Below are 70,201 nucleotides of genomic sequence, written 5' to 3'. Positions count from 1 at the left end.
AAAAAAAAAAAAAATGGGGCGGAGGTATAAAGCCCGCCCCATGCAAGTTTCAAAAAAAAAGACCAAATTTGGGTTTAGTCCGTCATGTGGCGTAGTGAGAAAAGAGTATATTTGGTCGCGCGTTGATAAAGATTACGCCTGGGATCAGGCGTTGGTAAAGATAACGCCCGACGTGGAGCGTTGGTAAAGATAACGCCCGAGTGAGGCGTTGGTATAGTATATGCTTCAAAAAAAAAAAAAAAAAAATGGGGCGGAGGTATAAAGCCCGCCCCATGCAAGTTTCAAAAATTTTAAACTTTGAAAATGGAGTGGGGCGTTGAGTATATGAACGTTATGAACGCCCCATCGGGCGTTATCTTTACCAACGCCCCATTCAGGCGAAGTTTATATGCACGCTTGTTCGTTGGACGTTAACTATACCAACGCGCGATGAATGGCGGAGATTATATCAACGTCCGATGTGTAGCGGAGATTATATTAATGCCCGACTATATTTGGATTTGGTCTTGATCGCCGACCAAATTTGGTCTGGATTTTACTCTTTGATCAAATTTTGATCGATGGTCCGTTCCACTACGCCAGCCCACTCGACTAAAAATTTGGGTTTACTCGTCCATTGCAGTTGCTCTTAGAGCGCAAAAACATTTTCACCCTTTACAGTTTCAATTTCTTCTTTAGTGGCGATTCCAACACCCTTTACAGTTTCAATTTCTTCTTTACTGGCGATTCCAGAAGAGTTTCCCTTTGTATTTTTTTGTTCAATAACGGGACTCTCAAATCATACTGTCATTGAAATTCACTGGGGACTGTGTGATATGGTCATTGTTGGAAAAGAAGGTGGTGATAATAAGCGACTACTTTGTCCAAGAGATTTATTATGCATATGTGACCCTTGTTCTGCATGATACGGCACGGGAGTGGAATGATTTTTTGTTGTAAACTTGTAATGTATTCGTTCGGTCTTGTTTTTGTTTTTGTATTCGTTCCAAATTTGTTTCAATCACAAGTTGCGGTGGGTCAATGGTTAGTTCGTTACATCTCCCTAGATAAATCAAATGCAAAGTTACGGTTAGTTTTTTTTTTTAATAGGGAAGGAAAATTTTATTGCTTTAACTTAGAATTTGAGTACAAAGTTTCTCATTTACGAGATCCCTTAGCCATATAGGGAACTCATTTTCCCAAGATATATCATTTCTACTAACTCTACCATCCTTTGCAAGAGTATCTGACACTGAATTAGTATCCCTTGGCACATAAGTGCACTCCCAACTTGAAAAAGTTTTAAGCAAATCTAAACAGTTTAAAATGATGGCATTATTTGTCCATCCTATAGTGCCTATAACACCTTTTATTGCCTTCACTACATTAATAGAATCACCCTCTAAGTGTAAGTGCTGGACATTGGCGATTCTTGCACATTTTATAGCTTCATATGTCGCCAATGCCTCAGTTTGTTCCTCATCTGCAGCTACTTCCTTCTTGCTCCATGCTCCTGCAACATTACCTGCATCATCAACCATAATTAGTCCTATGCCCATAGATTTATCAACTTTTAGGAAAGAAGCATCAAAGTTGATCTTTTTGAATCCTGTTTTTGGAATTTCCCATCTAGTTTCTATTCTAGAAACTATCATATTAGCATTTTGAACCGCTTGTTTGTTTAAGTGATCATTCCATTCAATCTTTTCCTTCTGAATCTGTCCCACTATTCTCATAACCTGTAGGTCAGTGTTTTCACAGTTCAACATCTGGCTTTCCAGATGTTCCATAAGGTTATACCTGCAGAAATAATTGTCTGATTCATATCAGTATTACTAGTAAACCATCTAGGATTTCCGACAATATTTATAGAATAATCATATTATGTGTCACAGCTGTTCTATACTCAATCAACAACAATGGTACACCACATGGATATATCATCCCAACTAGAGGTATTAGGCAAGAGGACCCGCTATCTTCGTATATCTTCATAATATGTGCAGAGATCTTTCTACAAATTTGGGTAACCTTCAAAATCAAAAGTTGGTTCAGGGGCTTAGCATATCCAAAAAAGCACCACCATTTTTTCACTTAATGTATGATGATGACCTTTTAATCACTTATAAATCCTCCGCTCAAAGTAATCTTCATCTCAAGAACCTTCTACACTCTTATGGCACTTATGTGGGTCAGGTAATTAACACTTCCAAATAAGTAATCATTCATCACCCGAGATTGGACCAGATCAAGGTTAGTAATATTCAACAATTCTTTGATATGCCTGCAACTTCAAAACCTCCAATCTATTTAGGAGTCCAATTCAAACATGGAAGAGCATGAAACCATACCTTTGCAGCACTTCTGCAAAGATTAGCTCGAAAATCTAAAGGATGGATGGCAAAATGCCTAACCCAGGCTGGAAGATTCGTACTCATTAAAACCTCTCTAATACCCACCTCAAATCACCTTATGCAAACACAAAATTTACCTATCAATGTCCATAAACAAATAGATCGTATCACCAGAAATTTCTTTTGGGGACATGATTCGTCAGTTAAAAAGCTTCATCCCATTGGATGGGACAAGGTAACAATACCAATATCTGAAGGAGGATTAAGCATAAGAAAAAGCAGTGATCATAACAAGGCTCTTCTCATGAAAATAATTTGGAGTTTACACGAACAACCCAACTCCATATGTGGAACTATTTTCAATGAAAAGTATCTCGATCAACAACCAATTCTACAAGGCATTCATACCATACCATCTTCCTCCAGCCCCCAATGGAGACAATTGGCATCAATCATGCATACCATGCAATAATTTATATTTCATATTATTGGAAATGGGTTATCAACACCAATAGAATCCAACTGGATTCCACATTCCCCAAACCTAGAACCAACTCATTGTTACCCGTTCCAAAAGGTAGATGATATCATCGATCCAATATCTCATAACTGGATCCAAGAAAAATTAAACACACTCCCCAATCTTGTAGCCAAAAGAATCATAAACATCCACCTCCCCCAAGATATCCCACAAGACAAAATTATCTGGCCACACTCAAAATCCGGAAAATACACTACTTCATCAGGATACAAATGTCTAACCCATAATCAACCTAATCATACCCCTCTTAAACACCCACCAAATTCCTGTGGACCTTACCGTGTCCACCAAAAATTCAGCTTTTCATGTGGAAAGCAATCAATGAAGGTCTACCAACCTTCTTTCTCCTTCATCACATTCATTTGACCAACTCAGACATTTTCCCCAAATGCAATAATGACCCGGAATCAGCGGCTCACCTGCTAATTCACTTTCCAAAGGCAACTACATCTTGGAACACTTTACTTTCTCAACCCTAAACCACAACAAGTCCCAACAATACCCCTACATTTGCTTTAACGCCTCATACAACCATCTCCCAAATCCTACAACATTCAACACCAACATCTGTCATCTCCTCATTCTGTTTTCTATTCTGGACCTTATGGTTAGCTAGGAATGAACTTATATACAATAAAAAACAAACAAAAACAACAAAAATATTATCTTGGGCTAAAAATCAACAACAAGAATATTCTGCAGCACTACAATCCTTACCTACGGTCCTACCGGGAGATTCACCCATAGTCAACCAATCAAGAAGCAAAAAAAGGATTTCAACAATCTCAGTAGGATGGACCACCCCGGACATGAGTTGGATTAAGATCAACACTGATGGAGCGGTCAAGGGTGATCCGGGTTTCGCAGGTGCATGTTTCATTTGCAGGGACTCCGACGCACGAAAGGTAATAGCTCTAGCTCAACCTTTTGGAATTACGACTGCCTTAACTGCAGAAACTTGGGCTCTGCTCTTGGCATCGAGAACAACAGCAGAAAGGCAGTGGCCAAAAGTTCTCTTCGAGACAGACACAGAGAACCTTCTGCGCTTCATCACATCCCCTACTCCCCCACCTTGGCACATCGCAGGGATGATTGAAGAAATAAAGAATAAGATACGACAGATTCCACAGGCATCTATATAATACAACTACAAAGAAGGAAATCAAGCAGCAGATGGTTTTTCCAACCATGCAGTAGATGGAAGTCAAACGGGGAATTTTTCAACAAAATTTGGGACTAGGCAATACCTATTTTTATTAATCAAATTGTTTACCATGACTCCGTGGGTACCACGTACCCCCGTCAAATTGTTACCTAATCTTCTTTTTATAAATGCATGTTTCAAAAAAAAAAATCCAGTTTTTCAGATTGCTATCTCCAATCAATCCTGCAAAATTACTTTTTATTGCTACCCATATTTCTCTTGAAACAGGACAATTTAAGAGTAAGTGATCAACAGATTCATGCACAGATTTACATAAAGGGTAAAGATCATTAATGTTATGGGCATGCTTAGACATTCTTTCATTAACATGCAAACAATTATGCACACATTTCCACAGAAAATGTAAGATTTTAGGTGGCAATTTTGCTTTCCAGAATTTTAACCAAGGAACGTTTAATTGTTCAGCACAATACACAAGCATATTTTACAGAGAAAAGACCATTTTTAGTTGGAATCCACCTTAGCTTGTCTGTCCCTAACATTGGAATTCTAATCTTTTTGATGTTTTCTACAATGTCAGCATCAAACAAAATTTTAAGCAATTTTGTGTTCCAAACTTTCTGACCCTGCAACATTAATTGGTCCATAGTTTCCATGTTGTTTGATATAAACCTATTACTGACCTTTTGGTTCAAGTCAGGCACCCATTTGTCATCCCATATAGACACATTTTTTCCGTCTCCGATTTCCCAACAACAATGATATCTTATAACCTGAAGGCCTATACAAATTCCTTTCCAGATATAAGAGCCACTTTCATAGACACAATGCAAAGGTTTGGAATTATGAAAATACTTATGTTCTAAAATTTCTTATGTTCTAAAATTTTAGGGTTATTTGGTTTTTGGTACTCAGTTTTTGACCAAAATCTGGGTTTAGTCTAACATTTGTCCAGGATTTGCATTTGGTCTAAAGACCAACGTTGACTGTTTATGACCACAATTTAATTAATTTTTATAAAATAAAAATATTATAAAATACTGAATTACTAATGTACCCCTGAAGGGATAATAACAGTGAGATACCCCTAAATTAGGTCGGGAAAAATTCATCTCTTCCCCTTTCCTTCTCTGTTTCTCTGCTTCTGCTATTGATTTTCATGGATTTGAGTTGATTCCAAATTGGAAGAAAAGTATCTCGAGAGCGGAACTGATGCTGCTAATTGAAGATGTTATACTCTCGATTTAGTGTAAGGTTTCAAGATTCTGAATCTAGTGTTTGAGAAGATGCTGCTGCTAAACCTAAAGAAGATTAAATCTGAGAGGTATGAGATGATTAAGGTTGAACCGGAGATGAAATTGAAGATGGATGTTCATTTAAAGGTTCAGAAGGAGTTGCTGATGAAGATTTAGATAATGGAGAAACCGATGTTGTTGTGATTGGGTTCGGTTTGATTATCGAGATGAAGATTCGAAAGCTGGTAATGAAATAAAGAGTGGGTTTAGGTTGAATTAGTTGTTGGTTGTGTCAAATTGAGATATGTGTTTGTTGCTGGGTGCAGTAGTGGCGGATTTGCAGTCATGTTTGTCAAGGATATAAGAAAGAAGAGAGAGTTGCAATTGCAGGAATGGAGTGCAATAAATGAATTTTCTTCAGTAGTTTGTTGTTCTGGTGGAATGAATGGTGGTGCAGAAAAGAAACAAGAAGTTGGAAGTGATGTTTAGAAGCTACATCACTTACAGGGGGTTAGTCCACGAGTGAGTTTGGGGGAGTTTAATGTATTTTGAATCTTGGGGATTTTGATGGAGTGTAAGAGAGTGTGGGGAGTTTGAGAGAGTTTGGTGTTTTGAGTGTGGGGAGTTTGAGAGACTCTCCAGAAATCTCTACTTTTTTGAGAGATTTGGAGTGAGGAAAAAATACACTATAAACTCCCTAGAACTCCCCCAAAAACACCAACTCCCTAGCATTCTAATTTTAATGACTAACAGGGAGTTCGAGAGTTTCTTTAAAACTCCCCCACGACTAACAGGGTTTTCTAGGGAGTTCGGGAGACTCTTCTAAACTCTCCCACGACTAACAGAGATTTCGAGAGACTCCTTTGAACTCCCCCACGACTAACAGAAAAAAACCAAACTACACCCAACTCCCCCAACTACCTTGAGGACTAACACCCTGTTAGAGTGTATTCGGGGAGTGGAGGTGGTTATGGAGTAGTCAGGTGCAGCTGTAATGTGTTGGTGGTGCCAGTTTTGTGAAGAAGGTGCAAGACCAGATGATGTTGGAAGAAATTTATTGTTAACGAGAAGAAATTGGAAGTTACAGGAAAGAATGGTGGTCTTGAACTGAAGCAAGGAGTGGTTTATGGGTTTTGTTGCTTTAGATGAATGCTTAGGAGGTTTCATACCAAGCTGTGTTTGGGTTGGGGTTGAGCTATTGAGGGTGATGCAGCTGAAGTTAAAGCAATCGCAGGAGATGAAGTTGTTGTCGGTGGTGCAGAACAATGGAGTTAGGAAATTGGATGTTGCGGCTGTAATTTCTGGTGATGGGAATGATGTCATGAAGAAGATTTAGTGTATTTTATGCTTCCACAGTTCTCATGTAGATTTACAAGGGTTTGATGTTATTTCTATCGATTGAGGAGTTTGGCTAGAGTTCTTGTGAGTTATGGAAAGAATGGATCTACATAATGGATTTGTGGATCTGTGGTTGAATCGAAATAGCAGGAACATATGGTGGAGTTAAAATACAGCTGTGAATGAAATTAGAGTTGCTGTTGTTGCTGCTTTGAATGGAGCAAAGGATTAGGCTGTCGGTTCTCTAGAATTGACAAAAGTGAAAGGGTATAACAGTACATTAAAATATGAATTGGATTTTATTTAACTTTTTTAATAATTATTAAACTGAAGTCAACATTTAACCGAGTCAACACGGGTCAACGTTGGTCTTTAAACCAAACGCAAAGGCTGGACAAATGTTAGACCAAACCCAGATTTTGGTCAAAAACTGAGTACCAAAAACCAAATAACCCAAATTTTAACCCAAGGAGCATCAGGTTCATGAAGCATCCTCCAAGCAAGTCTAACAAGCAAAGCTACATTCATATCAATAGTTTTCTTAAGACCTAAACCACCTAACACTTTTGGTTTTGTTACATTATCAAACTTTTTTAAGTATATCCCTTTTTTTTCCTTACTTTTATTCCACCAAAAATTCATCTGAATACCATCTAGCCTGTCTATTAATTTTTTAGGCATAGGGAAGACAACTAAATGGTGGGAGGCTAGAGAGCCTAAAACTGACTGTGTCATAACAGTTCTCCCTAGCTGATTAACATACTTGCCTTTCTAAACAGCTAACCTACTATGAAATTTATCTTCCAAGTGGCTAAAAGTTTCAGTTTTATTTTTTGTATAAGTAATGGAATCCTAAATACTTATCACTAAGAACAAGTTTTTTAATATTTAGCAAAGCAGAAATGCTAACCTTAATTTGAATTATCAAGTTTAGGGTTAAAAGCAATACCTGATTTATCAAAATTTATAGACTGACCTGAATAAGTGCTAAAGTCTTTGATAATACTCTCTAATTGCCTAGCATTAGGATTATTAGCTTTAGTGAAAATGAGACAGTCATCAGCAAAAAATAGTTGACTTATTGCTGGACTGTCTCTTGTCACTTTGATACCCTGTAACAAATTATTTCTCTCTGCATCAATCAGTAATCTAGAAAAGGTTTCCATACATATAATAAACAAGTAAGGAGACAAGGGGTCTTCCTGTCTAAGACCCCTTGTGGTGCACCATTCAGCAAACAGAGGCAGAAACTGTGGAGACACACTCATATATCATCCTACAGCAACCCTCATGAAAACCTAGTTTTTTAAGAACAACATCCAAAAAATTCCACTCTATTCTGTCAAAGGCTTTTGACATATCAAGTTTTATAGCCATTAATCCTTTCTTTGTAGCCCTACACTTTCTCATATTATTGACCAATTCATGAGAAAGCACAATATTATCAGTAATCTGCCTAGAAGATAGAAAAGCAGCCTAATAAGGGCTTATGAATTTATCCATAACTTTCTTAAGCCTAGAAGCTAAAAGCTTGGAGATAATCTTATAAGACACATTACTTAAACTAATTGGCCTAAAATCAGAAGAAAGTTTTGGGAAATTAGATTGAGGAATTAAAGAGATAGAAATATGATTCATCTGCTTCAACAAGTGTTTAGAATGGAAAAAGGCCAGAACCATTTTAACCGTATCTTCACCAACAACATCCCACATTTGTTGGTAAAAACCTGGAGGATACCCATCTGGACCTGGGGAAGTCCATGGCCGCATCTTAATTATGCTTAGTTATAAACTAATGGCAAAGTTATGCTTAGTTATAAACTACTCTCGTGTAATTTTATTTTAGTCGCTCAGTAAAGTTCTTCTTGTGCATCAACTGAAGAAAAAACGCCAGCAAGAAAGAAGGCCAGCAATATGAATTTTACAAAAGTAAAAACAGACATAAACTATATTATTATTATAAACCAGGTTACTAAGGGCGGTTCATGTGGAAATGTTCAAGTGTGTTATTTTGAATAGACAAACCAGGTTTTGGGCAGCAGGGAAAGACTTTACCATTTCAATCTGAGTTGACCGTCGGGGATTCAGACGGTCGTCTCAATTCCATACTACAGCGGTCAAATTTTAATAGCAAAAACACAACAATAGTTTCAATAATTATAGATACCAACCTCATCTCACGTCTCACCTCACACCAAAATTGATTCTTCTTTTGAATTTTCTCTACTAAAAGTCTTCTAATTTATAAACCTCTATAAGTTTCTTGATAGAAATGTTTTATATTATGCGCCAAAGAAATAAAAACCACCTCTAAATAAAAACATATGCCGACAACACAAGCGAATCTGATGAAGAGAACAATTCACTCTACTATCCGGTCGAGAATTAACCAAATCTCAAGGTCATCTGTCTATAAAAGTTGAACAAGATAGTCTCAAAAACTAGGAGGTGCATGGTACGAAGTTAGCAAAGTTTATGCAGATTCACCTCCCGGTTCTAAACTAATTATCTATATATTTCCTTGGATTACTTTGTACCATATTGAAGCGAAAAAATATCATCTTAAATTAGTGTATGCATTGGTGGAGCGTTGATGCTGCACTACACCACAAGTTTCTTTTTATAGACTTCGAAATAGGTATGTCATGTATGTTTTTCCATTAGATTTGTATTTCCTACTAGAAATACCTTTCGGTGTGGGAGATGGTGTTCCATTTGACCAACAAAGTTGGTTGGAAGAAGAAATATATAGAGATGAACTACAACTTAAGAAATGGTGGAATTCCTAATTCCGGTTTAAAAAGATATCTAACCCAAAAATTACATGGCAGAGACATTTCTGATTCGGAAGCAAATGACTCTGAAGCAGACACAGAACTTTCCAAGGTTTTAATCTTATGGTTACCTGGTTCATGTTTTTTCCAAACTCAAGCACTAGTACTCAAGTAGGATGGTTAGAGGCGTTGGGAGATATGGAGTTTCCGCCACTTATAATTGGGGGTCCACTATCTTAGCCGAGTTGTACATTTCTATCAATATCACATGCTTGGATTCGTCAAGCTTCGTGGGATTGTGGGGCATCTTTGAGGTAAATATGACAATACATATCATTTGGCTTTATAATTTTTTTCTAGTAAGTAACTAATTGTGTAATGTTCTAACTTTCATCTTTGGAAGTACACAAATTTTACCATTGGTGTACCAAGACTTTTTTACTACACCACAAAAATATTCCTAATTATAGTAAGGTATAATATTGATAACTGGATAAATAAACTAAACAAATGAGAAGCAGATAATATGTATGTGTAGAGGTACCAACAAATTCTTAGGAACACACATAATATTGAGGAGATAAACTACCATGTCTCTCAAAGAATCAAAAAAATTTCACTTTCGCACATTATGTGTTATACAATCCAGTCAGCGAACGTGGTGTTTATTATTATGGAGAAAGATATGCTAGACAGTTAGTTGGTCAAGTTGGAGTTCCACGAAAGTCCAAATTTATATCCACCATCTTTGGAACGGAATACGCAAGATTAAAGAGTAGAGGACGAAGACCAATATGATGAGTAGTTCAAAAAACGTTGTAGACTCGATAATTGGTCTAGATTTTTTACACATCCGTGGGATAAATTTTCCGCAATGGGTAAAGCATTACAGAAATATGATTTCTCGACACATCCACTGCCAGTGATTTCATCTTACACCAGGTATACTTAATCTTCATCGACGCCTTCAAGACCACAATCTTCATCAGACAGGTATGATTTTTCAGAATTGATCGTAGGAACTAGAGTCTCTTACTCTGGGTGGAGAATATCAGATACTTTCAATTGTCTCACAAGGTCTCGACAGTTCCAATTTATATACAGGAACATAACAGTCACGGACAATTGAATCAAATGGAGTTAAGGCATAAGAAACCAAAGCGTTTATACGTGCAAGAGTTACGCAAAATGGCAGAGAGAATGAGCTCCAGTCCTAATTTTTAACGAATGCTGGAATTCCAACATCCCGATAAAGAGTGGTAAGCTCACAATTCAACATTATGCAAAGAGAAGGCTATTATCCAGTGTTACCATCTCCATATCATCAAGCCCCTTAAAAAAATCTTCAGGGTTATAAACTTTATAGAAGACCATTATGCTTCAAAGGATCTCTAGCTTTGAAAATGCGGGGGTCTAACAACCACACCCAACAATTCGTTTGGAAATCTGAGAGGGCTTACTCCAATATACTTTTTAGAAAATCAACTAGACAGTCAGACTCAATCTAGAAAAAAGTATATCAAAGAGTTTTATATCTCTAACTCTTAATTCAACCCGCAATCAACAAATAGAAATCTGCGATCCCGATTGAATACAAGAGGAGTAAACTTGAACGGTACCAAAGACCAATGTTCAAGGATCAATCAATATCAATCAACAACCAAAGGTTGGATTTATAAATGATCGGTACAACACACAACCTGTGATATTTCAAAATATAATGCGGAAAAGATTTAACACAGACACCAAAATTTTTTTAACGAGGAAACCGCAAATGCATAAAAACCCTGAGACCTAGTCCAGTTTGAACACCAAACTGTATTAAGCCGCTACAGACACTAGCCTACTACCAATGAACTTCGGACTGGACTGTAGTTCAACCCTAATCAATCTCATACTGATTCAAGGTATAGTTGCGCTCCTTACGTATCTGATCCCAGTAGGATACTACGCACTTGATTCCCTTAGCTGATCTCACCCACAACTAAGAGTTGCTACGACCCAAAATCGAAGACTTGATAAACAAATCTGCCTCACACAGAAAAGTCTATAAATTGAATAAATCTGTCTCCCACAGAAATACCCAAGAGTTTTTGTTCCATCTTTTGATAAATCAAGGTGAACATGAACCAATTGATAAACCAGATTTATATTCCCGAAGAACAACCTAGTACTATCAATCACCTCACAATAATCTAAATCGTATGATGGCGAAACTAAATATTGTGGAATCACAAACGATGATACGAAGATGTTTGTGAACACGTTTATCTTTCCTCGGAGAAATTAATCTCGAGCAAATCTTAGAGAAGATAATACTCAAATTACAGAATAGGGCAATATCAGAACACGCAACTACAAGAGTAATAGTTAGGTCTGGCTTCACAATCCCAATGAAGTCTTTCAAGTCGTTAACCTACAAGGTTTAGGAAAACCTAAGGTTAAAGGAGAATCGACTCTAGCTTATGCAACTAGTAACACACCAAAGGTGTGGGGATTAGGTTTCCCAGTTGCAAGAGTTCTCCTTTATATAGTTTTCAAATCAGGGTTTGCAATCTCAGTTACCTTGCTAACAAAGCATTCATTATTCACCGTTAGATGAAAAACCTGATTCAACCAAGCTAATATCTTTCAACCATTAGATCGAACTAAGCTTGTTACACACAAATGAAATGTACTCTCATTTAGGTTTATGAACCATACCTAAACGTGTACACCATGTTGACTCACAATAGTTAACCGAAGTCAGCCATATGATTAACTCTCATATCAACTATATTCATCTTAACCATAACTAATTCAAATGACTTAAATGAAACTAGTTAAAGAGTTGTTCAATTGCTATATTCTCACAGAAGTATACAAGAACACAATTGAATCAAAATCAGTTTGATTCACTCGAATCAATTCATGAACATTGTAGCCACGGTTTGCAAAGATTGCACTCCTTATAACATAAATGTTTAAGTTCATGTACACAACCGATTATATAAAGTAACCCACTCAGGTATACAAACGGGTATGCATACTTAAGTAGCCGAACCAAGTTTGGGTAACGCCAGTACGCAAACGGGTGCGCATACTATTTACATTTCCAAACTTCAGCAAAATTTCACGGAGGTGAACTTTCCGCCAGTATGTGCACGGGTATGCATACTTGACCAGACATCAAAAACCACCAGTACGCGTACGGTTACGCAAACTTCAGACTCCCGGTTTTGGACTTGCATACTAATGTGATTAACACACTATATTTATATCCAAACATGGTTACTTGATTCTAAACTCTTTATTGCAATCATTGAAACTTTCTTAGAGGATGTTATGTAGTTGTCATTCACAAACTATTTTTCATCAAAGCAATTTTCAAGCTATTGAAATTATCATAACGAAACATTCCAAGATTACACTAAAATGATTGTATCATACAAACCACGTAAGTTGTTACTCGGTAATTTTCATATGATCATATTCGGACTTTCGTCACGAATGTAAGATGAACTTGGCCGAAGCGAAAGCTTTCCAACACATATTCTGAGAAATATATAAGCGAGTTAAACTCAGCTCGAAATCTCAAATGTGTATAATAGAAAACTATATCGTAACACGACTTATGTCTCTATATAGTACATAGAGTATAAATAGACTTTCCAAGTGATAGATGAGTTTCAGTCTCACATACCTTTTGTTGATGAAGTTCCACAAGCTCCCCTTAGTAGTTTTTCGTCTTCAAATGATGAACGCCGTGAAAGCCAAAGCTCAACTACACAATTTATGTCCTAGTATGAGATATCTAAATAGGCTAGAAACCAAGACTTATAGTTTTGATCACTAACATTGACAAACATGCTTGAGATAGCAACACATGCGAGTTCGACCGATCAATTCTCTAACAATCTCCCCCTTTGTCAATTTTAGTGACAAAGCTATCAATACATATGGATTACAAAATAAATAAAAACTTTGTAGCTTCTCATCCAAATGCTTGATCTCCTTGGCATCTTCAACACGACTCGAAATCTTCGTCACTTCCAAGTACTCCAAGATTCTAAACGTGTTCAACTCAACATCATAGTTGTTGAAGATCCGTAGCGATAACAATGAGCAAATAAGTGCTCTCAATCATTGTTATACAGTGTCATAATATTATTACACAACATCAAAGTTCAATTGTGTTACAACTTTGACAATAATACTATGGTGATATGTATCACTCCCCCTTAGTCAATACATCATCTCAATATGAAAACCACTCCCCGTTACATAATGATCTGTAAACCATATGTATTTGTAGTATGAAACTACACATTAATTCTCCTCCTTTTTGTCAATATAAATTGGCAAAGGTAAACTAGTGGGATCCTCATGAAATTTCCATAGAGATTTTTCATGACTAAAAGATAACAACATACCAACAAATTTAGATGCAATCATAAATCCGAAGCTAAATGCATTTATCAAGGAGTTTATAAAGATACAATATAACCCCTATAATATTCCACAGCCGCACTTCCCACAAGGATATGACGATTAAATACAAGTTCAAAAAGAACTCTCCCCCATAAAATGTCATTCCCGAAAGAACAACAAAGGCGACCTTGCTTTTACAAGAAAAGAAGGATTTCGTTGGATATAAACAAATCACATGAAAACATGAATTTGTATCCTTTTTTTTTTTCTTAACAATGAAATTTTATTAGTAACCAAATAATTTTCAAATTACAACAAAAAAAACTTAAAAAGAAAAGCAGAAGCGAAAATCTCCTAGAAGATTGTTAACAAAATCTAAAATATACTTGAGCTGTGTTTTCTAGATCATTCAAAAAAGATGGTTTTCTTTCATATACTCTTTGTTCACCTCTGCTTAAAAAAGCACCTCTCTTTGAAACTTTATCAGCATAGAAGTTTACTTCTCTGTAGCTATGCTTAAAGCTCCAAGAGATTACTTCAAAGCAGATCTTCTCCCATCTTGTGACTGCAAACCAAAGAAGATTGTTATTCTGAAATGCATTAATGACTACTTGTGAACTTGTTCTGAACACCAGTTCTTTAAATCCATGATGAATGTCCCACTCTCCTGCCATTAAGATTGCAAAAATCTCTGCATAATAGTTAGTTGATATACCCAGTCCACCTGAAATAGCAATTACAAAATCACCAGTACTAAGTCTTCCCAAAAATCCATAACCAGCATACCCTGGATTTCCTCTAGATGTACCATTACTTGTTGAATTTTCTTCTTGATGACATTCTGATCACACTTCCCATCCCCATAAGTAAACTCATTTCTCAGAAACCATAGTTCCTTCATAGTTATAAATGAACTCAACAACCATATTTCTTTCACAGCAGGGCTCTTGTTTTTAGCCCATTGACAGATGTCTTCAAATGATCTTGGATTTTTAAAGTTAAAAATGCCACCAAGACAGCTCTAAATGATCTCACTGAAATTACAATACCAAAGAATATGCTCTCTAGTTTCCTCCTCCCTTCTACAAAATATGCATCTAGATACCATATTAAATTTTCTATTTTTCATATTATCATCAGTTGCACATATATTTCTCACTAGTTTCCAAACATTACTGGATATACTAGGATGAACAGATTTGTGCCATACCTTTTTAGTCCAATGCAGAGAGGGGAATTTGTCTCTAATTGCTTCCACAGCTGAAGCAACTGAGAATTTTCATGTTATTGTTCCAGTCCAGATTCTCTTGTCTCTGCCACCACCAACCACTGGTAAATCATTTACATTTATCATCTCCAATAATTCTGTTGGCACAATCCATTCACCATCAAGAATGAAATCAGACACTTTCATTTCTGGGAATTGTAGAATATATGCATTGTCTGGAAACATTTCTTGAAGAGATTTGGCCAACACCCATTTATCCCTCCAAGCAGAGATATTGCTTCCATCACCTACAATCCATCTAGTGTTTTCCTCTACTTCACAAATTACCCATTTTATTCCTGGCCAAATTGAAGACTTTCTGTAATATGTAATCCGTTCACCATTTTTATTCTGATATTTTTCTTGAATTTTATTTGACCAATCATCATTTCCATTTTGAATCCTCCATAGTAGCTTCATTAAAAGAGTTTTATTGATGATCTCCGACCTTCTCAAACCAAGACCACCTTCACTTATTGGATAACATGTTTTATTCCATTTCAGTGTTATCATTTTTCTATTTGCAGGTGCACCTGACCATAAAAAATTCCTTATTATTCTTTCACACTCCCTTATTACCCTCTTTGGCCACTTATATACTGACATTGAGTAGATAGGTAAACTGCTTAACACAAATTTGACTAGAATTAGTCTTTTTTGAAAAGACATGATCTTACCTTTCCATCTAGCCAACCTTTCTTGCATCATATCCACCATACTCCATACATGATGATCTTTCACACTTCCTTGTACTAACATCACACCCAAATATTTGTCTGGAAAGTCATCCAAAGCTACATTGCACTCTTCTGAAAGTTGTTTTCATCTATTTTGACTTGTACCACCAATGAAGCACTTGCTTTTTTCCAGATTTATTTGTTGTCCAGAAGCAGCTTGATATGTGTTTAAAAGATTCATTAATTTTCTTACATTCCTCTTTTCACCATTACAGAATAAGAAGATGTCATCTGCAAAAAATATGTGTGAAGGCTGTGTTCCCCCTCTGTTTACCATTGCTTTCAAACTGTCATCTTGAATCATTTTTGATATGTTTTTACTCAGTACATCTTCAGAAATTGCAAAGAGTACGGGGGATAGCGGATCCCCCTGTCTTAAACCTCTCCCAACTTGGAAATAGCCTTCTGGACCACCATTGACTTATATTGATATTCTTGCTGATTGAAGTAATACTTTGAGCCAGTGTACACTTTGATCTGAAAACTCAAAGTCTTTTAGTACTTGAAATAAGAATATCCATCTAAGGGAATTATATGCCTGAGTAATATCCAGTTTTAAACCAAAGTTACCTCCTCTCCTTTTTATTTCAATCTCATTAATCATTTCAGATGCTAAAGCAATTTGGTCTTGAATTTTTCTGCCTTTTATGAATGCTCCTTGCTGAGGTGAAACTATTTTTTTTATTATTTTCTCCAACCTTTTAGCCCATATTTTTGTAAAGATCTTGAAGCTAAAATTCATGAGACCAATTGGTCTGAATTTATTTTCCTTTTTTGCATTATTCACCTTTGGAAATAACTTTAGAAAGTTTGCATTTAGACCATCTGGAATAAAACCTTTGCTCCAGCAGAATTGTATTGCTCTTGTTAACTCAGCACCAATTATCTCCCATGAGAATCTATAAAACCATCCTGCAAAACCATCAGGACCAAGAGCACTTTCTGGATTCAATTCAAACACTGCAACTTTAATTTCTTCATCAGATGGTATGGCATTTATCATGGCATTGTCTTCAATTGTAATCACTTTAGGTATATTTACAAGTATACTATCATCAATATTAACATATTTGTATTTAAATTTTTCTTCAAAATGATTGACTAACTCACTTGCAATTTCTTTTTGCTCTGTGATGATTACTTCTGAATCATTTTCCAGTTCTGTTATCATATTTTGAGCTTGTCTTAATCTCATCTGGACATGAAAGTATTTAGAGTTTGAAGCTCCATTCTTTAACCACATCACTCTTGATTTCTGCTGGACTATTTCCTTCTATTGTTGAAGCACAATTGTTTTCCCCTTGCAGTTATAAGATTGTTAAGTAATGAGGTATCTGAAGGACTATTATCTGAAAGGGATGTGGCTTATATTATTTCATATTCTAATTGCTTCAGTTTCTTGTTAACATCACCAAAAACAGACCAGTTTCATTCCTTTAAATCAATTTTAAGTCTTTTCATCTTGCTCATGTACACAAATATTGGATTACCCTCCATATTTTTCTCCCAAGACTTTGTAATAATGTTCAAAAAATCAGGTTGGTTTTTCCAAACTTTTATGCTCTGAAAGGTGTATTTTTAGGTCTTGGTATATATGCATTCCCTCCATATAAAGTACTGTGATCTGAAATTCCTCTACTTCCAACTTTATACCCCCAGCTTGAAAATTTGTCTAACCATTTATCATTAAATACAGATCTATCAATATTGCAGACAATTCTCCTTCTACCAGTTCTATTATTACACCAAGAAAAGTCCATTCCAGTTTTTGGTGCTTGAATCAAACCATGACTATGCAAGCAATTGTTAAATTCTAACATGGATATGAACAAAGGTTTAAGTCCTCCCTTCTTTTAATCTTCTCTCATAATAGTATTGAAATCCCCCATTACTAGCCATGGTTTACTCAAATAGCTAATATCTACCAAATCATTTCATAAACTTCTTCTATTTATTGTTAAAGATGCAGCATGAATACCAGTTATTAAAGAATCTCCTACTTCAACTGTTATTGATTGATCAGATAAAAACACAATGTTTGGCTTTTGAATTGAAGAGTTCCACATAATCCATATATTACCTTTATTACCATTTCTTGAGTTGTGAATTGCTTTATAATGCATTCCTGATAACTTCAACTTTTTGCAGAAATCTGAAGAATAGTGCACTTTTGGTTCTGCAAGAATAACTAAAGAAGGATTAAAAGATTTTACTAAACTCCTAAGTTTATCTCTGGACCTTATTCTTCTCAGGCCTCTGAGATTCCAGAAGACTACTTTCATTTAGAAGATTGTGGTTGAGAAGAATTTCTTGTCAATAGCTCTCTTTTTCCACCATTGGTCACCAAATTTGCAGCTTGTTGTCTTGTAGTAACTGTGCTCCCCTGTATTGTCTTCTGTTTAAATTTAGGAACATTTTCTCTTGAAGCTTTTCTACCAAGTGGAGGTATAATTGTGCTAGTATTATTAATGGCAGGAGCACCAGCAGCTGCCCTTAGTAGATTCTCCACTGAAAGAGCTGGGAACTCAATATTTGAATTAAAAAATTCATCATTCAATTCTTGTAACACTTGAAATTTACCTGAATTATTAGTTATGTTCTGTGAAGGTTCTACCACTTGTAAAACTGGAGTACTTGGTTCTACCACTTGTAAAACTGGAGTACTTGTTTCACCAGAAATAGAGCTTGGTTCCACTGGGATAACAGGATTACAGATATCAAAATCCACCTGTGGAATTGTCTTCTTTTTGGTCACTACTCTCCAAACTTGCTTAGGTTGCTTCACAACTTCACTAAATGATGATTCCTGCTCCTTGCTTTTATTTCTACATTATGCTGTGCAACGACCTACTATCTTGCAATGATAACAAAACTTTGGCCTATTAGGATGATTCAGCAACCCCAAATTTGAGCTTAACTAGGTCTAATCGCCCAATCAAACTATATTTCCATTCCTCTAAGCTTTCATCAATATCCTCATCCGAGATGAAGGTCACAAAATCAGAAGAGCTATGATTAATATCATCAGGTTTTAAAATTTCATCAGATTTTGCAGTAGATCCCGAAAACTTACCTGATTTATTTCCTCTTGATTCAGACATATTTATTGAATTTAATGATAAGTAAAGATGGAATTATTAACACCAATAATTGGTAATGAATCGAAAAAACACCTGAAAAACCTGAATTATTGAAGCAAATTGTGTAGATCGAAGAATTTAATGGAGCTGAGTCGGACCGATTTTTCGCCTGAGTTTAACCGATTCGCAGAGCTCTTTTAAGAGAGAGAGAGAAATTTTAACTTCTTTTTTATGAATGAATTTGTATCAAAAAATCTCAAATGAATCAATCACAAAAATGATCAATTCAATTGCTCATGCTCGACATAAGAAAACTTACGAAGCAACACAATACATACACAAAGATGTGGATCAGGGACGATCAATACTACGAAATAAACAAGAATTCAATCTATTTTTCATAATTATTTGCACAATGATATATAATAGATTTAATCCTTGTAAACAAAAGTTCATCTTTCTTCCATCAATATTGCATAATGACATGAAAGGCTTAACTTTTGTATTGTCAAAAATTCATTCTATCTTTTATCAATACTTTCATACCGACATAATAGAGATAACTTTTGAACAAGTATGGAACATTCAAGGTTCACGAACGTAAACAACATATCCCATAACAATTTGCAATATATAAAATCATAAAGATTAAAATTGCAAACATCTTCTTCCAAATAACTTAGAATTTAAATAAATAAATATAAAAACATTGAAGATGAAAACGTTTGGAATAGTTATGTATAATCATAATAATGGCAATTCCAAACCCTAGTAATCCTTCTAAACAAAAACAAGAATAAAATTCTCGTAAGAAGTTTCCTACACAAAGAAAGAACTAAAACAACTCAAGAATCCAAGGAGCGATCACAGGCGATGATCATAGTTCGCAACTGGAACCTTCAAGGGTCACATGATCGATTATCAAGCTTGTGACAAACAACATCAGTAGTATCTTCAGAGAAGATATCCTCATTAAGACGATCCTTAACATGAGAACAAGGTCAGAGTTAACCTTTTTCAACTCAGAACATAGAACATTAAGATCCTTTATAGTGTTCTCAAGTTTCAGTTGAGTCTTCCCGAGATCGTTAATAAAACCATGAACCACTTCAGCGGAGACCATCTCAGCATTTTCTCGATCTTGATGAGAAAACGCATAATAGCATGAGGCACAGGATTCGATTTCGTCAACTTTCACAAGAGTTATTTTCTTCTTTAAAACAAACTCCACATAAACAGAATGATCAATTGAATCGGCTGGTAACTTCAAAGAGTTTGAAGAAGACCCCTTTCTTAAAACCAAAATGAGAGAGTATGGGTACTCTCATAAATAGTTTGGTATTTATAGGTTTTCACAGGAAACAAAATTTAGGATTTCCAAGTATGGTCCATGCCATATAAAGTAGGTACACGCACGTAAACAACCTTACCCTTAGAGATGAAGTTACCAACACAGCAAAATTCCAAACAACAAGTTTAACCAATATTTGCCAGGAGAGTAAATCTCTCATGACTCGGATCAAATAAATTTTATTCTCACAAGAGAAAAATTTAGAGCATAGCAATTTTGACAAAAGAGATTTCAAAAGAACCAAATACAAATACTTATGCAAAAATCTTTATGAAAGATCATCCAGCTAAAAACGATAAGAAAATAACATGGATAATTAGACAACATTTTGCCATCAAGTATACCCGAATACATCTCACTCTTCCAGGATTTTTCTTGAGAGTGGGGTTTCAACCTTGTGATTAATTAGCACAAGTATGAACATTGAGCTCATCAAATGAACATTGTTTCTGGTTAAACCTTTTTCTCCTGATCTTTGGAGGAAAACCATTACGATGTGAAAAGTTATCATAAAACTTACTATCACAGTATTTATTCTTACCTGAAGGAATTTGACCAGAGGAAATTGACAGCCTGTTGATGATCTATTTATAACCTTTTATTATCATTTTTAGGGTGTCTTCCCTACCTTCTGTTTCGCTTCCTTCTTCTGGTACCTTTTTCACATCAAGACCAACATTATCTCCCTTTTTAACATAAGAAGATTCATGAGTTCTTCTTCGACGAATTGGTTTAGGGAGACTGTTTCGCTTTTGAATATTTGAGGAACATATCGAACTGACTTTCCTGGTACGATACATAGGGTGAGTACTAAAACCAATCAGTTTAGACATACGAATGTCAGTTACACCTTTGAGAACCAAATTTAAGGTGTGTTGAAGATGAACAGTAAAATTGTCATTCAACCTGGAATTCCTCTTTTGCTCAAAATGTCCTTTTGAATCACAAAATAGACATACTTTCAGATCACGGGAGTGATTAGAGGGAACAGTCTTAAAACCATCGTTGGGAGACTTCTTCCTTCCATGTGATGTAGAAATTCCTTAATTAGTGGAAGACACAAGCACATTTTTTTTCAACCGGAAGGGATTTCATTTTTGCTTCTGAACTAGAAATCTTTTCAGTTAAATCAGAAGAAGTTGGTATATCGGACTCTTTGGAACATTCTTGAATAGAGAGTTTACTCAAAAGAAATTCATTTTCCAAAGCATCCTCTTCGATTTTTTCCTCATACAAGTTCTGTGAAAGACAAACATAAGCGTTTTTCTCACGAAGGATTTTTAGAAGAGAGTCACGTTCATTTACCATAACAACAAGAAATTTTACTTTGTGCTTCAACCGATTGACATTATTAGCCTAGATTCTAACAAGTTTCAGAATCACTGCACTCTCTTGGGCTGCATTCCTTTCAACTTCAGAGTCAAACTCGTCAGTAAGGTAGTCAGGGTAACACTTGTCAAAGTCCGTCTGTTTCCTTGGAACGCAAGGTTCATCTATATTCGAGATTGACAAATCTTTCTCTTTAATAGACTTTATGGAAACAAATTTTTTATTTCTGGTGATGCATTTATCAGAGACCATATCATCCATCCTCATATCGCTACAAACACAAACTTATAAGGTCTTTAACGAGTTTTCCTGCTATGATACCAATTAAAAATGCGGGGGTCTAAAAACCACACCCCAACAATTTATTTGGAAATCTGAGAGGACTTACTCCAATATACTTTCTAGAGAATCAACTAGACAGTCGGACTCAATCTAGAGAAAACTATATCAAAGAGTTTTATATCTCTAACTCTTAATTCAATCCGCAATCAGCAAATATAAATATGCGAGCCCGATTGAATATAAGAGGAGTAGACTTGAATGGTACCAAGGACAAATGTTCAAGGATCAATCAATATCAATCAACAACCAAAGGTTGGATTTCCTAATTGATCGATACAACACACAACCTGTGATATTTCAATTATATAACAAAATATAATGCGGAAAAGAAATAACACAGACACCAGAATTTTGTCTAATGCAGAAAAACCTCGGGACCTAGTCCAGTTTGAACACCACATTGTATTAATCCGCTACAGAAACTAGCCTACTACTAATGAACTTCAGAATGGATTGTAGTTGAACCCTAATCAATCTCACACTGATTCAAGGTACAGTTGCGCTCCTTACGTCTCTGATCCCAGCAGGATACTACGTACTTGATTCCCTTAGCTGATCGCACCCACAACTAAGAGTTGCTACGACCCAAAGTCGAAGACTTGATAAATAAATCTGTCTCACACACAAAAGTCTATAGATTGAATAAATCTGTCTCCCACAGAAATACCCCAAGAGTTTTTGTTCCATCTTTTGATAAATCAAGGTGAACAGGAACCAATTGATAAGCCGGACTTATATTCCCGAAGAACAACCTAGTATTATCAATCACCTCAAAATATTCTAAATCGTATGATGACGAAACTAGATATTGTGGAATCATAAACGATGATACGAAGATGTTTGTGATCACGTTTTATCTTCCCTATCGGAGAAATTAATCTCGAGCAAATATTAGAGAAGGTAGTACTCAAACGATAGAATAGGGCAAGATTATAACACACAACTACAAGAGAAATAGTTGGGTCTGGCTTCACAATCCCAATGAAGTCTTTCAAGTCGTTAACCTACAAGGTTTAGGAAAACCTAAGGTTAAAGGAGAGTCGACTCTAGCTTATGCAACTAGTAACACACAGAAGGTGTAGGTATTAGGTTTCCCATTTTCTAGAGTTCCCCTTTATATAGTTTTCAAATCAGGGTTTTCAATCTAAGTTACCTTAGTAACAAAGCATTCATTATTTACCATTAGATGAAAAACCTGATTCAACCAAGCTAATATCTTTCAACCGTTAGATCGAACTTAGCTTGTTACACACAAATGAAATGTACTCTCATTTAGGTTTTTGAATCGTACCTAAACGTGTACACCATGTTGACTCACAATAGTTAACCGAAGTTAGCCATATGATTAACTCTCATATCAACCATATTCATCTTAACCATAACTAGTTCAAATGACTCAAATGAAACTAGTTAAAGAGTTGTTCAATTGCTATATTCTCATAAAAGTATACAAAAACACAATTGAAGCAAAATCTGTTTGACTCACTCGAATCAATTCATGAACATTATATCCACGGTTTGCAAAGATTGCATTCCTTATAATATAAATGTTTAAGATCATGTACATAACCGATTTTTAGAAAGTAACCCACTCAGGTATGCAAACGGGTACGCATACTTAAGTAGACGAACCAAGTTTGGGTAACGCCAGTATGCGAACGGGTGCGCATATTATTTACATTTCCAAACTCCAGCAGAATTTCACGGAGGTGAATTTTCCTCCAGTATGCGTACGGGTACACATTTTTTCCCAGACATCAGCAACCACCAGTAGCCTACGGGTACACATACTTCAGGCTCCCGGTTTTGGACTTGCACACTGATGTGATTAACACATTATGTTTATATCCAACATGGTTACTTGATTCTAAACTTTTTATTTAAATTATTGAAAATTTCTTAGAAGATTTTATATAGTTGTTATTCACAAAATATTTTTCACCAAAGAAACTTTCAAATGAAAATTATCATTATAGAAACATTCCAAGATTACACCAAAATGATTGTATCACACAAACCATGTAAGATGTTACTCGACAATTTTCATATGATCATATTCGGACTTTCGTCATGAATGTACTTGGCTGAAGTGAAAGCTTGCCAATACATATTCCGAGAAATATATAAACGAGTTAAACTCAGCTCGAAATCTCAAATGTGTATAATAGAAAACTATATCGTAACACGACTTATGTCTTAATATAAGAGATATAGTAGAAATAGACTTTCCAAGTGATAGATGAGTTTCAGTCTCACATACCTTTTGTTGATGAAGTTTCACAAGCTCCCCTTAGTAGTTCTTCGTCTTCAAATGATGAACGCCGTGAAAGCTAAAGCTCAACTACTTAATCTATGTCCTAGTCCGAGACATCTAAATAGGCTAGAAATCAAGACTTATAGTTTTGATCACTAACATTGACAAACATGCTTGAGATAGCAACGCATGCGAGTTCGACCGAGCAATGCTCTAAGAAGCTCAAGGAATAAATACTTAGTTTGTTGGATCTCAAGGTGCGACAAATCAAGGTGCAGGATCATATGAAGGTTTTAGGAGTATGATGAAGGGAGCACGTTTGACAGGAGATAGCATGGGAATAAATAGTTATGCTTATGAAAAACGTTTAATTAAAATTAGAACTCATCTATTTATGTGAACTGTTACATTTAATTAGTACTTATCTATTTAAAGTTAATTATAACAAAATATTATTTTATTTATATTTAATTAAAATTTAAAATAACTCCATCAATATCTTGCTTCGAGTCGTATATGTATTTTTTAATACCCCATATGGGTTATCAGAAATTCCTCGAGGATTATGTAATGGGCTTTGTAAGCAAAACTTTTTTCCATCTTCGCCATTCCTTTTAAGCTTGCAATAAAACTTCGGAAATAGTTTCACCTCTAAGTCGATATTGGTTCACAACCTGAACTAAAACAATAAATTCTGCCACTTGTTTTTTTTGTAGTTTGATATCGATAAAACAACCCATATGCAATACAATTATTCGGATTACTAGTGTCAGTACAGAAGTTTTCATATATTATGCTTCAACAACTCATACTCACTAAAACATTTTGTGTTGTTCCGCACCCTTAGTCGGATAACATACTACCAAATTTATGCATAAAGATAAATCTTCGTCTGCAGGATTAATATACAGTTGAGCTATTCGTCGGAGATTATGGGTGTAAAAGGTAGAGAAGGTGTGATTTTGGAGTTGAAGTTGAGACCGAGCATCTCAGTATGAGATGAGAAGTGTCTTAGCATGAGCCAAGGCTCGTCCTAGTCTATATAGGATGATCTTCCTAGTTTGAAGCCCTCGTCTCTTATTGAGACCCTCGGCATAATCTCTTGTTCAAACTCCCAAATCTGTGTGTTTTCTCATCCATTCCTTTGGCTTGGAAGCCCCATTTTGGGTAGCAACGGGAAAATCTGCTCATTTTCTCATACCACTATCTTTTCTCTAAAATGTCTTTGTGTCTAAAATTAGGGTCAATCACACACATAGCTTTACCAACTAAGTTGTAAAATATGCTTTTATCTAATCCATAATTTTTCTTGTGATAGTTTTTCTTTTGTACTTATTTTTTTTACATAAAAGAGTCATTTTTTTCTTGTAACCCAATTAGTAATCGTATACAAAAAAGATATAATATATATATACATGGTGAAGATTTTCATAAATGTTTGCCGCTATGAAAGCGGTGTTCGAGGTGGCAGTCCCCTAGCAGTGCAAGACATTGTCTCGTAGAAATTATTTATTGTTTTTAATTTGAAAACCTAATTCGGTTTTCCAGAAAATCCTAAAAATAACTCTCTTCCCATAAGGTGTATTTTACATGAGACACCACTAATGGATGTCTTTTAAGGGCGTCTGTTGGATATGAGGAGACATCTTTAATAGACATGAAACCCTTTATAAATAGCGAAGGCTTTGTCTTTCAACATTATCAAAATATTTTATTTGTTTTCTCTCAAAGCATCATCAAAATCTCATAATTGTGTGTTCTTGGTTGAGTCAAGGAGATAACTATTGAATCCAAAAACGTTTTTACGACTTCATTATATCCTGATAGTAATATTCCATTGATCGATTGTACTCGCCAATTATTTGGGAAGGGTTGAAATAATTGCTAAAAAGAACCGCAAGGCCTTGAAGTTGATGTTACAACATTCTGTTCAATTCTCTAATTTTTCATCCTCTAATACCCAATTTCCAACAACACACGTATTATCTAATCCAAAAGACGGTAGTTGTAACATCAGTTTTCGCTTTACTATAAAAAATATATCATAAAAAATGACATTAACATTATTCTATTTTCAATGTTACAACATTTTTTTTCTTCTGGATTTGAGTCAGACCTGGCTCAGCTAGCTGATTTTATCCATGAATATAATTATATGATGTACTTAAAAACGGCTCATTAAGTAATGTTGTGCAAGTGATTTTTCACATTTTTATTCCCTTTACTTTTTGATAATTGGTTTACAATCCTCTAATCGTTGGATTGAATATATAGAATTCTAAATAATCTTCGAAAATAGTTGGAAAAAGATATGTCCTCACAAAAAATAAGCTCACACCAACTCGCCCTTTTTCCTTGGTCCTTTGTCATTGATTTTTTTTTCTTTTTCCGTCAATTAATATCAATCAGTGGGGTAGAAATGACCTTGATAAATTCTCAAAAACATCAAAATGACATGCATAAATTGTTTCCGTTTGTGCTCTCCCCCGAACTTACATGGCACCACCCTCTCTCTAGTAAATGCAAACTTAAGAAATTGTGAACCATTTGGGGTGAACGGAGTAATTAGCGGTAAATCCGACGGGAAAAAAACGGTTTAGTCCAAAAACGCGTCAACAAGTATGGGTTAGTCCATCTCGAGTTAACTAGGTACAATTTAATCCAAAAGTTATTTAAAATATGGAAAATACACATATAACCTTATACTGGTAGTTTAGTCCAAAGCGACTCATGATGATGTCAGCAATTTTAAATAATATATTTTTCTTAAAAACAATTTATCTTTCAAACCGTTTGTCCAAAATTCGCAAACCTTATATATTCGGAAATCTCTTTCCGAAACCTACAAAAAGAATACCCATATGACTATATAATTCTCATTTTTCAAAAATCTTAGTTTACATTGGTGTATAAACATGTATACATCTATAAACATGCCCAAAAGTTACTAACTTAAACAAAGAGGTTTTTTTGCTTTAAAATCAACTCAATATTCCCTCGCCTACGGTCCTTTAAATGATACTCCCTCCGTACCTGTTATAAAGGAGGAGAAGTAAAAAATTGCAGTCCCTATATATAGGCAGAAAACCATTTTCAATGTGTTTTCTTCCTTATATACCCTTATTTAAGCTTACGGGTATCAACAAAGATATTTATTACCAACAATAATTTCCTAGGATAATTACTAATACTACCTTCTCATCCATACGGTTTACTCCAATATTTATTGTTTAGCCAATTTCTCTCACCAGATTCTCTTATACTTTCGTTGTTTAGTGGAATAAAAAATTCATTGGAATCAGGATATTCATTAACTATCAGAATCTTTATTATGGGTAAATAAGGTAGTTTTAGGGAAATATATGAAAACCAAAACTATTCTTATTCTACGAGATTTCTCCTTCTCCGCCTTTATAATAGAGACGGAGGGAGTAATATATCACTTCACCTCGTCTAAAACCTGCAAAATCATTATAATAATAAATATTAGGCCTATAAAAATTCCCTGATTCATAGTATGCTGCAGTTCTAGGAACTCATTACTATAAATATGGGGCACACGTAAAGGGCCACAATGACTCACAACATTTTTATAATAGCTAAACCAAGAGGATTTTGCTAGATAACATATGAAACAAAAGTAAAATAAATTTCCACAAATAACAAAGATGTTTTATCCTAAAATAAACCTTTTGCAGTCATTGCTATCCCACCAAAATCTAATAATATTATTATTTCATGCACTCGGGAGTCTTAACAAAGTGCTTATTTGAACCATATTAGTCATAACAAAACTAAAGTGCTTCCTAGAATCAGATTCAAGGGCGACTACTATTCTTAAGGGAGAAAACAAACTAAAGTCCAGACAAACCTAATCCAATTTGAACCATAATAGTTATAACAAAAAGTAAAGCGAAAGATAGGCACAAATCCGTTAAATCATCAAGTAAGAAGGAATTGGATACCTCGTTAATATATAAATCCCGTCCATTATTCTTCTCCACTTTATTAAGCTCCCTCGATAAGTACATAAACACGTAGCAAGCATGTTATTAAAATCATCTTATGATATCGAAAAACAACAACTTGGGGTTTCATCAAGAATTAGTTCTTTTATATTTGAGAGAGAAAAATGTTGTGCACACCTACAAAAATATAGCATTGATACCCAAAACAAACCATATATTATTGAGATTGTACAGTGGTGTACGCACCTACAATAATTCAAAAAATCCAACATACATACCCATAAAAAAGTCCATAAAATCGTGAGAGAAGATAATGGTGTACAACTATGTACAAACTTACAAAAATTCAGCATTTATACCCACAAAACATGCATATATTATTGAGATAACACAGTGTTGTACGACTATGTACACACCTATAAAACATGCATATATTACTGAGATTGTACAATGGTATGCAACTATATACCTACAAAACCCCAACATATCTAACGTACATACCAAAAAAAAACCATAAAATCATGAGAGAGCACAATGATGTATAACTATGTACACACTTACAAAAATTCATCATATATACCCAAAACATGCATATATTATTTAGATAGCACAATGGTGTAGAACTATGTACACACCCATAAAAAATTCTAACAAACCCACATCCATATCGATAAAATAGGTCATATATATCGACAAAATAGGTCATACAATGGTGTGCAACCATATGGTGCCTATGTACACATCCTTAATAATTCTTCGTAGAATATGAAAGAGAATAACAAAGTTCAATTGCAAAAAAGTCTAGGAGGAGATAAGATGGATTCGAAGGAATAAGAATCGGATGGAAAAGTAAATCCATACAAACAAAATAAAGACACACCTTAAGTTCAGTAAAAGAGCTCAGGTTCTGGACTTCTCAGAAAAGTCATCTTTGCTCTCGAACTTCACATGGTCAAGGAAGTGACATAAGGCACTGCAGTTACCATAAAAGTATAAGAAAGGATCAACAAGTGTATAATTATAAAGGATCAACATGTGTACAATTATGTGCACATTAAAAATTAGTGTGTGTATGATTATGTACACATTAAGAATCAACATGTGTCCAATTATGTGCACGTTAATAATTCAATAACAAAATATGCACATACTGGTTATCATTTACTCCTTTGTTCAAGTCATCGAAGTTACGTTACAAAATCCACTTTTAATACATTCATTAACGTAACAAATAGAAAAGTCAGTAGTGAAACAAAGAATTTCACCGCATTTTAGAGAGTGAATCTAAAATCAACAAGTGTACAACCTGGTGCACATAAAAAATCAACATGTGTACAATTATGTACACATCAAAAATCAACATTTTACAACTGTGTGCACATTAATCAACAGGTGCACATTAATCAACAGGTGTACAATTATGTACACATCAAGAATCAATAGGTGTACAACTATGTACACATTAACATACAATGAATCTTAAAAATTTAAGATTATTTAGAACCTGCTCACTCTGTACTACATTGTTATTCAAGCATTTCGAATCTTCCTAGAAAAAATGTATGCTTGTATAACAATCCATAGCAGTTGAAAGTAATGGATGATATACCTCTTTGGTACTGAATTGAATGAAAGAGAAACCTCGTAGCTCTTCTCTCTTTGGACCAAGAGTGTGCCATAAAAATCCTCCGACTCAATCTTTCCATAAGAAGAAAACATCTTTATTAATGCCGATTACGAATACAAATTCAGCGACTATTAGTACTGGTATAAGAGAAGGGAGGGAGGGAGAGAGAGAGTGACACATACTCGGTCATTCTTTGATCAAGATTACAGATGTATAGCCTTCTTTCACACGTCTCGCCAGTCGACCTATTAGAACACTGTCGTTATTATGAAATCAATTAGAGAACAGACTGTTTAAATTCTAAAATTATACTCATGCATCTTTCAGTGTACAAACATGTACACGTTTTCATTTAAAATTAGTATTATCTCAAAAATTTAACCGTGTAAAGAAGAAACAAAAGAACCAAGGAGTGATTTTGCTGAACACACCCAAGTGCATCCCTCATATATATGTGTATCTATACACATACAACAAAAAAGAGATGATTTATATCAATTAAAATGATCCTTTAACTAAGGACTAGTATTTTCTAAAATTCAAAAGAGAGAAATAATCTATTCAAATGGTCCTTTAACTAAGGACTACATCACCACTAACCACTGCTCATACTATCACAAAAATGAACTATGGTGGAGATTTTTCCACGTCGACCACTAATCTCCATAAACCCAACAACACTTTTGATATATGTTCGAGTGGAAATAAAGTTTTTTTTTTTCAATATATCATTTCTTTTTGTCCGTCAGTGGTGCTTGCTTCCATTTGTTGGACTAAAGCCCAAAATTTCTTAACACCCAAATGATTTGTTCCTTTTAAACTTCTTCTCACTTTGATAAGAATTTGGGGACGTTATCCTTTATGCAAGGATGCCAACATTTCCAAGAAATAAAGAAGATCCCATTTCAATTCTCGCCACCAACTAACTTGACCTCTGTCGTGGGTTATATATTGATCGGATGTCTGTGCTACCAGTAATTTGGTTCAATTAACCAATGTTGTTTTTAAGTTCGGGTTTAAGGTGTACAACCTATATACGCACAAATATAGAAACTAACAAATATAAATTAAGAGATAAATATCCTGGCGTTTTTAGGGGCCACTCAAAAGGATTTAGGGGCCAACAATAAAACAAAAAAGGTCACCCAAAGGGAAAATGTAGCCAGCCCTTATCTCGTGTAATTCGTAATGGCAAAATTACCCTTATATATTCGGAGGATATGATAACATTGTTATCCTCCGATTTCAATCGGAAGCCAAAATATTTCCCAGACTTCCGATTGTGGTCGGTGCAGTATTAGAATGATTTTTGTTTCATTTTTTCATTTCTTTTGCATTTATGAGTTATTAGAGTTATAGAGAAGAGGTTGAAGGAAAAAAGGGAAAAACCATTTTTTTCACTACAAAAATGGATGGATATGAAGAAGAAGGTGAGAATCATGACGAAGAACAAAATGTTGAGGGTTCACGACCGTTTAGAGAAGACGATTTGGGGTATATGTTGAATGATCCAAAATTTTGTGGAGAGGAAAACCTAGACGACCCTTTCATGGAAGAAAATGGAGAATCGCATGATATTGAAGCTAACGATGCATGTAAAACACAGGCATTGTGTTAAGAAACTAAAATACTCGATTTGCATGGTTTGTGTGCTTTTGTAAACAAGAAAAACCGATTACTCTTAAATCAGTCCACCTCGCAATGCTATTGCATGCATTGAATGCCATGAACTACCCAGATTCAGTAGATAATTTATAGATTAAACTTACGAATATAACACACTGAGTACCAAATATGTATATTCGGTAGTTCCAAGATACTAGTTTACTGCCGAATATGAGAAAAACCCCAAACTGGTTTTCCAAAAATATCTACATTCGGTAGTTATGTAAAGTTATTTACCCCCGAATGGCCCCAAAAACGAATTCCTCAGAAAATTTCAAAACTCAGTATTCTTATCCTTTACAATCGGTAATAGTTTAACATTATTTGACTGCCGAATATAATTTCCGAAAACTTGAAAATCGGATGTTTATCGATTAAAGTTATCTCCCGGTTATTTATATTCGGCTGGTTTACTATATATTTTAGCTTTCGATTATATTATTTTTTGCACTCAGTAAACTGTGTACATTCATTTGGATAAATCGGGTGTTTTGGGTAACTGATAGGATTCCGAATATAAAGTATTCGGAAGTTTGACTTATTTAATAACCTCCGATTTTATCATTTTTTTCACTCAGTAAACTGTGTACATTCATTTGCATAAATCGGGTGTTTTGGGTAACCGATAGAATTCCGAATATAGAATATTCGGAAGTTTGACTTATTTTATAACCTCCGATTATTGTATAATAATTTGTTGCTTTCATATGCAGGACGTTGAAGAGTTTGTTGATGACTTCTATTTGAGGCCCGACACTTCCTTATACTATGCAAACGATTTGGTATACTCATAACTACTATTTTTTTTGCAAAATTTATATGTTAAATGGTTATGCTTATTAGATTTGTTTTGTTTTATGCACGTTTATACATTTGGAAGTAAGAAGGAGGCAAATGAATGGCTTATGAACAAGGCAAAAGCTAACATGTGCATGGTAGTTCAAAATAATCATGTTAGTGACACTCGATTTGAAATGATTTGTGAGCGAGGTGGGACGCGAAAGAGTCACGAGGGAAAGAATAGTAAGTACATACGGAAGACGAATAGGAAATACCGAAGCAATACCAAGAAGATAGGATGCCCATTTAAGATTGTTTTCTATAAGCCCGATGGTATTAAAGGTAAAGAATATAAAATGTATAAAGTTGATAACGGTTGTCACAACCATGATGATCCGTTGGATTTAATTGGACATGTAATGGTTTCCAAGTTAAAACCACATCAAATGCAGACGGTGAGGTCTATGCGGATCCAAAAAGCGAGTGCGATCTTAAGTAAGATAAAGTAGGACGATCCCGACAACTTGTCTTCTTTGTCTACAATTAAGTCGGCCCTAGCTACAATCAAAAGGACTGATTGGGATGGTAGAACGGTCATGCAACAATCAGAGTGGTTAGCGGAGTTACACGGCTACACCTTGAGAAGGGAAGAAAAGGATGGTATAGTGGTTCGTATTTTCTTGGAACATCCCGAAATGATCCAATTGGGTCAATGCTTTCATCAAATTTTGTTGATAGATGCTACTTATAAGACAAACAAGTATAACATGCCGTTGTTGAACATTGCTTTCCATACTTCGGACAAAAACACGTTTACGATTGCATGGGGTTTAATGGATCATGAGAACAATGTGAGTTTCATTTGGATGTTGGAGACGTTGAGGTCCATTTATAACGGTGATAATTTTCCAAGAGTTATTGTAACGGATAACGATCAAGCCTTAATGCATGTAATAGCGGTAGTGTTTCCGGAAGCCCAAAACTTGCAATGTACGTGGCACATTCAATGCAATCTCAAAACCAATTGCCATCATCATTTCCAAGTTAAAAGACCAAGGAAGGGTACCAAGAGGTCAAAGGAAGAGGATGAGCGCATTAGTAAATTAACCGTGGAAGAACGTAAGGAAGAGGATAGGCTATTTGAAGAAAAGTGGAAGGAGGATGGAATAATTTGGAAAATGTTCATGAAAGCATGGGACAAAATCGTTTGGTCGATGACCGAGGAAATTTACGAATGTAACTTGAAGAAATTTGAGGATGAATACGGCACGGACTACCCAAAACCGGTTGAGTATTGTAAAAAAACAATGGTTAACGATTAAGGAGAGGTTTGTGTTTGCATGGACATATGAATATCGTAACTTCAAGAACGAGGCGACAAGCATTGCGGAGGGGTCTCATGGTAGACTAAAGAAAATACTAATTGGTAGTCAAAATGGAGTTGTGTCGATCCAAGAAGCAATCCATGAATTCAGCAATCGTGATCTCGTAAAGATTAGGAAATGTATGCAATTTAGTGTACACCAATTCCCGATGGAACATATTAAGGAAAAATTGCTTCTAAGGGAGTTGTTCATAAAGTTTCAAGATGGGCAATAAATCGCATGATGAAACAATTGAAGTTATATAAAACTTATGATGACGAGAATACGGTTTGTGTTTGCAAGGATATGATAGGTATTGGACTCCCATGTCGTCATAAGTTGGGTAGGTATGTTGAAGTGATTGACATTGATGATATTTACCCATTTTGGAAGCAATTAAATCTCACTCCGAACACCCCGGTAGTTGATGCTCCGTCTTTCTTCGAGTCGGAATTGTGTGCACAAATAGCCGAGCGTTACGCTACATCAAACGGCACCAAAAAGCAAATATTGATGCATAATTTGGAGGAAGCCCTTCACCCTTGTTTAAGGGAGGTTGATGAACCTATTAAGCAAAAGAACACCGGTAGGCCGAACACCGAAGTGTCGAGGACCATCCAAAGAAAAGAGTTGAAGGAGTATTTGTCTAATAAAAGAATATAGTCTAGGCACGAGCGTTCGGAAGCCGAATTTGAAGATGAGCCGGAACCTAAGAAAAGAGGTCGTCCAAGAAATGATCAAAGTGGACCAACCACCCGACAAGTAAGGCCAAAGATCTCTACAGAGCCTTCTCAAGTAAGTCAACCCAATGTTGTCGAAGAAGTTGTTGAGCAAATGAACGCCTCGCAACAAACCCAACCAATGGAAATTCTTACTATAAAAGAGGACAAAGGTACTCTTCGTTGCCCTAGAGATATTAATGGAAGACCAAATCGATCCACATATACAATATACAAAGAGTATTTGGAACAACTCCCTCCACTTATCATTCCATTTGTTTTGTCGACCGACGAGGTTGATGGGGATGGAAATTGTGGGTTTCACGTTGCTACGGAACAAATGGGTTACTTTAGAGAGGCGGATATCGAAGATGTCACCCAATGCCAATATTTAAGAAATAAGATGGCGGTACAACTAGTGAAGGACAAGGGTTTTTATATGGAGATGATGAGGCAAGGAGATAGATACGACAAAGAACAAGAGTTCAAAGACTTAGTTGCGCGTGTGAAGTGTCGAAAGGGATTGAAGACAATCGGATCCAAGTATTGGATGACAATGCCTAAATTTGGATATCTCCTAGCGGACGTTTTGAATTGCGTGGTACATTTCTTTGTTCCTCCTATGTATGGACTTAGCATGACGTTTGCACCCACAAGAACGGCTTGCGACGAGTCGGTTAAAGATAGAAGAATCGTAATGGTATTTGTGAATGAAATGCATTTTATCGGTTTAAGAGTAAAGAAAGATTGTCCGTTACCTCCGTTGAGTAAGTGGCACGATTACTTCCCGATGAACCATTGCAAGGATTGGGTTAAACAATATGAGTCCAACATGGTTGATTGGGATCGTGTTATGGACAACAACTTTCCCACTGAGTTACTCGAATTGATCCCCTCGGATGATGACGATGTTTGATCGTTTTTTTTCGAGGCACGACTATAATTTTTTTTGAAACTATGTAATCGGAACAATAGTATTATAACACTTCAATACGATTAATCATATTCGGGAATTCCATATTTTATCAAACCGCCGATTAATATTAAAAATTTGAATTTACAGCACTCAAACATCACATGTTATTCTTTTTTCCCAGTCCGAGATGCAACAATTAAAGCGGCTTCGAAATGTAGAAACGACTCTCCTCTCCACTTGGAATAAGCATCTTGTGCCGCAAACCTGTCGTCTCTGTGCCTAGCAAGAATACGGTTGTACTCGGTGCACAATTTTATAACATGGTGCACCCTTGAAGAAACATGGGATGGTTCATAATTGTGGCGTGGCTTCTTGTACTTACCAACAAAAGGACCCAATGAAACGTTAATCCAAAATATACGATCGTCCTGCTGTTCTTTGGGTAGATCTTTCACAATGTAATAATTTTTTACCCATTCGGTCTCTTCCTCAACTTGTTTTAATCTTTCTCTATGATGGAATTGTTCTTGACCTCGCTTCTTAGCCTTGATCTCCTCTTCCTCCTCCTCCGTTGCCACTAACGATGGTTTAATTTTTTTGGGTTGTTTGTTCCTTTTTTGTATTTCTTCTTCCATTGCTGCAATTGATGTAGTTGTTCGCTTGCATCTTCGAAGTATGTTGTCGATTGATGATGGACTTGCCATTGAAAAGGTTTTTGATTCAGATTTTTTACTCAATAATAACTGAGAGGGGTTACCCTCCTTATATAGATTAGAGTTCCAACGGATCTAATTTTTGAAAATATGGCCGTTGAGGTTTCTGAAAATATGGCCGTTGAGGTTTCGTATCATTGGTGCACTACAATCGGTTGTTAACGATACACGTATTCCCTCCGAATAAGACATTCGGTGGCAAACTTAAATTCTTATCTACCGATTAAGTTGGTATTTCTAAACACGACTATATTATTCGGAGGATAATTTTTTTGTAAAGTCCTGAATGTACGATGGCCCAAAAATCAGAATTTGGGAAAAACTTATACTTTTCAAATTTTGAAATTGAAATAATCGGAAGTATAATTAGTTACCCAAACTTCCGAATATGGGCTGTCTAACATTCTATATTGTCCCTTGGAACCACCTAGAGCCATGGCGTGGTTTGTATTGAACTTGCAATATTCGGAGGATAATATTTTTGTAAAGTCCCGAATGTACGATGGCCCAAAAATCAGAATTTAGGAAAAACTTATACTTTTCAAATTTTGAAATTGAAATAATCGGAAGTATAATTAGTTACCAAAACATCCGAATATGGACTGTCTAACATTCTATATTGGCCCTTGGAACCACCTAGAGCCATGGCGTGGTTTGTTTTGAACTTGCTATATTCGGAGGATAATTGTTTTGTAAAGTCCCGAATGTACGATGGCCCAAAAATCAGAATTTGGGAAAAACTTATACTTTTCAAATTTTGAAATATAAATAATCGAAGGTATAAAACATTATATTGTCTTCCGAATAAATACTGGCCCCAAAATGGGATTTTTCCTATATCAGAAATTTTGAGATTTTTTCAATATATACATTCGGTAGTGAGTGTTCTTCCGAATACTGTGTGTCTACTTAAATATATTCGGTAGCCAAAAAATTCATTAAACTACCGATTATTAGCAGTTTGTATCCAGGAAGATATGGCCACCAATATTCGGCAGATAACCATCAAATCGTTCTCCCGAATACTGTCGATGTTCTTGAGAAATGAAGAACACGACTACATTCGGAAGTAAAGGAGCATGAATATCGCCCGAATCTAGATAAATAACCGAAAACCATAGAATTTTTTTTCTCGATTCGTCGAATTAAAGCGAAATAAACCCCAAAAATGATAGATTCTTACTTAATTGGGGCCATTTGACTTTGGAGTGGAAATTTTTTTTTTCTTCCACAATCGGAAGATAATAGGAAACTGGAAGAAGAAGAGTTGAAATGAGTAGAATTATTTTTGATTTGGTTTTTATACAGTATTACCAGAAGGGCATTTATGTAACTTCAATATCATATAGGGTACCCCTTAACTAGAGTCTTTGGCTGGGTATAAATTGATGTCCCCTAAATCCTTTTGGCTGGGTATAAATTGAGAAGTATTATTGACAACTTGTAAAGCAATAGATGTGCCAAGAGAAGCCTATTGTTATTCGTGTGACGCACTAAAGATTTGTCAAGAATCCATTGCAGTCAGCTTCTTCCAAAAATAAATGTATATAACATTTTAGCAGAGTATGCAATCCACGGATCCGTTCTTCACTAGCCTATCCAAATCAGTAAAGTTTTATTGGCCGACTGTTAAGGAGGCCTTCTATACGATGACTTAACTGCAATTTGTCCGTCACAAAGTTTGTCCCAAAAAAAAAAAAATCGGTTTACAATTTCTTGAAATCAAGATTCAAATCGATCTAATCAAGCAAATTGTTCACAGACATACTTCATATATAACCAAACAAACAGATTTCATGTTCAAACTTATTGAAAAAATTTATTAGATCAATCAGATGATTCGGATTCTAAACAAGTTACAGTTACAGAGACACGGGTGAAGAAGATGAGAAATACGCGTCGCATCCGGATCGACTCAAACCCTAATCATATTCATGAATCCATCTGAGTCGGTTACTTTTTCTTCATATTCACTGATTGATTCTTGATTAATCACGATCTTCATAACCATAAACACACAAATTAACTGATTATTTTCGACCAAACAAAATTTGATTATCATAATACCATTGCACTTCACTGAAAATTAATCCTAGCATCTTTCATCAAAACTTAAAATTCTTACAGAACCTTCATCTCTTCCTTGCACAACATTTGCTGCCGTTGTTCTCTTATGATTCTCTTCAATGACCGAAGAACAGGTGACAAACCCATCTTCCCTTGAGCACCAATTTTTATCCAAATCTCAAATATCCCAAAGCCCCACACTTACAATTTTTTCCCAAATCTCAACTATCCCAGAACCCCAAACTTCTAGAATCAAACCTATTAAATCTCATGTTCTTATAGTAAGTAGTGTAGTATTCTTTCCAATCAAACCATAAATCAACAACTTACCCGCATTTGCAATTAAAAAACTATCAATTTCTTCACTGCCATCAAAGAAGAGTTGAATTGAAGAAATTGTAAAATATGAGAAGGAAATCGAAGTCCCGTCACAAAAAGCAAATAAAATGCACTCAAGTCCAAAAAGAGAGTAGAGTTCTGCAAATGATAGAAACAACAGTCGACCTAGAAAAAAGAAAGAGATTAGGTTCATGTATTATAGCCTAAAACTACAAAACTACCCTTATATTTTCCAAAAGCAATTGACATTTGGTAGTCATGCATTGGGGTAAGGTGCAACGTGGAACAACATAGGCAATAGCTATGGCCTACTTAGAAAAAGCATTGGAGCCATCAAGGACGTCGGATGGTTTTGTATGTGGACTTTGGATCCTGGCCGTGGATAGTGTAACACTTAATCCTGCTATTCCACCAAAAAAAATTTGAGCGAACCTCATGGATATTTAGTATTTTGTAGAAAGGTACAGGAACAACAAAACTTCCCAACAAGGTAACAACTATGTGCGTTCCTGACTTAATGTGACCCGTCCAGTCACCAGTACTGATTCTTACCAAATATACCCTCCCCATGTGAGTTAGTTACAGTACATTTGGCTTGGCTTAGGCTATATGCGTTTGGATGATAGGAAATGGTGGTAGGTTATGAAATCATGTTCTATAGTTCTTCAACCCTCTTCTATAGCCGTATCACGATTCACGATCTTGATCCAATTGAATTAGAGATGAATCAATATATCGATGATGAATTCAAAAATAGAGTTGGGTTGACATGCGACGAAGAGTAGAATCTTAAATTTCCTTCCTTCATCAAATACAATCAGTTCTTCATGTTACTTGGCATATCTTCAAGAAAGGTTGAATAAAGTCAAAAGAGTATGTGTTATTATATCTGTTTATTTCAAAATTGGACATACTTTAGGGTTTCATAGAGGTTTTTGAAATGGATTTTGTTTACATAGGGTTCTCAATAAGAACTGTAAATTAAGAAAATTGATTTTGTTACTTAATGTCTAGAGCATCTACTTGTTATTGATAATTTGTATGTAAATCTGGTAGATAAACATTCCTGTTTAGGTGACTGATAGACACATTTTTGTGCCTAATTTGTCCTCAATGTTTCGTATTGTTAGTACTCGTTTTTGTACTTATTATGGTGTTTTTATGTTTGTGTAGGTTTTTTTGGAGAAATACACTTGTGTGGAAAAAGTTGCTCAAAAAGTGTTATTTGGACTCCGGAGGACATTTTCTATACGGACCCCAGATTTGGCTAAGGGGCACCCAGGGTTATGCATAACCCAAATTCATCCTCAACACCCAATTACTAAGGGGCACACTACCTGCTATTTGCACCCCCAGAGCGCCACCTGCTATTCGCACCCCTGTCGTGGATAAGGGGTAGTTCATCTTCAACATTTCAAAAATGAATTTGGCGGGAAAAGTGCACAGTTTACTACCAGATTAGGGTTCGAGTTTTGGGCCATTTCTGAAGAGGTTAAATCGTTGTTCTTGATTTGGATTAACTTCTAAGGCCTATACAGAGAAGGTATGTTCATTGGATTCGAGAAATCTGGGTTGAATAATCGGGTTTTGGATTAAACAGGGAAGATAGATACTCGGGGTTGGTTGGTAGTATTTCTGGCAATTGGGAGAAGATAATTCTCGCAGGATTTGCATCCATCAGGTTTGGAAAGAATGGGAAACAATTGACGTGTTTGAGAGCTAAAAAAGGAAATAAAATCTTCATATTCTCGGTCATTATTCAAAACATAGAAGCCAATATTCTCGGGATTTTCTCGAGTTGTTTTTTGGAAGTTACGTGGATATTTATTCCCTACAAGAGTTCTACTCATTCTAGGAAGTGTATGTCACGTGTTTGAAGAGTTTTTGATGCATGGGAATCACCAACAGATGCGTGCAGAAAAAAAGAAGGAAATATTTCACAGGGGAGTAAAAGAGGATTATTCTTGAGTAACTACGAGATTCGATGGTGCTACTGGGTATAAAAAGGATCTCGAGGAGTCATAGATGGTTACGGAGAGTTTGGGGAGATTACAGAGTCGTGAAAGTCGAGTTGCAGAAGAATCACCATTTCTGCTGCTGTGAAGAACACCAAGAACATAAGGCGCGCAATAGCAGTCGTTTCTCAACAGTGGAAACGACACACATCCATGGGTCGAGAGCTACAGAATCAGCGACAGTATTGTTCTATCGTTCTTTTCAGTTTGTAACACTTATAACTGTTACAAACCCGATTTTTAATAGTTTTTCTCCATTTCGTCTTTGTAAACACCCTTTGAGCAATAAAAATGAATTTTGATTGTGTTTCCAACATGATGATGAGCTAATTCTCCCACAACCAAGGCAATGAGGAAGCTATTCATGCATGAATTATAATTCACTCAGTCACTGCTCTTGCAGAGTTTTTAAATGTTTACATAATCTTCTTAATTACTTGTGATTCAATTTGATAGATTATAATTTGTTTAATCAATTGATAGTCTATGCTTGGGAAATACAATTAATATTTGAGAATATGTTTGATTATTTGTGAATTAAGAAATAAGGGACTTAAAAGATAATTAGAGTTTTGGATTATTTGCCATAATTTATTCATGTGTGATAGTGGAATCAGTGTCTTGGTTATTCCTAATAATCTTGAATTAAGTTTTGCTTTTCTTTAAATTTTATTAAATCTAAAATATTTTGCTTTCACAAGTCTCAACGAATCTATTACTACAACAAAACAACTTGAAATCCCATCAGTGACTCATATATTTAGAAGAGTGATTTAGAAGAACAATTGATTAATCCATTTTATATGCTAGGGAAACTCCTGGTATAGTTCCACTTCCACAAGATATTTTGGCAACTAGGAGTTTAATGTAGTTCGGTTTAAAATGTCAAGATTAGCTGAAGCAACTATGGAAAATGCAGCTTCAAATGCTAAGTTGCTAACACCCCAAGCAAAGCTAAGAAATTAAGAGTTTGGATTCCTACAACTATACTTGTCTTTAAACCAAGGTTTTAATGTCTAGCACCAATTTGGCCCGGGATTAATATATATAAGAGAATCCCTCTACATGGCTCGTTGCGCATTCTTCGGTGATCACTGAGGGAAACAACCGATACTTATTCTACCTATTGTTCCTGGAAAGGGCATGCGATAGATCCAATATATATAACTAGATTTCTCGTGCAGAAATAAAGATACATTACATATTTTGATGCTTAGATGTTGTATAAGTCGATAGAATTGTCATTTGATCTATAATTTTCACTACTTTTTAGCCGTCCTTCCCAAGCAAGCTGAAATGTGCTAATTCGTCAATGTCCTTTAACTGTTGTTGGAGGTGGATTCTAGGATCTTTTATAATCATAGGATATCCATAATAACGGCATAATTTTTTTATCGGGGATTTTAAACCTCATGTTGTCATGGCAAGAAGATTTACTTTCTTAATCTTGACTTTCACTTTGCTCTGATGATTTGTTTGTAGCGTTATTTATATTCATCGGTATGCAAAGTGCAGTGTTGGCATCTGTTCATTTTTTTTTATGCTAGTGTTGGATTATTTCGTAGAAGGTAATGTCTTGATATGTTATATATTTCTGCAAATCAACATCACATATGTGATACGTATTTTTGTCTATCATTCTTGTACTGTCATTCTTACAAATTCTCTTATGGCTTGCAGATGGCGTTATCATTTCAATATCATTTAAATAAATGTCAGGAACAAGTCTGTGTTTTGCATAAGATAAAGACAAGATGAGACAAGTAATAAGTCTACAAGAAAGTTTGCATATTGGATTATGTCCGGCTAATAACTATTTCATTTTCTAGAAGGAAAGCTCTGGTTTTGTGGGTAAAGAATTGCTTCATATTAGAGTTGAGAATAAGCATTTGGTTAGATCTTATTAGTATATAATCTTTAATGCCGGGAAAATGGTACTTTTACTCTTAGTCTACGACTGAAAGAATATGTTCATTTATGTACTAACATTGTTATTTGTTTTCATTCTTTAGTTGTGTAATTTTTATTAATTTTTTTTTGTTCTATTTTGAATAACTTGTTTTTATAAAGAGCTAGCGTGACTTGGATTTTTTGGATACCCGCAAAGTTTACAGCTCTCCTAATGCCGAATCTCACTAAAAATCATGATGAATATATGAAATTAATATGCAGTTAATAATTTTGCACCTATAATGATCTAACTACCATTGATATATAGCTGTCATTGTTTTCTGCAGGTTTCCAGCACAATAGGGGGATACAATTTGAATGGCAACATGTGTACGAAATGGTAAGTACTACTCATCTATCTTTTACCCTATTTTTGTTATTATATTGCGATCGAAATAGCAGGAATATATTCTTGTTCATCCACCAGCAACGTACCAGTTTACTACAAAGGCATTGAAAGGATTTTGTCGAGTCAGATTAAAATAGTTAATACTAGTATTTAAGTACTTAGGACCAGAATAGTCTCACTTTGTATTTGTCGGACTAAAATAGTTAGGTATCTATCTTATGGAATAATGTTAAGTTAGTTAGGTAAGTTTCGTATCTAGAAATTTAAATTAGTTACGTGTTCAGGAATACACTCAGAGTACCTCTCAAAGTTTGGAACTTTTAGAAGAAAATTGTTTTACACTTTTTTTATGAATGAGACAAAAAGAACACGAGTATGCATTCACATACCGGAAAGACATAACATGTCTACTCCCAGACATGAATTAAACTTTAAAATTACTGTTGCTTGTAACGGAAAATGAATTGCTTATTGTCGAAGAGAAAACGCAAATGTGACTCACTCTCTCGGCCGGTACCGCAATCCATTTTTCATTTCCATTTTCGTTTTTCAGTTTATCATATATTGTTACAAAAACGGTACCATAAAATAAATTGGGTATGACACTGGATGGTTGTGTAAAATAAAGTTGGGTCTACTGATCTTGGGTATATAATCGTGGGTGTATAAATTAAAATAGGTAGGTGATTCATATGATCGTATAGATTAACAACCATCCACTTATTGCAGGTTAATGAATTTCTACCTCATGTTTAGTGCTACTGGAGAGCATAGTTGTGGAGTTTAGTGCTACTGGTCCAGGACAACAACTTTGAAAAGAAAGAGTATACCTAGATCACAATGTATCCTAAATCTTGTAACATTATCAGCATATCTTCTACACGGTGTAACTTTTCCTCCACTGTCCATGTCGAGATTTGAGCTAAATATAAGGAATTAAATGCTTCATTTTGGGCATACCTCCTTATGGATCTTAGTCAACGGATGATGTCTATGGTCCAATCTTGTCATGGGAGTGCTAATTAAACTCCCTGAAGTCAGAAGGTATACCTTGTCATACGTAAAGGTATCATCTCATATTTTGATAATCTTGTCATGGGAGTACTTTAAAACTTAGGTGAAGGTGCATATGTAGTAATGGAACCCTTTATGTCTCTTAACTCTTTTTATATGATTTTATGCTTCTTGTATCATTGCAGACTATAGTGAAAAGAAAGAACAGAAAACACAACAAGATTAAGTGTGATGCAAGAGCTGCTAGTTCCCATGTCACCCACAATGTTGTCGTTCTGTCTTTTGGTGGCCCTGGCGATAGAGAGGCATTGGATTATGTTTCGAGAATGTCAGAGAACCATACTGTTACTTTGACAGTTATTCGGTTCCTTCCTGAAGAAGAAGAAGAAATAGGGTGGAAACAGGACAATGAATCCAAGGATAATGGAATATTGTTAATGATAATGACAGGGAGAGACAGATTGATGATGATGTTATTACAATTTCAGAATGCAAACAACAAACGATGAATCGGTTGTATATATATGGAGAAAACCATGAACGGAGAAAAGACAATGTCAACTATTAGATCTCTGGATATATATAATATTCATGACCTCTATATAGTTGGAAGGGGACAGGGGAACTGCTCAGATTTTACTGTAACAGTGCCAGTATTAATATGTTGGAATGGGTCTTCAAGGTGACAGAGTAGCATAGCGTTGCATATCAACAACCTGACCAACAATTCGACCTACACCAACAAAGAGGAGCAAACAACTTTGCGACACAAAATGTGATATTCTAATATCCTCCGTGTAACACTGTAGTTTACGATATTAGAGTGGGTTATGGCTTCCCTTTGTGTTGCATAGGTATGCTTGGTCAAATCCAGGCAACCTTGTCGAGTTGAATGTATTAAAATCTTCGATGGCCATATCAAATAAACAAGAAAAACACAGGAAAATTAAGGAAGAGCTTAGGAAGGGGTTTTGTTGTATTAAAATCTATGCTAAAAGTATCTAGTGGGATTCATCTTTTTTTTTTTCTTCCGTTGTACAACAAACAAATTAGTGCATAACTAGCCATCTTTTTATTTTCGTTGTAACTTCATGAATAAAGACCCTTAAATACATTGAGATTATTTGATTTAGGCATGGACACTGTGTGCACAATCCTAACTTGTAATCGCCTCCTACATTTATTAAGTTAGACTACATATATTCCCGAATAATAAAATACTCTTTCATAGGAACTTGGAAAATTCACTCAACTTTTTTATTCTACCGACTAGATTGGGTACTTAGTTTAATTCATTAGACCTAAAAGCCAAATACCAATCATAATTTATATTATTGTGACAAATAAGGTGTTAGAGAAAATGAATTTATACAATAGTTTGGTTTTTTGGTCTTGGTGGGATTGGAACTTAGGATCTATTGGTCACTAAGGAGTCTAGCTCATTTTCACTATTTGTGAATGAACTTTTAGTCCCACATAGGGAAAACTAAAGATAATACCTCTCCATAAGTATTGAATTTTTTGATATTAGAATGGCCCTTGGGTCATTAGCACTTTTGTGCGAGGGAGAGGACTTAGGCAATGGGCTAGTTGGTGCAATCACATCTGAATTAATTGAAATTGTTTTAATGCGCGTTTATGAGACCTCTCTCTATTCTCCCCTATATAAAGCGATCACTTTCTCTCATTTCGTTTTTGTGTCCAGAAGAGCTACTATCCTCTTCTTTTCGTCTTCTCCCCATGTGTGGTCCTTTATTTTTCATTCCGTGCGCAATCGCTGTTGAGGTCGTAAGAGTGGGCAAGTACTGTAGTGCTAACAGTGCTTGTAACGGGCAGTTTTATCCTGGATACGAACTTGACCACAGGGTATAGGCATCACTCATTCTTGAGGCGTACCGGTCAAATATCGTGTTAAGGACAGCGTGTTGAACACGTGACTCTGTCCTCTGTTTGCAGTCCAATTGAGTGTTTATTTACCTTCCAGAAATTAATTTTTTATTCTAACATCTTTCTAACATCTTTCATGAGTGTTTTATTGTTACAGACGCAACATAAGGTACCCATTAAAATTTAAAATGACCGTGTTGGTGAAGTACTCAATTTATTTTATAGGATCCCTTGAAAGACAGTAACCAGTTTAGGGGACCTTGTGCAAAGGAACATGAACTGCCACCAATTATTTTAACATGTAACCACGCTAGTAAGTAGACAATCTAATCTAGCTACATCACAAATCAATACCATATTCATTCAGGAATTCTCTGTATAATTTCAAATTGATAGTGTCACGGATATTATTGCCGAAACCCCATATGCTCGTTCTCTACCGTCAACTGATATGCTTGTTCTTAACCACGATGAGTAAATGCTCATAATCCCAACCACATCCGGCCTTAAGTGAAGCATGATATCGGAAAAATCCCGACCATTTCACACGATACTGAATTGGGGAAAATGAACAGCAAGCATAAAACTGGTCTACAAATTGGGGAAGTCCTCCCTAGAAAACTCAATAGAATATAGAATCTGATTAAATCATACCTAAAAAGCCTAAGTGAACTACTAAATGATCTTCAAATTGAGATCTAGTCCGTAGACTTATCTCATAGCGTTAATCCACAAGCAGATCCAATTTTGGTCGCAACTGAACAAGTATTAAAAGTTCTTAACAAAATTGAGTTTGATGTTTACAGATTTCGTCAATCTCACTAATTGGAACAATAAATTACGAAATCGAAGAATCGATTAAGAAAAATGGAAGCAAAAGATTGATTGATGTTAAGAAACACATTCCTGGTACTGTAAAACTCAAACGACCTAACGTAACCAAATCATTTTACCTGACCATGGAGGGTATATGTGGTAAGAAACCGAATCGGTAACTCAGCGGGTCAACTGAGTCTGGAGCGCACATGGTTGATAGCTTGTTGATGAGTTCGACCTTCCCCGTACCTTTCCCCAGAATGTTCAATATTCATGAGGTTTTCTCAAAAAATTTGGCCAAAAAATTTAGGAAAATTTAATGCAATAATAAGAAAAATCCTAGATATTGCACATTTGGCAATTTCAATTGAAATATAAAAGATGACACCTATGGCGAAGAATGATACGATGCATTTGTGTCGGCCTCCACTGCTGTAGCAGTTATCTAGTAATTACCCAGTTCAACATTTTTCTACAGATTATAAGGAAAATTAAAATATGAAAATCAAGTAGGTTACACTAAACTTCCGAGAAACTCACCTAATTAGTGTGGGTAGACTCAGTATGTAGTTAATATCTGGCCGAAAAACCAATCCAAATGATTTTTGAAGAGATTAGATGGGTAATATTTTTGATAATTTATTTTTTGATAATTACAAATATGAAACCAAATGATATTATGAAGAAAAAGATTGATTGCAATTCAATTAGGAACCCTAAAAAAATCTGCAAAAATTTCTTTGAAATATTTTTGATTTCTTTTGACTCAAAATGATGACAATAATCCCAAGATTATAGATCGAAGCACTGATTTTGAATCATAAAATAAATTTTATACGAAGTCAAAGCTTTGAGTTCTCAAAATCTCAAAAAATCAGAAACATTAAAATACCTCAAATGGTTTTCGGTGGCTCCGTCAATAAATTCCACCTTCCTCTTCATCAGATTGAGTGAGAGGAATTAACATTTAAACTCCACCTTTTTCTTCAACAGATCGAGAGGGAGAGAGACATACTTGCCGGAGACGAGAAGCGGAGAGATGAAAACGTTTCTGGATTTGAGAGAACTAAATTAAATCACGAAAACTTACATCTTTGATGGGTAGTTCTGCCATCATAAAAATTCATTTTGGACTAAATCGTTTAAAAAGGATTAACCCATTCATAATTTGGTAAATTTGGACTTTCTAGTACTAGGCTTTAGAGGACAAGACTACAATGTCTAAAGCCCAACCAATTTGGGATTAAACGTCCATTTCTTACATATTTCATGCACTTAATCTATATCATGAGTCAACAACTCTTTAGTCTCATAATAAAGAGTTTCGAGGAAAAATAATAAAGTGTGAGACAAAAACAACCTACTGATCCTTAGCTTCTACTGGTACGTCGCTGTCCTACTCTTATCTGAAAACAAAATCAATCTTTATCAATTACAGGCCAATAGTCCATTAATAAGCGGCAGCCTTAGCTCCGTGAAAGGAAAGCAAAACCTATTACGAAGTGTCATGCCCCGTTGGAGTTACTACCCGTTGTTAATACCACAACGATTTAACGTTCTTCTGGTCGAATCATTTGAATGGTTGCGTATATACAACATGCAGTGAGAAAATACATTTTGTCACTTTGTGTAACATCCTCATCAATCACCAAATCATTTTAGATCGCTTTCTTATCGCTGTGTTTTGTCGAGAAGAACCGTAAGGAAATGGTACTGCAAGGAACACAAAGTCAAATCTTGCACCGTGTACAAACATGCTCCAACACATAAGATTTAGCTGCCGGGATAAAATATCAAATTCCAAAGACTCCAAACTCAAAAGAAAAGGTACTCAATCTGTCCGTTTAAGTCAAGAATGAAGTCTTACTTTTATACCAAGTTTTAAGTCAAGAATGATATGTTACTTTTATACCAAGGTTATGGTTTGTTGTATAACCCATAATACCCAGGCCGGGGTATGATTATTGTTTTTACCTCTCTGTCTGGGCAAGAAAAGTCAAAGAACATTTGCAAAACAAATCTCCTAATGCTCAAATTAATCATAGGTTTTTGGGGGGTTTTGTAGAGATTTTCGAGCACTTTCCAATATATAAATTTTACGGAAAATAAGTCATTTGTCCAAATATTTTTAAAACATGGTTCAAATGGACGAGTAAAAATTAGTATGGGTGAAATGGACACACAAAAAAAATAGCAAGGATGAAACTGGATTCATCCTGACTTAAACTTAAAAAATAGCAAGGATGAAACTGGATGCATCCTGATGTAAATTAAAAATAAAAAAAAATATTTGAAAATGGATAGGATGAAACTGTTTACATCCTGACTATTTTTACATTTTTGTCCATTTAAACAGTATCAAAATCTAAATGTCCTTTTCACCCAGGAATTGTTGATTTTGGTCTTTTTAACCAATTTTCTGTAAATTTTATTAAAATCCTACATATATTTTGGAAGTTAAGACATTTTTCACGATTAATTTTAAATTGGAGAAAGAAAATAAATAGGAGAGAGAAAGAATATGATAAAGAATAAAATTTAAAGCAAAGGATACATATGACTAAATTTCCTTGTGTCTTTTTCACCCGAACCTATATTTTACAAGTTCATCACTCTTGCATTTTATGGAATGTGGTCAAATGACCCATTTTCCAAATCAAAATATCAAAAATAATTATGCTTTTTATTTTTAATTTTCCTAAAAGTCAAACTAAATTTGACTACAGCTATTACTCCTTTTATACTTCTTCCGTTTTTCATTAATCCCAATTTTTCACTGAAACACCATTAAAAACTATTAACCATAACTTAATTCCACTTTTTCATTGAAACACTTTTAGAAACTATATTAACCATAAATTAGAGTTCCGTTTAGTTATATGGTGCACCAAAATATAGGGGCTATTTAGCGTTTGGTACCTAGCAAATGTCTAACACATTGCTTCGATACCTAATATTTTAAAAATTAAGTGTTGGTACCTAAACTCCATGTTGACTGCCAAAGTAACCAATTGACAAATCTTTTTATGATTTTCCTAATTTTTTTATAAAAAAAAATAATCAAAATTACCAATTTATCCCAAGTCTTTCTTCCTCGTCTCTTAGAACAAGGGCGGTGGAATGAGGATTCTCATTCAATACGAAGGAGTTTGATAAAAAAAACACCAAATCATATGCTATTACGGAGAGAGAACACTCACTTATTCATATACTCCCTCGATTAAAGGAGGAACGAGCAATTGGGGATATGGAAACTAATTAGGGGATATGAATTACTTCCCCCAACCAAAGGTGTCTGCTAAGGGGTGTTTTTTGGGCGAAAATACTAAAGCACCCTTAGATTAATTAAAAAACATTATGAAAAGACTTTTATACCCTCCCCACTAAATTAAAAACTTAAAATCAAAACCAAAAAACCAAAATCAGTTATCCTCCATTTGATTTGTACCGGCATACTCGATACTTAGGGTTAGGTTTTGAATTTTTTTTTCTTCCATCTTCCTCTCCTCTTCTTCATCGTTCTTCATATACTCTACGATTAATCGTTGAACCAAAAAATTCTTCGTCGATTAAAACCAACCCATAAGAATGCCTCCACGAGACAAATCAGATGCCCAATCGAAATCAAAATCGATTGCTCAACAGAAATTAAAGAAAAGGCTTGCTTTGATTGCTCAAGAGCAAGAAAACAAAGAACAAGAGTTATCGGACGATCAACTACTCAAATATATGGCTTTTGTGAGAAGGTAAGTCATTTAAAACTGTTTAATTAGTGTTTCAATCGATTTGTAGCAATGGGTTTAGGTCGAAATCGCGAAACCCTAAGTAAAACAGTTGAGTTTCAGAAATTCCGGCACTCATTTTAGTATGAAGACCACACCGGAAACTAGTACCGGCAGTCAATCTAGGATGAAGGCCACACCGGTATCCCGTCCTGGCGTTCAATTTAGGTTGAAGACCGCACCGGAATTAGTTTCAGCATTGAATTTAGGATGAACACCATTTCCGAACCTAGTACCGACATTTACTTGAACTTTTACGAGTACGCCGGTAGCAAGCTTCTAATCAACAGAAAACCCTATGATTTTGTTAGTTGTTCCGGCGTACATTGTATGTTAGATTCCATGCCGGTACTAGAGTTTTTGTATCCAGAAACTTTAGAACTACTACCGGCATCCTGGACAATTTTATTTCAATGCCGGTACTCCGTTCCGGCATTTATTTTTATTTTACGTAGCTGCCGGTACTTGAGTTTTCTTATCCAGGAATTTCCTATAGTAAACCGGCATCCTAGAAACTTATTTATCAATGCCGGCGGCTGCTCCCGGCATATAATCGTTTTGATATACTATGCCGATATTGTATCCCGGCATGTTCGATACCTTTTTTCAGTATGCCGGTATTTATGATTCTATGCCGTAATGTAGTTTAACTATGCCGGTATTAGAAATTAAAGTTAGTTGTCTTATATTTATTTCGTGCTTCTTTTGAAACAGATCTAAAGCAAAGGAAGCTAAAGCAAAGGAGGCTAACAAAGGAAAATATAAAGATGCTGTCACTAAGAAAAGAAGGAAGGATGGTCTTGATACTCCTCAATCTCTGCCTCCTCGAGGGAAAAACAAAAAATGTTTGGGTGCTAATACAAGAGGGGAAATTTGGGAGAGTGGTCGTGATCGTAGTAAAACCGGAGCTGTTGAGGAGGAAGATGAGAAAGATGGGCAAGATAAGCAAGAGGAAAGTGAGGAGGAAGATAATGAGATTGAACCAACTCAATTAGAAATCCAAATCCAAGGAGTAGTGGAACAAGGTGGTCCAAGTCAACAACCAACACAAGGCAAGAGGAAAGGCAAAGGCAAATGAAAAGTTAAAGTTAAAGGTTCGCACCTTCCTCATGTTGATGACATGATGCCCGACCTTGATCGTGGTAGAATTTGGGACGCAGCTTCTTATGAACAACGACATGTTGTATTTGTTTGTCTTGTAGGTACAATCCATCATAAGAACACCACCACATGTATGAGCCAATTGTGAAAGCAAAGGATACGCGATGAATATTTAAAGAGGTTTGTTGTCTGGTCCTCTTTTAATGATACGCGTGTAGTTGTGATCCCAAACTATCTTCTCAAATTCTTGCATAACGGTCCTCTCTTCCCATTCCACCCTTCTAATGGTTGCTTGTGCGCTGTAGATTGTACTTAGAGAAGAAACGTTCTGATCATCCTTTTCCTTGAAGCCTCTGAGAATCACTCTTGGTTTGATGCATGTTTTGGTCATTATCTTTATATCCTCAAATTCATGAGGTTTTAGATTCGCAACTAGGGAGTGACCAACAAAATCTTTCGGATCCCGGTGGTTATGACGGCCAAACCACACCGCACAATCCCATTCCTTTTCTTTGTCTCTTAAATAGAATGCAAGCTTGAAGGGGCAATTATCCTTCCTCGTCTGAGTCTTGTATACGCTATTGGTTTTCTTTGGATATACATAACCCTTTCTCTTATGGCTATTCTTCTCCTTGTATTTCCCACTTCTATCACAAACCATCTCAAAACGATTATCTGAACGTTGGGTATTCCTCACCAACACACACATGTTCTTAAGAGCCGTCTCTTTTACCCAAGCAATCACTTCCTGTGGAGATTTTAGTCCCTACATAAGGACAACAATGGAATATTATAAGGTTCATTACAAGCAATCCCCACATAAAGTTCTAAAAACTAGGTGAAAAGTATTGTTTGGTAACATACTAGAGGCATTTTATAGTATTCAGATGTATCCGGACCAAGCGGTTTGGAATTTGTTGGATCAATGTATGTCACAATCTAAGGAATGAATGAAAAGAAAATTGAATTAGTTCAAAAAAAATTAAAGTACTATGCCGGGTACTATTTACGGCATGCTCGACGACAGTTCGGCAAAAACGACCTAAGCCAGAAATTAGTGTCGGCAATCTCGAAAAATGTTCCGGCTTTCCGGAAATGCACTTGAAAAGAGCACCTAATTTTAAACAGTACCGGCATTGTATTTTCTTGAACATCGATGCCGGAATTGGTAATACCGTCATTCTCTTTACACAAGGTCCGATGCCGGAAACCGGAGCCGGCATTCCAGATACTTCTAAAACAACGCCGGTACCAAAGTGACTAACTTTTAGATGTTTTTGTAGTGGTACCGTCATTCTAGATATGAAAGATTCCAAGCCGGTATCTTGTGTCGGCTTGGTCAGTAATTTTTTTACCACGCCGATAATAGGTTCCGACGTGCTCGATAATTTGTATAAGACGCCGGTATCTAAGTTCAAAACTCTCTAACTCCTGGATGTTTTATTGGTGGTACCGGCATGGAAAGTTAGGAGGGAACCATGCCGGTTTGGATATTCCATGGAATATTCGGTGGTAGGTAAAAAGTTAACTTCGTGCCGGCATGGTTTTTTTGGTTGAAGACCACGCCGGAAATTGTTTCAGAATTGGGGAAATCTATTGCCGGCATGGAAATAATATGAATACTGTGCCGGTTCTGGTGGTGCCGGCGTGGTATTCATACTACGGGTATGCCGGCACCAAGCTTTTTCAGAGAAAAATGGCGGTTTCAAAAAAACAACAACAAATTTTCGACCCTTAGCAGCATTACCTATGTGTTGGGGTTGCTTCTATGTTGAACATGTTTACTTTCTTGGGTTGGTTCTTCAAAAAACACTTGATGCTCATGAAAATCATGATCTAAGGATGTTGGTTCATCATATAATTCCAATTGGGAGTTGTTATCATTAACCGGAGATTGAATATATGATTGTTGTTGTAGTTGAGCTAAAGATTCAGCAGCTGCAATTCTCTCCTCACAATCATCTTCCATTTTCACAAAAAAAAATTCCGTCCAAAAATATTTTTCCCTCCTTCTACTCTTACCTCCCTCACACAAATTCAAATAAAAATACACACTAATCTATCCCCCAAATACTTAAGATTTTACTAATTATTATTAACCACTAAACCTGATTAGTGAGGGCTAGATTAGGAATTAAAAAAATAATTACATAAGGGGATTTGATATTTGGATCCCTATTTTGTCATGTAGCTATATCCCCCAATTAGTTTTGATATCCCCCAATCGCGCGTTCTAAAGGAGTGGGCGATAGTGAAGACTAAGAGGCTGAAGATCATCCGCTTGGGAAAAAAATACTTTGAGTGGCTGAAAATCTACTTCCTAAGTGTTTTTTATTTTTTTGTAATCAATTTAAAACTCTTTTTTAGTCCTTAATTAATTTAAAACTCTTTTATAGGGTCCCATAATAATTAAAGTATTAAAATAACAATAAAAGTTTCGTAAATGGCTAATGATTAGCCGCTCAGGTAATTTTTTTACCCAAACGACTGATCTTCAGCCTCTTGGCGCTTCCCATCGTCCAAAACCCACTCCTTCACCCAGCCTCTCACTCAATTTGGTAGTGAGTGAGGATTTTTTACCCTCATTCCATATCCCTTGCTTTTAGAAGTTAGAACCTTTTTGTTCTCCTTCATTTCTCTATCGTAGATGCCATTAAATCGAATGTAAATAAGTGAGATCCAACACTTACAATCAATTAAAACACCAAAGAGTGAACGAATGACATCAATGGTTAATGAAAAAGCGGGAGTATAACAAGCACACCCAATAATTCGTTCCGCAATTTGTATGGACTAACTCCAATATAATTCCGAGAGCACTAACTTAAAAGCGAGTTCAATCAAGAAATACACTAAAGAGTTATATCTTAATTTCTGAATACAATATGCAATCGAACAGATAGAAATATGAGAAATAACTTGGATGGTACCAAAGACCAATGCCCAAGGGTCAATCAATTTATATCAACAACCAAAGGTTGGACTTACCAATTGATTGAACTACGCACAACCTGTGGTATTTCAATTATATAAACAAATATAATGCGGAAAAGAAATAACACAGACATCAGAAGTTTTGTTAATGAGGAAACCGCAAATGCAGAATAATCCTGGGACCTAGTCCAGATTTGAACACCATAATGTATTAAGCCGCTACAGACACTAGTCTACTACAAGTTAACTTCAGACTGGAATGTAGTTGAGCACTAACCAAGTCTCACACCGACTAAGGTACAGTCGCGTTCCTTACGCCTCTGAATCCCAGCAGGACTCTACGCACTTGATTCCCTTAGCTGATCTCACCCACAACTAAGAGTTTCTATGACCCGAAGTCGAAGACTTATAAACAAATCTATCTCCCACAGATAAGTTTATTCTGATAGATAAATCTGTCTCCGACAGAAGTATCTATAAAGTTTTTGTTTCGTGTTTTGATAAATCAAGGTGAACAGGAACCAATTGATCATCCGATCTTATATTCCCGAAGAACATCCTAGAAGTATCAATCACCTCACAGTAACTTAAGTATATGGTAGTAGAAGAAGTTATTGTGGAATCAATTCGTTAACCTATAATGGTTTTGGAAAAACCTAGGTTAAAGGAGAATCGACTCTAGTCGCAACTAGGACACATGAAAGTGTCAGGATTAGGTTCTTCAGTTGCTAGAGTTCTTCCTTATATAGTCTTCAAGTCAGGGTTCGCTTTCAATCAAAGCTAAGATCGCTTAGTAACAAAGCATTCAATATTCACCGTTAGATGAAAACCTGATTTAAGATTCAAGCTAAGTCTGCTTGAAAACAAAGCAATATCTCTCCACCGTTATATGGTATTAGCTTGTTACACACAAATTAATGAAATATACTTTCATTTAGATATGGGTAACCGTACCTAAACGTGTATATTGAGTTGTCTCAATAATAGCTAACAGAAGTTAGCCATATGAACACTTTTGTCTTAACCACATTCATCTAACACTTGTAGATCAACTATGATGATCAATCAAACATGAAAGATAATCAAATAATCTAATTGTGTTTCAATTAGAGTTGTTCAATTGTTCACTATTTCACAGAAATATATATGAACCAACTAAATCAAAATCGAATTGATTCATAAGAATAAATTCATGAACATTAATCCATGGTTTGCAAAGATTGCATTCCTTAATTCATAAATGTATTTTTTCATGAGTATGAATACGTACTTAGCCAATTTTAGAACTTTAATCACTAAGTTTGCAAACGGGTACGCAAACTATAGCTTCCGGACTTTGGTCTTGTCCAACAGTTTGCAAACCAGTATGCATACTGCTGTCCCGGATCTTAACTCAGGTAGAACCGTTCGCATACTGGTACGCAAACTTGTTTCCCGGATTTTAACAGTTAAAATCATTTGCATACTGGTATGCAAACAAGATTTTCCGGACCTGAATCATACCACAACAGTTTGCGTACTTGTATGCATACTGTGATGTATCCATACAAAGGTTAATTTGTTCTAAACTCTAATTTCAATCATTGGAACATGAAGACGACGGTAACTGTCTCACACAAACTATTAGCTTATAAGTAAATTTCAATTGATTGAATGATCAATACGAAACTTTTCGAGTCGACATCAAATGATTGTCTCACACAAATCATGTAAGATGTTTCAAGGCAATTTTCACATGATCATCTTTTGACTTATTATTTAGTTTCTAACAAATAAATTACAATTAAACTCGTCAAGAATATGATGGACGCAGCTAAAGCAAAAATCTTCCAACACATATTTAGAGAAATAGATAACCGAGTTAAACTCAGCTCGAAATATCAAATGTGTGTAATATAAAAGTCTATACAGTTATACGATTTAGTCTCATTAAGAGATATAATAGAATATACGTCTGAGTGATAAATAAGTTTTAGTCTCCACATACCTTTTGTTTGATGAAGTTCCTCCAAGCTCTCCTCCGTAGATCTTCGTCTTCAATCGATGAACGCCGTGAAGTCTAAAGCTCAATTACACATTCTATCCTAATCCGAGACATGGCTATAAGTAGACTAGAAATCAAGACTTATAGTTTTGATCACCTAAACTTGATAAACAAGCTTGAGATAGAAACGGTTGCGAGTTAGACGGAGCAATGCTCTAACAGTTAAAATAATAGTATTTGGTCTGAGTAACTTTAATAACTCAATTTAAAAACAGTGCAAGCATTTTACAGATGATTCATCCCCAAAATAATACATCAATATGAAGCAATGATAATCAACATCATACATTTCATACAATCAAATCTAACTTATATCACTCCTCCATCGGAAAGGAACTTGAGTGAGCATCCTATTTACCATATCTGAAATATAAATGCACTAAGTAAATGTTCTTAAAAGAATCCTATTCATATTGCTACATATGTGGATGAAGATTAAATTTTCTTTAATTGGGGTGAACACAATGTTATTAATTGGTTGATTCAAAAATTGGTTTGATATGGACTGATTTCAATTTCAATATGGTTTGAATAAAATCCGAAGATTAAGAAGATAAAATATCGAAACGAGCTTTTTCTTTCTTTTTTAGATTTGAGGTTTGCACAGAAGATACGAGGAAGATAGTTGTTTTTTTTTCTTCATGTGTAAATACCTAAAATTCAATAACTTTTTAATAAAAAAAAAATAGGAAAAACAAAATAAAGATGACAGTCAACGTCGAGTCTAGGTACCAACCCTTAAATTTTTAATTATTGGGATCCAAAGCTATGTGTTGGACCTTTATTGGATACCAGGCGTTAGATAACCCAAATATATATTATTTCTTTTTTCAATTTATTTATTTGTGTTAATGGACAAGAGGTATGTATCCAATTATTTATGAAGTTAATTTTAGGTTACATAGTCAAACCTCCATAAAAGAACATTTATAGTCGTATACTACCGCCCTGACAGCTGTGGTCACGGATAATCACCGACCACACAGTTCTAGTCTTCCTGAATTAAACGACTCTAGATTACTAATATTCTAAACGTTAGTTGTCGGTACATGGACGACTAAAAACAGTCGTAGTCGTCAGAATAAGATTGTCACATACCGTTTTATTTGTCTATCATTTGGCGACCACATAAAATATAGTTATGAGTTATAGTCATCACCAATTTAACAACTAAGAACCGTTGTAGTGAATTAACGGCTGTCTCAAACTTCCATGGTGTCCAGGTTATGACAACCATGAGTGTCGAGCTGTCTTTTCCCTGGATATTTTTGATTCTCGCTTACAAAGTATGGGTGAAGGTGGTGGTCCATGGTGGAGATGGAGAAAAAAAAAGGTCATATTTAGGATATTTTTAAATTTAAATGGGTGGTGAACAACAAGGTTGTGAAATCATGAATCGCAGATCGAATTATTTTCCAATTTTGATAATAAAGTCGTATGTTGAATCGTGAATCCAAGATTCATGGTTGATTGTTGAATTGTATGTTTATCAATAAATAATTAAATTATGTGAAATATTTAACATAAATTACATGTACTTGCCAATTTTATTATAAAATCTACATGGTTTTAGTGTATTTCACAAACGCGCAACGTGGTGGGGGTGGCAAAGTGTATGTGAAAAATGGGTGAAATATTTTTTTAGAAGAGGTTTTGGTTTTTCTAGAGCTTAGTTACCCTTTCATATGTACCTTGTTTAAATTTTTGTTCTCAAATAGCTTTTGGATATCAAAGTAAGACCTAATTTAGATTTTTGATTTTATATAACTTTTGGATATCAAGGTAAGACCTAATTTAGAAAATTTTACTGTATATGCTGAGTCACCGAATCAATATTTCATTACCTCTTAAAATCTGATTTAATATTAGAACAGTAAACAACCAAATAGAAAGGAGAGATGTGTTAGCATCTTGGGTTCGAGAAACTAAGATAGTAGGCTTGGGTAGGTTGTCTGGAACGAATTTTAACAATTTATTTTTGGGTAACACTATCATATTTTTAGCTTTTTTCAAAATTATTTTTAAAGGATGTAAAAGTAAATATTATTGATCCCGCAAATCTACTGATTCTCACATACTTGTGGGAACCGCAACCAAAAAAAGTGGCCTCCTACTAACCAAAAGGCGGTGTGGCCAAAATCTGTGAGAGTGGGTGGAATTTGCGTGATTTCTGCTCGGTACGTCTTTCACCACTCTTATGTTTTTGAAGAGAAATATTTAATTAGTATTTTTTTCAAGTGTGAAAATGTTTTTCTAACCTACACCTTGAATTGATTTAATTTAAAACTTACATAACACTCTTCGTATATATATATATATTTAGAAATTTCGATAATAAAAATATTTTACCAATTTCATCAGCTATTATCGACCACTTGTACTGTCAGGATAAATTTATTTTTTACTTTTGAGAAAAAAGATTGGATAACAAAGTAAAAAGGTAATTATATCCATAACCTGATTACAACAACTTAAGAAACTAAACCTCCCAATTGTATAAGATGCTATATACACGAATTATATTAAAAAGTATCCTCATTCGAGTACTACAATATAATAGAAGCATTTACATTCAGTATTGCATCGTCTACAGGCTTGAGTTTTCCTCCAAATCATACAACATTTCTCACTTTCTATAATTGCCAAACTACCACAAAAGGGATCAACTTCCAAATCTTCTTGTTCCTTCCTTATATCGAGCAGTTTTCCCAAGCCTTCACATTGCCTAATAAGTTATTTTGAAAGTTATTTTAAAAGCACCATGAGATTTTGAAGAATCCTATAAAATAAAACCACATCTTCCTAGCACAATGGAAATAAAAGGTGTGTCGCATCTTCATCTTCTTTATTGCAGAGCTTGCATATAGTGCTGGAGAGTTGAATCCTATCTTTTATGTTAGAGGTTCATAAATGTATGTTGAGAATTATAGAAGATAAATTAAAAGAAAACAAAAACCTTGGGGGTGGAATGTCCTTCTTACATAGGTGGTTAGAAAATGATAGTGCTGCATTTGGTTCTTGACTAGTGCTCTTATAGGCTTCATAACAAGTCTTATTTGGAAATTTGAACTCAGTGCTAGGAAACCAAGAAATATAGTCTTCCTCACTGCCCAGGTTAAGCGGAGTTCTTTTGTATATAAATACCTCCGTCTCTGTCAGTGATAAGGATATGGATTCCTAATTCCCAGTTCCCTTGACTACCAATACAATCTGCAATTGACTTCCATTTAAATTTGGCGTTTCTGTATATCACATGATGCATAAATTTTAGTATGACATTGACCATTTGTCTTGCCAAAAGAGAATCCCTTATTTGCTACTAAGCTTGATGTTTGAATTATGTGATATGAACTTCTTTGTCTTAAGAAAACACCCTACCTTTAGCTATGTTCATGGCTATAGGGATAGTAACTTTATCATTGCAACATGTTCTTTCTTGCACTATCTTCCTCCAGAACGTCTTCTTTTCATGTGCATATGTCCATTCCCATTTAGGGTGAAAAACCTTGTTTGAGGTTACTAATACCCAGGCCTCTTGCCTTCTTTGACTTTCAATTCTTCACCAAATATATCCCGCACATCTTCAACTTATTATCTTTTATACCATAAAGAAACCTTCTCATGATATTGGTCATCTTCTTCCCAACATGAGCTTGAAGTGTTAATAAAGAGAAGTAGTCGTTAGGCGAGGTAGAGAGTGTACCCTTTATAAATGTTATTATGTCGATTTTATTGTTTGATAAGTATCAATAAATATCAATATATTTGATAAGGAAAACTGCTAATAATGAAACAAGTAAACAATTGGATAGCAATCATTTTCGTAAAAATCGTGATTTTTCAGTATAAATATCATAAATATCCAAGACATCAACCTTTTTTTCTTTCTCCAAATGTTTTTGGTAAGTAAAAGAATATATATATTAAAAAATATTTAAAATAATATGTATTAAGTTTAATTTCACATTTCAGAAAACCCCGTATATATGAGATATTTTATAGTTGCAATCCGAATTTAAAACCATAACAATAAAATATTCCCAAATTTTTGGGTTCTTTAATTTTTGGTCATGCTTAAAGAAAAAAAAAGTGAATTTCATTATTTAATTGGGTTTAAAACACTCTGTATTGTTGTTGAGCTTATACACCAAGATCACCAAAATGATTTGGTAAACAAAACAATTTATATAAAAAAATACTTTAATATGTATTAAATTTGATTTTACATTTGGAGATACCCCTAAATTAGGGGATATTTTATTTTTGCAGTCGGTACTGTAAAACCATGCCAATTGCAACCTATTCTTAAATTTTTGGTCATGCTTAAAACTAAGATAAGTAAATATTGGGTAAGTATTTAAATACCCATAAAATTTTGGTAAATATAGGTTGGTGATTTAGTGTATAAATTTAAGGGAGAAATGCTCAATTAGTGGGAAACCGCCGCTTTAAATAGCTGCCCTAGAAAAATCACTCCAATAGAAATCGTTGACTTTCGAAAGGAAAAATAGGAAAGGAACAAAAACACTAACGAAACGCGGCCAAACAAGCTCTACAGTGTACGGTTTCCGTACCATATACGTCATTCAGGCTCATGCATACCTGTCACACTCCATGCGATCCCTATTCTCGTCCTCTCCATATAATAGACTCCTCATATCTCTTCCACATTCACGAATCACTCATATTTTTTCTCTGCAACTCTCTGTTTTATCTTGTTTGAGCGGAGTCAGCGCATGTAAAATATTTTGATCAGGAAAGATGATGTATGAACAACAACAATCAGAACAAATGATGAAGATGAAGATGGATGTGAATACTAATAACATGATTAAGAAAAAAGAAAAAAAAAAGTATCCTCATCCTCAAAATCAAATAATATTGAAGGAGATGGTGGTGGTGTCGTAGAAGTAGTAGAAGAAAGGCTTGAAGATGTTAATTTGAGTGGGATGAATTTGGATACTCTTCCTAGTCCTTCTCTTAATTTGGCTATGATTTTCAAGTTGATCCATCTAACCATAACATTGAGGTATATTGCTAGCTTAATCATCTGATAGATTTTCTTTTGTTTCGAATGAATTTTTTCATGCTCTTTATACAAAATATATTGTATTTTATGATTGTTTGGTACATGCATGCCCTGCATAACATAGAGATTATCTAGATTAATTTTGTAGACGATTAGTGAGTTTTGGTCTTTGTTAAGATAAAATGAGGGCTAAATTTTTATTAATTATCTATTATGTTTGCCACGAACTAATATGAGAAATTTTTTAACAATCAACTTGATCAAAAATTGTCCTTGATTTCTTTTTCATCGAAATATATGGCATATGAATATGAATCTTTAAGTATATTCCAACTTTATGCATCTCCTTAATCTTTGGACATTTTTTTTTTAATGTTTTCAGGTTATTCCAGAATCTCTAACTGCAAGATTGCTAAACTTGGTAATATTAGATATCCACTCAAATCAGCTTAAATCTCTACCAAATTCTATGGGATGCCTATCAAAACTCAAGACCTTGAATATATCTGGAAACATGATTGAATCCCTTCCTAAATCTATCGAAAATTGCAGGTAATTAATCTTTCTTTTTAGAAAATCTTTTTACAGAATTACCATTTGTTATCTTATCTGTTTTAAATGAGATTCTAACTCACATGGAATCATTTTAACTCATATAGAATATCCTTTTGTACCTTGGTTGCAGATCTTTAGAGGATATCAATGCAAACTTCAACAAGTTAACAAAGTTACCAGACACCATCGGATTTGAACTGGTGAACTTAAAGAAACTCTCGGTTAACTCGAACAAAATAGCTCTGCTGCCATACTCCCTGTCTAGCATGACCACCCTGCGCATTTTAGATGCGCGTCTTAATTGTCTACGCTCACTTCCTGAAGGTCTCGAAAATCTTATCAGCCTGGAGATTCTTAACGTGAGCCAAAATTTTCAGTACCTCCAAACACTCCCATACTCAATTGGCTTACTCATTTCTCTTACAGAACTAGACGTAAGTTATAACAAGATTACGACTTTACCTGATTCGATCGGATGTTTGAAAAGGCTTCAAAAACTAAGTGTGGAAGGAAACCCGTTGGTGTACCCTAGAGTTGAAATCATGGAACAAAAGCTAGACACCATTAAAGAGTACTTGTCTGAGAGAATGAATCGAAGTCCAAAGACACCAACAAAGAACAAATTATGGCTGACTAAATTTACTAAATGGGCTTCGTTTAATGGACGAGGTTCTAGCAATATGCCTAGAGATGAGATGAGAGAAAGTTTCATAATGGCGCCGGAATACCGATCAACCGATGGTTTTTCTACTCCGAAAAACACGAGTACCGGAATGTTTTCTCCTCGACGTATATTTTCACCTCGTCACTACTTCTCAAAGTGATTTTTGCGCATAGGTTGTCACTATGGGCTTGGGTGTGAGTTATGAGAAATGCTATAGTAGCCTAGTAGGCAAAGTCACGAAGTTTGTGTAGAACAGTGGAAGTGTAGTTTTATGACAGTTCCATGTCCAGGATGGATTTCTGTGATGGTGTCTATGGTCGGCTGACCGATGTTGCTGTGCCCGTTCAGCCACTTATGAGATCGCAGCCCGTTGTTATCCTTAGCTCAATTGTGAAACTTTAGATGGTTTTGGTTTTGCATTTATGTGATTTTGTTGTTGAATCATCTGATGGTCATTCAAGTTTATTGTTGTTGCTATTTTAAACATGCAAAGTTTTTGTATCTTTGTCTGGTTGGCAAGGGATAATTTTTTGTACTTTGAGAATATTTGTTGTAAAATGCTTGGATTAGTTGGATACATGCACCGCATAGTACCAACCACATCAAACACCTCCAACATGCATAACTTGAGCATCCACCGTTTCAACGAAGCATCATGGATCACAATTCACGTGACATCTGGCCACCTAGATTATTATTAAAACAAACGAAATAAATTTTTGTGGTTTGAAACATTGCACAATCTTTATGAAATTTACGGGATACAAAATTGGCTTTACACACAAAAAGTTTGAGAAAATTTGATATGTACATCAACCGTGCAAACATCACTTTTGCATATTCAACTGAACATCTTACAAACTTACTTGACAAAATAAATCTATACATTCCGGTGGACTCAACAGATGACAACACTTTTTGTTGCTCTTTTCTTTTCATATAGAACAGTGTATCGGATAATGCTTGATCAAGATGTAGACTTCGGGGAATCTTTCTTCGGTGAAAAAAGCCTCCGAGGCGAAAGCATTGAGAGGTAACTAGATGAATCGTGACCATTAGTGCCCGAAGGCGAGAAAAGGCGGCGGGGTGAAAGCATGGAAAGGTAACTCGGGGAATCGAGACTTCTGCGATATTCAGGCATGCTATATGAATCATCATCAGGATCATTCATAGAAATAGTATGACCGTTGAATGTACCACATTTCACAACTTTGCCTAACCACGAATTCTTCTTTGATTGATTCTTGAAAGACCCAGTCATTCTCTCGCTTAAATATACCTTAACGCTAGTCAATCCTTTCTCTACAACGTCCCTGGGAGGACAAACAAGAGGATTTCCTTCAACACTTAGTTTTTTCAGGTGTTTTAAGCATCCAAGGGAGTTGGGCAACTTGGTGATTCTGTTATAACTCACATCCAACTCTTTTAGTGAAAGCAGAAGGCCAACTGAATACGGTATTACTTCAAGGTACTGGAAGTTCTGACTGACATTGAGTATCTCAAGGTTGATTAAGTTTTCTAAATCTTCTGGAAATGCGACTAGACAGTTCAGACGTGCGTCCAGAACTTTCAGATTTGTCAGATGAGAGGTTGAATATGGGAGATAACGAAGTTTGTTTGAGTTGACTGAGAGTTTTTTAAGGTTGACCAATTCGAATCCAATGGTGTCTGGCAACTTGGCCAATCTGTTGAAGTTGGCATTTAGTTCTTCAAGTGATCTGCATTAACACAAAATTTCAAACGATATTAATTACCAGTCTCAATCTGTAAGCACTACATTGAAAGCCATTTCTCCAAGAGGATAAGAATTAAGAAAGCATATTCTTTAGATGGCTTTTGAAAAATCTCTTAGTAGGCATAAGAGTCAAACTCCTGGCCAGCTAGAAAGCCCAGCTGGGTGAAATCTATAGTTTTCGTATAGCTCCACTAGATAGCATCCAAACAGGCTATCGATGGTATTCAGGGGTAACATGTGCACAAGGGAGGTTAAGTAAACATAAATAATGGCTTAGTAGTAACGTACTTCAGCAAATAAATAATCTGTCAATTAATTAAATGAAAATTAGAATAATCAAGAATTACAACTGACCTGCAATTTTCAATAGTTCCAGGGAGGTATTCAATGGAGTTACCAGAGATATTCAAAACTTTGAGTTTTGATAAACATCCAATGGAGTTCGGTAGTGTTTTTAGCTGATTTGAATGAACATCCAAATTCACCAAGTTCAGCAATCTAGCCGTTAGAGACTCTGGAATTATCTGTTCAAAGATTCACAATAATCAGTTAAATTCAATATTCCAACAGTTCAGATAAAACTAGAAGAACGGTTTCATGATTATTGTACATTCGTATGACGCATGGGGATAATCGCGTTAGATACATTTAAAATGGTGTGCTTGGGTGCGTAATTTAGAGGTTCAAAATACCATTCCTATAAGAAGCTAGCTGGTTGGCTACACCATGAATATGTTAGCTAGAGATACACATGAACCTTGTTCTGTTCATATGGTGTAGGCATGGCTATTAAATTTGATTATTATGTTACTCGCGTGTTTAAGATCTCATCTCACAAATATTTTCTGATCATAAATACTAGCTCTAGATGTCTAGTCCAAGCATCACATCTTGAAAGATTTTCTTTTATAAACATACGTACAAATGAGTCTGAACGAAAACAGATCAAAGATGTAAGAATAAAAACATACCTGAATGTTGTTATTGGATAGATCTAGTGTACAAATCAGAGCTAGATTGAGCTCATGAGTTGCTGGAAAACTCTCCAAACACAACCCACTAAGATTCACCTCCTCCAACTTATTACTCTGATCTTGATCTTGATTCTCCACCATCGATTTAAACGTCGACGACGATCTCTTCCTCCGCTCCTTTTTCTTGTTTAGCATTTGGTTTTTGTTCAACATTTGGTTATTTCCTTGATCGTACTTCATGATTTCTTTTCGACACGACAAAATAATTTCAAGAACAGACAAAATGAAAGTTATAACAAGAAACCTATCGAGGAGGAGGTGCTGAAATAGTAGTGTATCTAGTAACAGCTGTATATTGAGAATGATGAGATGGGGGAACACAAAGGAAAAGTGTACGAAGATACCTTGGTCAGACACACAAGTAATAAACTATGTATAGGACAGTGAAAACGATAGATGGATTAGAAGAAGACTTTGTAATGGAGAGATCGTACAGACCGTAACCAAGATTTGGATGGCCACGTTTACCTATGTGTAATGTGTATATATCTCTAGTAAAACCAAATCATCTCTATTGATAAGAATCTGCAAATTGTCTCTTTTGTGTCTAGATTAGAAAACTAAAAGTAAACGCTTAGTGTCGGGCAGCTAATCAAACGTTGTAGGTGCTCCCGTGATTTACGGGTAAGTTTTTGTGTTAATTAATTTAATTTAATTATTACTAATTTTAATTAACAATGGGGTTACACGGTTGTACTGTACCGACTAAAATCCAGGGAATAATTAGCTAAGAAGTGTTTAGTGGTTTTGTATTTGAATCAAAGGGTGTAAGTTGTTGTATTTATTGTCGGCTAGTTTTTTTATACACAAAGGCAGTGTATCTCTTTCGTCAACGGCGTTCGGATCTTGCTGTTCCTTGCGGCACATGCTTCTCTAGCTAGTAGAATGCTGCTCCTAACGTTGGATGTCAACATTTACCGACTTGAATTCACAACTTACTATCTTAGCTGTCATTATCATATAAATAACCTCTAATGTATACTAGTTGGGTTTTGTTTTTTACTACCATCCAAAAATGGGTAAAAATTTGCCCAACGCTCTTGACAAAACAAGATGCCTTCTTGGGAGGTGAAATCATGCTTGTTATTCTTAATTCAAAGAGTTCGAATATTAACCTGACTTGTCTTTACGAAATCTTGACCAAACAAGTTGTGTTTTTGGGCGGTCAAATCATACTCATTAACACCTTAATACAAAGAGTTCGAAAATTCACTAACCTGACTTGTCTTTACGAAATCTTGACCAAACAAGCTGTGATTTTGGGCGGTCAAATCATACTCATTAACCTTAATACGAAGAGTTCGAAAATTCAACAAACCTATCTAGCGGTGATGGAAAACAATAAAGATCTTTGTGAAACTAAGTGGTTAATTATGATCAATGTAGTTGATTTCGGGTTTCGATTTGTCTTGGTCGGAACCAAAACACCGGTACAATTTTATCTCGGGAAAATTTTCGGTGAAATATCAGATTAATTAGTCGCATCTGTATCTCCAAATTCAATTAGTTATTGTAGTTATTACAAGTTTTTCATGCTAATTTTGTCATTTATGAGGGTTACGTATACGTTTTTAGATCAGAATCTTGTCAATTAGTCGCATTTCCACTACTAATGTCTCTTTTCTTCTTCCACTACTAATGTCTCTTTTCTTCTTCCACGTCTCTTACTCTTCTCTCTCCCTCCTTTCTTGTATTAGTAAAGTTTGTGACTCAAATAGTTTGATCTTTGTTTTAATTGTATTTGTTAGAGCATTGCTTGGTCGAACTCGCAAGCGTTGTTATCTCAAACTTGTTTGTCAAGTTTAGTTGATCAAAACTATAGGTCTTGATTTCTAGCCTAATTATAGCTATATCTCATATTAGGATAGAATGTGTAGTTGAGCTTTAGACTTCACGGCGTTCATCGATTGAAGACGAAGATCTACTGAGGAGAGCTTGGAGGAACTTCATCAACAAAAGGTATGTGGATACTAAAACTTATCTACACTCAGAAGTCTATTCTATTCTATCTCCTAATGAGACTAAGTCATATAGCTATACAGACTTTTATATTAGACACATTTGATATTTCGAGCTGAGTTTAACTCGGTTATCCATTTATCGAAATATGTGTTGGAAGCTTTTTGCTTTAGCAACGTTCATATTCTTGACGAGTTTAGTTGGAAACAATTTATTTGTTGGAAACTAAATAATAAGTCAAAAGATGATCATGTGAAAATCGCCTTGAAACATCTTACATGATTTGTGTGAGACAATCATTTGATGTCGACTCGGAAAGTTTCGTATTGATCATTCAATCACTTGAAAATTACTTATTAACTAATAGTTTGTGTGAGACAGTTATTGTCGTCTTCAAAGGATGTTTCAATGATTGAAATGGGAGTTTAAAACAAATTAACCTTTGTCTGGATACAGCACAGTATGCATACCAGTATGCAAACTATTGTGGTATGATTCAGGTCCTGAAACCTTGTTTGCATACCAATATGCAAACAGTTTTAACTATTAAAGTCAGAGAACCAAGTTTGCATACCATTATGCGAACGGTTCTATCAGAGTTAAGGTCCGGGACATCAGTATGCATACCGGTTTGCAAACTGTTGGACAAGACCAAAGTCCGGAAGCTATAGTTTGCGTACCTGTTTGCAAACTTAGTGGTTAAATTTCTAAAATCGGTCAAGTATGTTTTCATTCTCATGAACAAATACATTTATGAATTAAAGAATGCAATTTTTGCAAACCGTGGCTTAATGTTCATGAATTGGTTTTCATGAATCAATCTGATTTTGATTCAATTGGTTTATATATATTTATGTGGAATAGTGAATAATTGAACAACTCTATTTGAAACACAATTAGGTTCATTTTATTATCTTTCATGTTTGATTGATCATCATAGTTGATCTAGAAGTGTTAGATGAATGTGGTCAATACAAAAGTGTTCATATGGCTAACTTCGGTTAACTATTATTGAGCCAACTCAATATACACGTTTAGGTACGAGTACCCATATATAAATGAAAGTATGTTTCATTTGTGTGTAACAAGCTAAGACCATCTAACGGTGGAGAGATATTGCTTTGGTTTTAACCAGACTTAGCTTGAATCTTAAATTAGTTTTTTATCTAACGGTGAATATTGAATGCTTTATTACTAAGCTATCTTAGCTTTGATTAAAATCAAACCCTGATTTGAAATACTATATAAGGGAGAACTCTAGCAACCGGAAAACCTAATACCGACACTTTCCTATGTCCTAGTTGCGACTAGAGTCGATTCTCCATTAACCTAGGTTTTTCCAACACCATTATAGGTTAACGACTTGAAGACTTCATTCGGGATTCGTTAAGCCAGACCCAACTATTTTCTCTGTAGTTGCGTGATCTAATCGTTCTTGTTCTATCGTATTGAGTATTGTATTCTCTAAGATTAACTCGAGATTTATCTCTGATAGGTAAGATATAAAAAGTAATCACAAATCTCTTCGTCTCATTCTTTGTGATTCCACAATAACTCCTTCTACTACCATATAGTTAAGTTATTTTGAGGTGATTGATATTTCTAGGATGTTCTTTTGGAATATAAGATCGGATTATCAATTGGTTCATGTTCACCTTGATTTATCAAAAGATGGAACAAAAACTTCATGGGTACTTCTGTGGGAGACAGATTTATCTATCAGAATAGACTTATCTGTGGAGATAGATTTGTTTATAAGTCTTCGACTTTGGGTCGTAGTAACTTTTAGTTGTGGGTGAGATCATATAAGGGAATCAAGTGCATAGAGTCCTGCTAGGATCCCGAATCGGTGTAAGACTTGGTTAGGCTCAACTACATTCCAGTCCGAAGTTAACTTGTAGTAGGCTAGTGTCTATAGCGGCTTAATACAGTATGGTGTTAAAATATGGACTAGGTCCCATGGTCTTTCTGCATTTGCGCTTTCCTCGTTAACAAACTTCTGGTATCTGTGTTATAATTGAAATATCATAGGTTGTGCGTAGTTCAATCAATTGGTAAATCCAACCTTTGGTTGTTGATATAAATTGATTTACACTTGGGCATTGGTCTTTGGTAACGTCCAAGTTATTTCTCATATCAATCGGGTTCACAGATTTCTATCTGTTCGATTGCAGATTGTATTGAGAAATTTAGTTATAACTCTTTCATATATTTCTTGATTGAGCTCGCTTTTTAAGTTGGTGTTCTCAAAATTATATTGGAGTTAGTCCATACAGATTGCCGAACGAATTATTGGGTATGGTTGTTATACCCCCGCTTTTTCAATTTGTATCAGAGCAGGAAAACACGTTAAAGACCTCATAAGTCTGTGTTTGTAGCAATCTGACTCTATGGACGGAAGTGTTATCTCTGAAAAACGCATCACCAGAAATAAAAGTTATGTTTCTATGAAATCTATTAAAGAGAAAGACTTGTCGATCTCATATATAGATGAACATTATGTTCCCAAGAAACAAACAAGTATTTATAAGTGTTATCCTGATTATCTTACCGACGAGTCTGACTCTGAAGTAGAAAGGGAAGCAGCCCAAGAAAGTGCAGCTATTCTAAAACTTGTTAGAATCTAGGAAATTGAAATCAATAGGCTGAAACACAAAGTCAATATGATTATTGGTATGGTTTACGATCGTGATTCCCAAATAAGGATTCTTCATGAGAAAAATGTCGTAGTTTGTTCATCTCGAACCTTACTCAAGGCTAAACTCAAGGAGGATGCCTTCGAAATCGAACGCCTATTGAGTAATCTCTCTATTTAATGTAAAGGTTTTTCTATGGAGTCCACTATACCAATTGCTCCTGACTCGACTGTGTTATTAGAAAACGTGACTACATGTAATCATGTTTCTCTGATGAAACCAGTTTCAGAAGTTAAATTGCAAACCCTTCCTATTGCTAATGATGTGCTTGCACCTTTTACTAATCAAGGAATTACCACATATCACGGAAAGAAGGAATCTTC

General features: G+C 35.3%; 1 protein-coding gene and 1 pseudogene across 1 annotated transcript; one reads left to right on the top strand and one right to left on the bottom strand.

Annotated features, from left to right (window-relative positions):
* The first annotated feature begins 60,967 nt into the window (after positions 1–60,967).
* On the top strand, positions 60,968–62,980 carry LOC113362105 (annotated as a pseudogene).
* Positions 62,981–63,184: 204 nt separating this feature from the next.
* LOC113362104 (plant intracellular Ras-group-related LRR protein 6-like) lies at positions 63,185–65,488 on the bottom strand. Its single transcript, XM_026605090.1, has 3 exons — positions 65,161–65,488; positions 64,544–64,713; positions 63,185–64,172 (listed from the first exon to the last, which is right to left on the bottom strand). The coding sequence occupies exons 1-3, from the start codon at positions 65,401–65,403 to the stop codon at positions 63,422–63,424; spliced, it is 1,164 nt and encodes a 387-aa protein (XP_026460875.1). The 5' UTR covers positions 65,404–65,488; the 3' UTR covers positions 63,185–63,421.
* Between the last annotated feature and the right edge of the window lie 4,713 nt (positions 65,489–70,201).

This window comes from Papaver somniferum, chromosome 3 (assembly GCF_003573695.1).
Source record: "Papaver somniferum cultivar HN1 chromosome 3, ASM357369v1, whole genome shotgun sequence".
NCBI lineage: Eukaryota > Viridiplantae > Streptophyta > Magnoliopsida > Ranunculales > Papaveraceae > Papaver > Papaver somniferum.
The sequence above is the reverse complement of the archived record's forward strand: the minus strand, read 5'-3'. Positions and strand labels throughout refer to the sequence as shown.

Excerpts from the sequence above, each read along its gene's own strand:
- LOC113362104 (XM_026605090.1), bottom strand. The coding sequence starts at position 65,403 with ATGAAGTACGATCAAGGAAATAACCAAATGTTGAACAAAAACCAAATG. Across the intron at positions 64,714-65,160 it reads TATCCAATAACAACATTCAG|ATAATTCCAGAGTCTCTAAC; the intron begins GTATGTTTTTAT and ends ATCTTTGAACAG. Across the intron at positions 64,173-64,543 it reads GGAACTATTGAAAATTGCAG|ATCACTTGAAGAACTAAATG; the intron begins GTCAGTTGTAAT and ends GTGTTAATGCAG.